This window comes from Amborella trichopoda, chromosome 4 (genome assembly GCF_054954075.1).
Source record: "Amborella trichopoda isolate Santa Cruz 75 chromosome 4, AtrichopodaSantaCruz75HAP2 v2.0, whole genome shotgun sequence".
Classification (NCBI taxonomy): Eukaryota; Viridiplantae; Streptophyta; class Magnoliopsida; order Amborellales; family Amborellaceae; genus Amborella; species Amborella trichopoda.
Window position 1 is genome coordinate 13,772,087 of NC_142339.1, and position 72,089 is coordinate 13,844,175.

At 35.8% G+C, this 72,089-nt stretch overlaps 2 protein-coding genes and 1 long non-coding RNA gene across 20 annotated transcripts; 2 read left to right on the forward strand and 1 right to left on the reverse strand.

The window, feature by feature from the left end:
* Positions 1 to 533: 533 nt before the first annotated feature.
* On the reverse strand, positions 534 to 8,797 carry LOC18423225 (bax inhibitor 1). Its single transcript, XM_006827827.4, has 6 exons — positions 8,501 to 8,797; positions 8,111 to 8,260; positions 7,655 to 7,746; positions 6,203 to 6,389; positions 963 to 1,118; positions 534 to 852 (listed from the first exon to the last, which is right to left on the reverse strand). Exons 1-6 carry the CDS (start codon positions 8,606 to 8,608, stop codon positions 799 to 801), a joined length of 747 nt encoding a protein of 248 aa, XP_006827890.1. The 5' UTR covers positions 8,609 to 8,797; the 3' UTR covers positions 534 to 798.
* A 13,504-nt stretch (positions 8,798 to 22,301) lies between these two features.
* Positions 22,302 to 58,946, forward strand: LOC18423226 (Acyl transferase/acyl hydrolase/lysophospholipase superfamily protein). Of its 18 annotated transcripts, none has more exons than XR_016054204.1 (9): positions 22,302 to 23,104; positions 24,515 to 24,658; positions 44,968 to 45,040; positions 56,471 to 56,576; positions 56,683 to 56,779; positions 56,958 to 57,053; positions 57,680 to 57,878; positions 58,195 to 58,262; positions 58,511 to 58,946. XR_016054204.1 is itself a non-coding variant. In XM_088864950.1 (8 exons), exons 1-7 carry the CDS (start codon positions 22,415 to 22,417, stop codon positions 57,830 to 57,832), a joined length of 1,359 nt encoding a protein of 452 aa, XP_088721076.1. In that variant the 5' UTR covers positions 22,302 to 22,414; the 3' UTR covers positions 57,833 to 57,878; positions 58,511 to 58,946. The 18 variants fall into 18 exon arrangements, 11 of the variants coding, with proteins under 11 accessions (XP_088721076.1, XP_088721075.1, XP_088721079.1 ...); XR_016054202.1 differs by having other exon boundaries at positions 58,523 to 58,946; XR_016054205.1 differs by having other exon boundaries at positions 58,199 to 58,262.
* On the forward strand, positions 35,389 to 38,779 carry LOC148782315 (uncharacterized). The gene is made up of 4 exons (XR_016054209.1): positions 35,389 to 37,436; positions 37,529 to 37,656; positions 37,743 to 37,818; positions 37,908 to 38,779. It is a non-coding gene; the product is annotated as an uncharacterized LOC148782315 (long non-coding RNA).
* Positions 58,947 to 72,089: the final 13,143 nt, after the last annotated feature.

Here is a 72,089-nt window from a genome sequence, read left to right on the forward strand (position 1 = left end):
AAAGTTGATAACTTATACAAAACTTTTTCCAAATAAGAAAGTAGTTCTTCTAAAGAAAAATTCTTGAGAACAGAAAACGCTCATTTGTCATATCGCCTCCAAAAAAAAAACCGTCATTTTTTAAAAAACCTTCAAAAAAGTCGGTTTTTAATGTATTCTACAAAATCAGATACTTCTTCCTAATGAGAGACTAACTACGATCATGACCTAGTTTCTAATGAGAGACTAACTACGATCATGCCACACAATTTGCTATGACCTAGTTTCTATGCAGCCAAGCCCACATTTCTACAAATGCAGACCTATCAATAATCTATTTTTAAGATGAATTTTAATACTTAAACTTTTAAAGACACGTAATCTCTAAAATGTAGATCATGAATATGAAAAAATAAATACATTTTAAAAACTAAAAACAATAATTCCAGTAAAAAAATATTTGGACAGTTAGTTTCCATTGTTTCTAGATGTACCACCTACGTATATTCATCTTTAAAATGGATGCTTTACACTTAAAATGCAGTCCAGCCCTCTTGAAACAATTTTCCATTTCCTAATTTATGATTTAGCACCAAGCCACCCGCCACTAGGCTGTTTCAATTCCCATTGTTAAACCCTTTACTCAAAAGGGACGTATTTACAAATTTCAAGCCAATAAAAACAGTAGAACACCGTCTTCTCAGTACTTTAATAAAACCAAGACTCGGATCAAAATAAAGTCATGCTAACCACAATCACAGGTTTAAAGAGTTCGACTGATGAGGACAGGCGATACTCTATAGCATCTCTTATCATTGCTTAGTTCCTCCTCTTTTTCTTCCTCTCCTCTGATTTCTCACCAGAATTCTTCACCTGCAAGCATATTGTGAATAAAGATTACAACAAATCCACGCCGTAATAACAATCAAAAGAAAGAACTTTCCCTTGATCATAATATTACACGCAAAGAATATATCACTCACCATAATGATCAACAGGCGCACAAAAACAGCAATGAAGTCAGCAAAGAGATCAAGAGCATGCTTGACATAATCATAATCCCCAATGTGAGCCTTCTCTATGATCAGCTGAGTATCGAAGACAATGTACCCAAGGAACACCAGAAGCCCGAAGTAAAGCTGTTGTAATCACAAAAAGAGAAAAATGACAACAATAGTCAGTAAAATGTACAAAACAATGTACCCAACGAACACCAGAAACCCGAAGTGAAGCTGTCGTAACCATGAAAAGAGAAAAACGATAACAATATCCAATGAAGGACACTGCACACTCGCGAAGGGGCTGAGGTCGTGGTGGCCACACCCTAGTCACCACGTTGTGGTTTCCATTCCCAACGCACTACACATGAAAATACGGGTAGAGCCTCTCTTCCCCACTGAATTACCCAAAAAAAAAAAAACAAAAGACACTACACATGAACTTGGAGCATCAAGCTAATGACAACAATCGATCTTTTTATACCCAAAAATCAACTATTGCTCTGAGCTATTCAATAACTTCTACTTTTGCTATTTCACCTTTCGTGGAAGTTGTTTGGCAGCATCTGTCCCATTAGATGATCAAACTTACCATCTCCACAACGACAAACCATAAGGACCCATTTGGATATCTAGAAATCACTATCTGGGAGACTCATTTTTATAGAGATCAGGTATTTCCCCAGTTTGGATGCCATTTGAAGAAGGAAGATTCATCTCCATGTGGATATTTATATACACTTTTTGAGGCTAAATTGTGAAGATGTGTACTCCACCAAAATAGGTGAAATACAAATTTCCCAGAAACAACTCTATACATGGAGCCTTCGGCAGACTTCAAATCCCCCAATAATAGTTTTATCAATATATTTATGCATATTGTTATACTATTATGATATTTAATATCAGTGTTAAAAAAATCGACTCGAGCAAGGTACTCTGGACCTAGCTGATGCGAGTTACTCGGATCGCCCAAGTCCATCTCATTTTTTTAAAAGAAAATGAAGAAGAATAATGGTTATATATAGTATAAGTGCGTCTTTTATCAACAAAGTAAGAAACGGGCGTGCTAATTAGTGCACCTTATATAAAAGAACCTCTTTATAAGAGGTTTTGAGCTCAACTACTGATTGAAAAAAGATATGGGGACTTAAAGCTTCACTGAGGGTATGGCCCTTAATAGAAGGGAATGACGGACAAGATTCATGTAGCCAATCCCAAATAGTTGAGAAAAATCTTTGACGATGATGATGATAAATCATGAAGGAAAAGAGGTAGGCTCAAAAAAACATAGTTGGAAGTAGAGATAAAAAATATGGGGACTTATAACTTCACTGAGATTGCCCCTTGATAGAGTAGAATATGAACCATGATTCATGTGGAAAAGATTGTGATGATGATCATCACATTTAGGATCAATTATTATTATTATTGGTAATTTAAACTTCAAACCTCTCAAAAATAGCCTTCCTTTTAAATAAAATTACTAAAATAATTACAATTAATATGTATAATATATAATAAATATTATTAGTATATTACTGCAGTAAATACTATTAGTATTTATAGTGAAATACAATTAGTGTGCCTCCACTAGGTAATAAGATGATAGAGCAAACTTAAGTCGGCTACCCATGTGCAACACAGACCTAGTATAGCACCTATTAGGAGGTGCAAGTTTGTACAAGTAGAAGGCTCAAAAAGGGCAAAGGGTAAACCCAAGAGGACATGGTTGAAAGTAGTGAGAAAAGATATAGAGACTTATAGCCTCACTATAGTCCTTAAATAGAACAGATTGGCAGACTAGGATTCGTATAGCCAACCCAAAATAGTTGGGAAAAGGCTCAAATGATGATTTATAGTATACAATAATATTAGTTCCTGCAGGTAAGTTATAATAATTAAATTCTTCCAAGTATTTGTATTCTCTAATCTCTGTGTTCAACTTTTCTAAGTCCCTATTCTCTTTTTGTTTTTAATCTAATTGTCTAGTTTCATGGTGGGTAAAATATGGTGGATCAACCCATGACCAACAACAAATGACTATTCGCATTCTTAATTTGACTTGTAGCTCATTTGGTTGCAAGCACAACTTCAGCACCTTCGAAACTGTAGATTATTACATACTATCTGTTGAGTATTCACCTTACTAAGAGTACACATTTCAAATTATTAAATATTTGATACAAGCATTACAAAGATCAAGAATAGGCTCAAACATAAAAGATGAATAACCATATGTATGTCCAATTCAACAAAAAGCTGAAGGAGAGTTACATGGAGAGAGCACATCCATGATACCAGTGACCACGTGGTAGACAATGATAATGATGATGATGAAGTCGTCTTGGCTTAAGGGGACTTAACCTAAGCCAAGTTCAAGAAGCTGCAAAGCACTTCACAAGCTACGAGATCACAATAACGAGGAAAAAGGTCCACGACAAAATTAGATGAGGAAGCAGCGAAATCTAAAGATACCATGGAAGATGAGCAATATTTGGAGGAAAGGGATGACTCTTAACGATGATGGCCTGACATCATCAGCTTCAAATGCATCTGGTGGTGGAAAGGGCCATGCTATTGCCAGCAATGATTGACGAAACTCAGTTTCATTTATGAATTATGAGCTCATCGTGCTTGTTTGAAAGTTGAAACATTGTATGCTTTTTATTCAGACTCGAAACTTCAATATTTTTATCATTTTTATGAAACATTGGGTTATTGGATGCGTGTTTAGTTATGTTTTATTCTTTTATAAGCGCATTATAAGTTTATAATATATCCACGGGGTTTTCGTATTTAACCAAACCGTAAAAAACAAAAATGGACATTTTAGCGCCTATGTCTCTTGGCGGCTAGGGGTGGCAATGGACCTGAGAACCCGACTTGAGACCCGACCCGTGACTGGGTATGGGTCAAAAAATTGGATTCAGCATGTCAGATCTAGGTCCAAATCTTGGACCCGGGTCTAGGTCCGGGTCCAGGTCCATGTAGGCCGAACCCAAATAGTGTTAATATAATAATATTTAATATAAAATGTTGAAATAGATATAACTATATATTTTTAGTTATAATATTTAAATAATACATGCATACATTTAACATAAAATTTAAATATATTTAAATATATAAATTTTTTATTTTTGGGTTGGGTCCAATCAGTTCCGGATCCAAAAACTTTGAGTTCAGGTCCAACCTATTGCCACCCCTAAAGGCAGCCCAGCCTCCTCAATGCCTAGGTGGTGCCTAGCAGCTTCTCCAACATTGATTTAATGTTATGCATATTATTACACTATTGTGATGATGTTTATTAATACATTTTGCTATTATTTTTATATTATTATCAATGCTTTGTTATTATTAATATTAATAATATTACTACAATACATTAACATCAACATTTATTATTCTTATACTAATGATATTCTTAATGTATGATTATATATCACATTAACAAACAGTGGACAAATTTTTGAGGTCTCCTCCTCTGGCATCTCCCTAAGACATGCATCACCAGGTATCCCAATAGGCCCTAAGGTCAAAAAGGCCACTGACAAGCACAAGAAACACTAATCAATCATGCAGTTCAAGTCAGATTTCTTTCTTTTATTTCTCAGAAGAGAGGTCTCAATCGAATAAAAAGGAGGATTGAAATGCTAACGAGGTGAGGACGGATGCTGATTAGGTCAATCCAGTCCACTTATACTACCAAAAATTAACCACTTCATGAGGCATCTCTTTCATGTATTGAGAGGTGTCTATAGAAGCATCTCTTTATTCAAGTAGTAGGAGGTATCGATACAAGCATCTCTCAGTATGATCGATTGTACCACCTCCATGTAAATATCTATCTTGGAATGAAAACTCTATGTTTGAGATACAATAGAAGATGTTGTCTTGCCCCTCACAAAAGAAGAATGGAATAAAGCCCAAAACTTAAAGCACAAGCCAAATATATGTCCGTTTCAATCCCATTTTATTCTATTGGTTTTTAAATAATCCCAATAGTCTTTTCTTCTTTTTTTTTCCCTTATTTTATCTGTATCTCTAATCATTCTCTCTCATTTGCACAAACTTCAACTCTAATACTCTCATTTATCTACTTGTCATACCTTGATTTTAATAAATTTTGCAATTCGTTCAGAGTTTGTTACAAAACAAATTACATCTACAGAGGTTTTGTGGACCTTATTCTGAGTTTGTCCCTTACTTTTGGAGCATGTGTCTTTTATAATTATTCGAAGACCAAAATTATGGCTTGGCCTGATATCAAGCGCTTGCAAATCCATGCATTCAACTATATTCCCTACAAATTAGTACAATATATACCCAATAACTAAAACCTCAAACTTATAAAACCCTGTATCTTTTTTTTAAAAAAAAAAACAAAATTTACAAACTCTAAAAAATAAAATATATAATTTCTAAACAGTGAAACATATATAAGTAGTCAAGGTCTTAAACTTGAGAAATTTAAAAATTACACACAAGGTCTGAATAGTAGAGTATATACAAGTTCTTTCGACTACTGAATGAATGGATAAAAGGGATACAGATAGAGAAGTGATAAATCACTTACAAATAAAAGAAAAATATGAGCTGTACATTTTTTCAAATTAGTATCCTTAAAATTTGAAAATACTTTGCCATTTCACCATCTTAAATTTTAAAAAAACTTCACCATTTCAGCATCTTAAAACTTTAAGAGATGCATTACCATTTCACTTTTTAAAATACAAACTAACAATATTCGTAAACTAACTAATTCAATGTTTTTGAACAATATTAACTCACACTGTTAAGTTATTATGCTTTAAGGCATGAAAACATGGTACAGTCCATACAAAATGTTCAACAGAACTTTTCAATACAAAATGTATTAGCATTTGAAGTGTTTCATTATAACAAAATAATTCTAGTATAGATAATTTGAGGTATAGTCATTCATAGAATATAAAAGGAAACTTTAAAACTGCCCAAGAAATTAAAAAAGGATTTTGCGTCCACCCACACACCTTCACCCAAAGGGGATGGAAAAAAAGAAAAAGAAAAAGAAATCAAACCCAACACCCTTGCAGTGTGGTAGCAGTCGGGAGGGGAGAGAGAGAGAGAAGGGGCTTTGATAGAAAAACTAAGAGCTAACAGAAGCTCGTTACCTCATAGCAACATGCAACACAGGGAAATGAAAGGAAATTTTTGTTCAAAAACCAGTACCAATATCTTACCTCAAACTTGAAGGTTGCAGCTGAGCCACCAAATAAACTGGAGGCGAACTGCACCCAAAAGAGGATGCTGATCCCAGCAGAGAGAAGTCCTCCAATGAAGAGGTATTCCCTGCGTCTGGCGAGGATTGCTGCTCCTGAGAAGCATGCAAAAGCTATGGCCGAGCCCATAAAAGCACTCACCAAAAGGCTAAAATAAACCAAACAAAAAGGTTCATGCATTAGTCTTGTGTCCTTGTAGAAACATATTTTTGCTAGTAACAACTTGAAAGTCAACAAGCCAGGGGTTTCATCTATAAATGATTTAGCCGTAATATTAAATTGTGGTTTGTTCTCATAGAGTAGAAGCAGAAAGGAAGGGGAGTGGAAAAAGCAAAGATGGAGATAAAACAATAGAAAATAATGGGGAAAACAAATGAAACAAGCTAAGACATCAAGCACCAAAACGTTTACATGTAAAGAATAAAATCTTTTACTGTTGGTAGGAGGAGGTCGCAATCATCCAAGCTTTCATATATGGAATTGAGTGGCCAAGTGTTCTTTATTTCTCAAAAAGATTTGCTCAAATTTCATATCCGCCTACTAAAGGAAATTGTAACCTTCTTGTACCAAAGATGATAAAAAATCATCTTGCATACGCTCCAAAAATTATATCCTTTGCAATTGAACTAAGTACACATCATACTTCCCTTGTTGAACATACTTTACAACGGATAGAGTTTAGGACAAATTTCCTAAAGAATATTGGAAACTAAAACTCTTGGAAGCGATTCCAAAGCAATTTTTTGGGCTGTGTATTCCAAAACTTTATTCTAAACCCCAGTTGTATTACAATTCAAATGTGTCACTGGACTTAATGCATAAAAACCTCACAAACCATGACACGGTGGCATAAAATTCATCATTAAGTAATGGCAATTACAATCATCTTGCATACACTCCAAAAATTATATCCTTTGCAATTGAACTAAGTACACATCATACTTCCCTTGTTGAACATACCTTACAGCAGATAGAGTTTAGGACAAATTTACTAACAAATATTGGAAACTAAAACTCTTGGAAGCAATTCCAAAGCAATTTTTTGAACTCATTTTTTCAAGTTTTTAGCAACATTTCTGTAACATATTGACCTAAATAACATTGGGTGAGGGAGAGATAGGTAAAACACCAGCGAACACATAAATACAGGCAAAAATATATTAGAAAGCTCAAATATGGGCCAGAATAACAATAAAAAGACAAATCGATAAATTTTAAATCCAGTTTATCCCATGACTTGTATGAGATTCCATAGATTCTTGAATCATTTACACCAATGATCCAAACAACATAACAAGTAATTAACCATAATTCAAGTAAAACCATCAATAGAAAACCAATTTGATGGACTGGTATGCTATGAATCCCAGAGGGATAGCAAGAGAAGAGAATTGGGTATGAGAAGAGGCTCACCTTGGATCCAGTTCAATCACCATCTGAATCAGAGGTCCCAAAGTTGCTCCTTGAAAGAAAGAAGATGCCAATAAAAGACCCAACCTCTTCTTCTGCAAAGAATGAAGTACAATAAAAAAAATCTGACAATTACTCTCCTTGTGCCCTCATTCTCCAAGAGAACGAAAAGAAATCCAGAAAAGCACAAACGAAAACCCCAATTCAACAAGAAACACAACAAAGAAACGCATTAACCAATTACAAACAATAAATAAATAATAAAGAATTGCAGGGAACATTAAATCAAGAAAGACAACACCATAAATAAAATTTAGAAGCGACAAAGATAAAGAATCAATGATTAAGCATAAATAGTAGGAAGGATTTAGGGATAAACCTATTCATGAGGATTTTGTTGGGACAAAGTCAGAGAATCAATAATTAAGTATAAATAGTAGCAAGGATTTAGGTACGAACCTCTTCACGAGGGTGAGAGGATGTAGACAGAAGCCATAGAATGGAAACAATCCCTCCAACGAAGGTCAGGAGCCCACCGATATTCCATAGAAGATGGAAGTAAGACCCCACCGCGCAAGCCGCAATACAGCAACATAGTGACAAATAAACCTGCATACAAACTCATTAATTGATAGAAACGATCAGATCTTGGAAACGATTCATGGCAAACCACAAGAGCAAGAGAGAAAATCAAGACACTCGAGGAATTCTGAAAGCTGAAGAGAGAGAATCCGAAAGGAATAATAGCATAGACAACAAACAAAAGAGAGAGAAAATCCAGAGAGATTAATAATACTTAATTTTCCGCCAGAAACTTAGCAAGAAAGAGAAGAATGCAGAGAGAAATACCCTCTTGAGATGGTCCTGAACACGAGGACTGATCTGGTGAAAATTCTTCAGGGTATCGTAGCTCCAAGCCGAAGGCCCTGACGCGAAGGAGCTGAACAAGTTCTCCATCTCTTTCACAACAAATAACGTAACCTTCTGTTCTTCGATTTGAAAAAATTGCAGAGATCCCTACCCTTTGATTGATTTCGTCACAAAATTGCAGTCTGCGGCGTTATCGAGAGAGACACAAGTTGAGCCCTAGAAACAATGGCCTTCTCCCTACTTCAATGTAAATTTGGCCTGAACACTACTTCAATGTAAATTGTAAATTATATAGAGTCCGATGAGAGAGAAAGAAAAGAAAGAGGGAAATTGCGAGGAAGGATCGTCTCTGGCGACTTCGATTTTGATATTAGCGGTCAAGATAAACGAGAAGCTTCTGGAGCGTTGGAGAAATTTTGATACGGATGGATGGGTGCTTGCTTGACAACGCATAGGCCGCGAATTTGCCGTTCGTTTTGAACATCAATGGTAGAGATGAAATATTCCTTTATTTTTATGGTTCTTTTCTCTTGTATCCGTGCTGTCTATCGTCGGATTGAACGATGGAATTCGGGATCGGCCACGTCATTGGCGTTGCGCATTTTCGATAAGAAAAAGTTTACGAGATTTTTTTTTTTTTTTTTTGTTTTTAACGCTAACATACGACTTGTTATTAATTCGTATATAAAATACAAGATGTTCAAACACTGACACAATATTATAGAAAAGAAGTCATCAACAGAAACACAATATTACAGAAAAGAAGTAACAAACAGATAGGGAATATGAACTCCTCATTTAGTAAAAACATCGACATCTTCATTCGCCTCTCTATAACAATGTTAGACAATTGTTGTAGAGGTTGATAAAATATCTCAAATTTGATGAAAAATAGTCTCTAATCTCCAAAAGATTTTGGCCTTTTTCTTACTCTAGGTAATGGCATTTGTCAAGTCTCCTTCGATAATCCTGCCCCTTTCCAAAGTTCATAACAATTTCAAACATTCTAATAAACATCCTGTTTCCACCTCATTTGTTGTTGTGATACCACAAGGATCAAATAAGAAAAAATAATTTGACCCAAATTATTTCTGATGAGTCCAACATAGCTGGCTGGTCCTGGATTGCCAAGTGAACTTTCATCAAAATTAAATTTGAAGGAATTCACTTGTAGTGGTATCCAAACAACCTCATTTTGAGTGTTGATGGTAACAACCAAAGTCGTCACTGCCGAAGGATTGCTAATGATAAGACTATTTGGAATAACGCCATTATCCTTATGTGCAAGGAACCAATCAGCTACAACTGCCAAAATATTCGATATTAATGTAGATAGATCTGCAATTATACTATCAAAGGCTTTTCTATTTCTTTCCTTCCATACATTCTAAAGAAGGTTAACCCAACTAGATCTCCAAACGATAGTTCCCATCTTTGAAATATCGGGTCTGATCCATTGGTCAAAAAAAACTCCGACATTTTAGAGCAAAGGTAATGATAGATTAAGACACTAGCGAGCATAATCCAATGATAAGTAACAAAAGGGCATGAGATGAAAAGATGCTACGAAGTTTCATCACTGGCTTTGCACATGATACATACATTGGTGATAATAAACCCCATCTTTCTCAAGTTGTCAACAATTGTTAATTTATCTTGACACATGATCTATAAGAATAACTGCACTTTAAGAGGCACATGCACTTTCTTAATTTCGAATAAACCAACATCTAATTCTCTCCAACGATCATATAGGCTAACTTAACCGAAAAGTCTCCCGAAGGGGTACGATCCCAAATAAAGATATCATCCATATTTGGAGTCAAATATGTGTCATTCAATAATTCCAACAATGTCTGATACTCCTCAATGAATTTGTCTGTACCTCCTCAATTTTTAATATTTTTAAGTGATCATAGATCTACTTCATCTACATTATTTTTTAGGCTTTGAATTTTATAATTAGATATGAAAATAAATTTTTAGCTCGTCATATGAATTTTTTTTTTTTGAAACGACATATATCGACACTATATTGCGTTACAGCTTTGGAGGGTTCACTTAACCAAGCCACTGCTTATGAGTCACCAGCTCATTCTTCAACAAGCAAGCAATCAGAGATCTAATCATCCTCCCACTACTTGGGAGCTCATGGTTTCATGTTCTTTTTCACTCCGCGATGGGGGTTCATTTGCCTTACTTTCATTGTTAAGGGCCTCAGCCTTATACAAACCACACCCTTTTCAATATCATGTAGGCTTAAAGCATTCACCAAATATCACGTGGGCTTAAAACATTCAACCAAAAAAAAAAAATGGACAGCATTAGAAATTAAAGGATGCGGCTTTTATAAGACCTAGGCTTTATGAAAACAAAGTAAAGCTTCACATTAAATCTTAATCCAGAAAGTATTTTCGTCATTAGAAATCTATGATGGCTCTAAAATCAATTTCCAACATTGACTATGAAATTTGACCCAAAGAATGGTATAGATCTATAAACCCTTATTTTTAGGGTGAAATGGATGGTCTAGATAATGTGTTACAATATTTTAAGGCTTGAAGTCTTATTTGTTTTTACTACAATAACATTCAAGGCCGAAATGATTGATTTGAAGGTTTTTTCGATGCGAAAACCATAATTTTCAATGATCTTTGAGGTGATGCTTTATTTATTTTTATAGGACTGCAGCCCTATCAAAATGTTTTTCAAAATAAAAATGTCATCTTTGCTATTGTTAAATTTTGAAAAAATATTGTTAAAAGGTATGAAATCCTTAAAAAATCATTAAAGGAGTCAAATTATCCTTTAATGATTTATTTAGGGATAAATTAGGTGAAGAAAGAAAATGGTAATATGAAGATGATCTCAATTGGAATGAGATGGCTGACTGTATCAAGAAAGTGGCAAAAAAAGTTATAGGAGAATCTAGAGGGAAAAAAAAATCTGATAAGGAAACTTGGTGGTGGAGTGATGAGGTTCAGAAGGGCATTAGCGATCATATTATGAAACTTGACAGTATAATAGAAACAATCAAAATTTAAAACAATATAAAAATGCTACGAAAAACAATAAACAAATAGTAAGTAAAGCTAAACTTAAGGCATATGATAATCCAGCGTTTAACAAATCGCCGAGTCGAACCGGACTCGCCCGGTTCGACTCGGAATTCATGAAAATGGACCGGATCGGTTTAAAAATCGAGAATCGTCGGGTTCTAGAGAGAACCGGACGATTCCGCACAGTGACTCGCCGATTCACTGTGCGGAATCGGCGAGTCCGTGAAGAACATCGGTTGCACAGTGTTCTTCACGGATTCTTTCAAATTTATCATTTTTTGATCATTTTTTTTGTTTTTTTTGGCATGTGATCTGATTTGCAGGCTGTAAACAGCTTTATTCAGCTTTTTCAAGAATTAAATGGTGGAAAAATTGGTTGTTTTTGGATCACGAAAAATTCGGGGTCTAGGGTTTCCGCCTTTTCTGAAATTTCATGCCAAATAGGGGATGAATCTTTCAAAATTTGTAAGCTTGTTTATCAGAAAAGCTGTGAATCAAAACCTTTTGTTACTAATTTGTGATAATCGTTGAGAAAAACAGAGTTTTTTGGAGATTGAAGGCTTCGGTTCACAAAAACAGGTAAGAACTTTGGGTTTTTTTTTTTTTCCGCCATTTGATTTATTTCACGGCATATTTTGAATAAAATGAGTTCAATAATTAGGGTTTTTAATCTTTATTGTGTCTAGTATGATTTAAAATTTTCAATTTTACGTAATCTGGTCAATTACAGCAAGAAATTTGATATGAACAGTGAGATGTCTGCGGAACCAAATTCCGCTGTTTTTTTTTTTTTTTTTCCGCCTTTTGATTTTGTTTTCATGATATATTAGAAATAATGTGTTAAAAATTTAGGTTTTTGATTCCTTATATTGTTGTTTATCAGAAAATATACTCAATTGGATGTAATTTATTCACTTAGAGGTGAATTTTTGAGTTAAAATCGCTTATGTAAAACGACTCTGTGAAGAACAATTTTTTTTTTTTTTTTTTTTTGTAGCCCATGATAGAATTTTTTGTAATCCATGATCGAATTTTTTGTAATCCATGATCGAAATGTTTGTTTTTTTTTCTTGTAATCCATGATCGAATTTTATTTTTTATTTTTTATTTTTGTAATCCATGATAGAATTTTTTGTAATCCATGATCGAATGTTTTGTAATCCATGATCGAAATGTTTGTCTTTTTTTGTAATCCATGATCGAATTTTTTGTTTTTTGTTTTTTATGTAACCCATGATAGAGTTTTTTGTAATCTATGATTGAATTTTTTGTTATCCATGATGTAAATGTTTTTTTCTTATTTTGTAATCCACGATCGAATTTTTTGTTTTTTTTTTGTTTTGGTAATCCATGGTCGAATTTTATGTAATCCATGATCGAATTTTTTGTAATCCATGATAGAATTTTCTGTAATCCATGATCGACTTTTTGTAATCCATGATCGAAATGTTTGTTTTTTTTACTTGTAATCCATGATCGAATTTTTTGTTTTTCTTTTTTTTTTGTAACCCATGATTGAATTTTTTGTAATCCATGATCGAATTGTTTTTTTCTGTTCTTGTAATCCACGATCGAATTTTTTATTTTTTTATGTTTTTTTTTTTTTTTTGTAATCCATGATCGAATTTTATGTAATCCATGATCGAATTTTTTGTAATCCATGATCGAATTTTTTGTAATCCATGATTGAATTTTTTGTAATCCATGATCGAATTTTTTGTAATCCATGATCGATTTTTTAGAAAAATTATGATTTTTTTTTTTTAATCCATGATCGAACTTTTTGAAAATTTGTTAATTTTTTTTTTAATCCATGATCGAATTTTTTGAAAATTTGCTGTACTTTTTTTGTTTTATTTCTTTTTATCCATGATTGAATTTTTTGAAAAATGATGATTTTTTGAAAAGATGTGAAAATCGTGATAAAGTTTTGATTATCATGATGTATTAAACATTTAAACCCAATTTTAAATTTTTATTGTTTGAGTTTGCTGTAAATTTTTTTTTTTTTTTTCCATAATCGAGTTTTTTGAAAAATGATGATTTTCCGAAAAGATGTGAAAATCGTGACGAGGTTTTAATTATCATGAGGTATTAAACCATATTTTAAATTTTTATTGTTAAAGTTTTTGTTGAAAAAATTGTATGTTGATGGATTATTTATGCAAAAAAATGCATGTTATTATATTTTCAATACAAAACTGTATTTTTTTTATCTGTTGTTCATGGATATTTTAGTTGGAATGACTGATGTTAGCCGGCTCTTTGAAGAATTGTTTTTATTATTAATTTTTTAATGCAAAAAATGTATGTTCTTGATAATTGAGTTGTAGCCATGTTTGGAGCTTGCATTTTGTATTATTCTAAATGTTTGTAATTGATATGTACGTAAATATTATTGTCAAAAAAGGTATTTTGCAATAACAAATAACAACGAATATGACTACATGAACTACCGCAACATATTATCACTACATATGGTGATTATTTTTCTTTTTGAACTGTCAGGTTAATTTAAACTTTTTACATCTTAAAACAGTTGAATCATGTCAAGATTTACAGAAGACCCTGCATGGCAACATGGGGTCAGACTTGATCCCAACAAGAAAGACAAAATTATTTGTAATTACTGTCAAAGAGTGATAAGTAGTGGGGTACATAGGTTCAAGCAACACTTGGCAGGGGTTAAGGGAGAAGTTTCTGCATGCACTAGTGTCCCTAGTAACGTAAAAAAACAGATGGTGGCAATTCTTAATGCTAGCAACGGTAAAAAAATTGCCAAACATAGGATGAATGAGGAGATAGCTAGTTTATATACACCATCAAGCAGGAATGATACAAAAGAGCAATATAATTATGACCTAGAAGAGCAATATAATAATGAGTTGGACATGGCCACACGATTGAGTTTACATGAACAATATCAAAGGGAATGTGGGTTTAGAATGCTTGGTGGGTCTAGCTCAGACATGCATGGTGGGCCTAGCTCCGATATGCATGGTGGGCCTAGTTCAGATATGTATGGCGGGTCCAGCTCGAGCATGTATGGCGGGCCCAGCTCAAATATGTATGAAGGGGTTGGTGGCAATATGTATCAAGGAGAATCAGTTGTTGAAGAAATTGTTTCTAAGTTACCTAGGAGTGCCAGTATTGCAGGTCATGGCCGTAAAGACCCATTTCTCTCAAAGCCTAAGTCACAACAGATGACCCTAAAATGCATGGTTAAAAGTACAAGAAACATGTTAGGGAGATATGTTGGTAAATGGTTCTACGATAAAGGGATTCCCTTTGATGCAGCCAATAGCCCATATTTTCCACCTATGGTTAGTGCAATCCAGAGAGCCGGGCCCGGGGTAAAACCCCCGACGGCATATGAGCTCAGTGGGCCAATATTAGATGAAGAGGTAGAGGAAGTTAAAAAGTGGATTGAAGAATATAAACAGAGTTGGCCAAGGACAGGAATTACTCTCATGAGTGATGGTTGGTTGAATAAAGTTAGCAAAAAGGAGTTTTTAAACTTCTTCGCCTATTCCCCAAAAGGTACAGCTTTTTTGTCTAGCAAAGACGTATCAGGGACGAAGAAGGATGCAAACTTCTACGTACGACTATATGATCAGATAGTGGAGGAGGTGGGAGATAAGCATGTAGTCCAGTTTATTACGGACAATGCGCGTGCATGTGTTTCTGCGGGCAGCAAGTTGATAGATAAGAGGAAGCATCTAGTATGGACCCCGTGTGCTGCACACAGCATCGATCTTATGTTAGAGGAAATCGGTGAGATCAAAATTGTGAAGGAGACTCTTGATGAAGCAAGGTTGGTGTCGAGATTTATATACAACCACTCTAAAATATTATTTCTGTTTAGAGAACACTCTAAGAAAAAAGAGATAATCAGGCCTGCCATAACCCGCTTTGCGTCCGATTACTTAGCTGTGGACTCCATTCGACAATCTGAAGGTGCATTAAAGAGATTGTTTACTTGTGAAGAGTGGTTAAATGACCGCCTCTCGAAGTCCAGTACCGGTATAAAAGTGGATAACATAATCTCAAATAGGTTGTTCTGGTCTCGATGTTCCAGTGTTGTAGAGGCCACTGCCCCTTTGGTCATGGTGTTAAGAATGGTGGATGCTGATAAGAAAGCTACCATGGGTATCCTTTATGAAGGTATTGAGAGGGCGAAATCAGCTATTGGGGAGAAGTGTAATTTTGCTAGCAAAGTGATCGAGATTATAGAAAAGAGGTGAAACACCAAATTCGGACGTCCAATTCATTATGCTGGTAAATATATATTTATATCATTACAATGTTTCAGTTTAAATCATTTTTTTATGAAATTGTAAATGACATTTTTCTACCTATATATTTTTTAGGTTATTACTTCAACCCAAAATTTTTCTATTTGACACCTGAACAACCCCACAAGATTATGGAAGGGGTCAGATACATTATTGCCAGGTTGGAGAGAAGCCATCGAAACCAAGTAGCAGCAATACATGAGGTATTATTTGATGTTTGGGTAAGAACTTCATTGAGTTGTTATATTTGTGAGGAATAATGCACTAAAACGTAATATATTTGTTTTAGCTTGCTATGTATAGGGATGCTATAGGATCCTTCGAAACTAGACTTGCCAGAAATTCTTGAACTATGATGGATCCAGGTTATCCCCTCGCTAATATTTTGTTTATTCATATATTTAATCTTATGAATTGTTCTTGCCCTTATAATGCTTTTTACATTTTAATCCAGCTGAATGGTGGGAGATATATGGTACTGATGCACCTCACCTAAAGAGGATAGCAATCAAGGTGCTCTCCCAAACATGTTCTGCTACTGGCTGTGAGCGCAACTGGAGTACGTTCCAATGGTTGCACACTACTAGGAGGAATCGACTCGCTTCTGAGAAGCTTCATAAACTAGTCTACGTTCATTATAATTTAAACCTTAGAGAGCGACAAATAAGAAGGAAGCTTGAAGACTATGGGCCGATAGACTTAGACACAATATTTGTCACAGACACAGTAGACCGATGGGTAGTAGAAGAGGAGGAGCCAGTGTTGCACAAGAGAGCGTCCCTTGAGGCTATCGGTGATGAAGATATTGAAGAAAGTGATGAGCGGCATGAAAGAGGAAGCAGCCAGCCAATGTATCCACAATATGTCGGTGATATTGCACCTAATGAGGGAGAGTGGGAAGGGGGTCTAAGAGAAAATGAGAGAGGTGATGATTCTGAGGCCACCCTATCCCAGCCATATTATTCACATATCGAGTCCCAATAGCAACAGTGTAGGGATGAGCACGACAGTGCAGGTGAGCATGAAGGATGGACAAGCTTCGGGGATTTTGGATTGGGAACACAACAAAACACTAACACTCAGGGATTTGGGAATAGTCAGACGCCTGCTAATATCGATGATTCGTTTTTAGATCGAATCAATGAATTGTCAAACGAATTTAATCAATGGCACCAGCGTGACCAAGAAGAACAACAACGTCGTCTATCATTTTATTTTTAGATCGTATGTTACTAATTTTATGCTTTATTGTAGTCCATGTATGTTGATATACTTATTCCATGATAATTCTATGTTTATCCTTTTGTGTGATGTAAATTAAATGTTGAATGGCGGTTCATGCAGGGGAAGAACATATCAATATTCGCATATTCATTCAAAAACATGAAAATTCTTAATGGAGTACCCTCATTTTTTATTGAATTCCTAAAAAACAATATTTATAATGAATTTTAATAATTTTTTCGAATTTTTTTGAAACTTTATTATGACCGATTCACTTGATTCCGATCCGGATCGCCAATTCGCCAATCCGGATCGCCGTTTCGTCGATCCGGATCGGTTTTTGGAAAGCCCGATCCGGGTCACCGATCTGGTTTTTAAACCATTGTGATAATCTATACAATAAACTGGGTACAAGAGAAGGTGAAAAAGATGTATTCAAATTAGCAAAAATAATAGAGAAAATTTGTAGGGATCTAAATTATATTAAATGCAGTAAGAGTGAGGATGAAAGGGTTTTGGTGAAGGATGATGAGGTCAACGAAAGGTAGAGAGTTTATTTTTCAAAAATTATTAAATGACGAACACAATGGGAATATAGTGGTAGAAGAAACTAGTGGTTTACATGAGGGCTGAGGTCATAAATACATTTGTAGGATTATGATGTCGGAAGTAAAAGAAGCTTTAAAAAGAATAAAGATTGGAAATGCTTTAGGATTAGATGGTATCCCTATAGAGGTTTGAGAATGCATGGAGAGATTTGCATTGACCGGCTAACGAAGCTCTTCAACAAGGTGTTGAGAACAAAAAAAATGAGAGACGAATGAAAGAAAAGAATTGTGGTACCTATTTACAAGGACAAAGGATATATACAAAATTATACGAACTATCGAGAGATCAAGCTTATGAGCCATATAATGAAGCTCTTAGAGAGAGTGATTGAGCAAAGACTAAGGCATGAAACTAGTGTATTTGAAAATCAATTTGGTTTTATGCCACGAAGGTCAACAAGAAGCTATTTTCCTACTTAAACAACTGATTGAGAAGTTGGACGAATGAAAAAGACCTCCATGTGGTATTTATCGATCTGGAGAAAGCTTATGACAAAGTACCCCGATATTTGATTTGGCGAGTGTTGGAAAAGAAAGGAGTTTCTATACATTACATCAACTTGGTGAGACACATGTACGATGGGGCGCTAACTAGTATACGAACAACTAGTGGAGAGACGAGTGAGTTTTTAGTGACAATAGGTTTACATCAAGGGCCAGCATTGAGTCTGTGCCTCTTTATCTTAGTTATGGATAACTTAAATAGGCACATACATGATGAGGTAATGTTGTTTGCAGATGACATAGTTTTGATCAATGAGACCCAAAATGATGTCAAATTAAAGTTAAAACTTTGGAGGGATGCTCTGGAATCCAAAGGCTTTAAAATTAGCCAGACTAGGACATAATATATGGATTGTAAGTTTAGTATTAATAGGAGTAAAAACAAGGAAGTAGTTAATATTGACGGCCAAGAAGTACAAAAAAGACCGCACTTTCGATATCTTGGATCAATAATTCAGAAAAATTTAGAGATTCAAGAAGATGTCCATACAGAATTAGAGCTGGGTGGACGAAGTGGAGATATACAACTGGAATTTTCTGTGATCGTCGCATACCAATGAAACTAAATGGCAAGTTCTATAAGACAGTTGTGAGACCATCTTTACTCTATGAGACTGAATGTTGAGCAGACAAAAAACAATATATCCATAAAATGAGTGTAGCAGAGATGAGAATGTTGACATGGATGAGTGATAAAGACAAAAAGGGATATAATTCGAAATGAATCAATCAGGAGAATTTAAGTGTGGCGTTGATAGATGATAAGATGAGAGATAATATACAGGTGGGCTAGACATGTGTGGTGTCATCCAAGTACAACACCAGTTAGGATGTGGTTGGAAGTAATTTGGAAAGATATGGAAACTTATGGCCTCATTGAGGGTACGACCTTTAATCTACTAGAATGACGGACCACAATTGATGTAGCCGACCCAAATTAATTGGAAAAAATATATGATGATGATAATGATTAAAGGAGTCAAATTATCCTTATTAATATTTGAAGGTATACATGTTTTTTTTTCATTTTACATAGACACCTCCTCTAAAATATTTTAAAAAATACCCAAATTGCCTTGGTCTATTAGTTGAAATGGGTAACAATGAAAGGCACTTCAATAATTTGACCCCAAAAAGCTCTCACCTAAATGATAAAAATGCCCCTAATTGTTCCGTAGTACAAATAAAGAACACACTGTTCAGTATTAATAATGTAGAACAACTAGGTGTAGTTTTGTAATTTGATACATGCAAGTATTTAAGTGTAAAATGATAAAATACGCCAAATTGTTCTACATTACTAATACTTAACAATGTGTTTTTTATTTGTAAAAATATATTAATCAAGACAAATAAAAAATATATAACATGTAAGGTCCATGGCCATGCACGCACCACCAGACATGGCCAAGTGAAATTGGCTTGACTATACAAAGTCCTAAGATCATTTTTGACGATTCCTTTCTAAAGCTGCTTGTCTCGGCCTTAAGGAATGAACAAAAAAGAAGAACAAGAACCACGTTTCTTGAAAAGATGTACAGGAAATCCCTTCCAAACAAATATTTAGGAAGTTTATTCTAAATTTCTATGACAAATTAGTTTTCCTTAGATTAGATCAACAAAAAATGATTAAAATATCTTATCATTTTGAAGGTCGTCTAAAATAATGTTTGTCATGTAGCATGAACTCCTGAATAATGTTTGTCTTGTAACATAAACTCCTAAGTTTCATTTGCAGCTCATTCATTGTCTTACCTCTCTCCTTGAACATGTCTTTCATTCAATTTGTCTTTTCCCCTTCCTCCAATGCAATGATATATTCCACACTCTTAAACCTCTATTTGCTTTTTCTTTTTAAATTATAAGTCCAATTGCTTTACTTTTTAGATTATACGCCAAAATTCTCCTGTTTTTTTTTAAGTAGAAAACTTGAAAGATTCCTTGCGGCAGTGATGCGTCTTGAATGTGTAAAGTCACCTACTTGTTGTTAAACGGGTGACAATTGTGACCTACTTTTTTAATTCTTTGCTTCCGGGTGGTTGCTTATCAACATCCCCCAATCGTGATCATGGAGGACAAGAGGGAGGAAGGCCTATGAGTGCTTTAGCTTTTTTTCTTTTTTATCTTACGCGAATTTCCCCGGTTTGGATCCAAAACTCGAACTTCGGACTCTTGTCCCAATTTGAGTATGAAATCAAGATTTGGATTTAGATCTAAACTTTGGATTTGAATAATAGTTTAGATCGGATCAAGGTATAGGTAGATTTGATCCGAATCTGACCCAATTATTATACATATATATCTCTTGTCCCAATTTGAGTATGAAATCAAGATTTGGATTTAGATCTAAACTTTGGATTTGAATAATAGTTTAGATCGGATCAAGGTATAGGTAGATTTGATCCGAATCTGACCCAATTATTATATATATATATATATATATATATATATATATATATATATATATGTTAGGACCCGGTTTCTATGTGGCCAAGGCCGCATATGTAGAAATGCGGTCCTCTTGATAAATCTATTTTTGAGATGGATTTTTTGACTAAATTTTTAAGGACATGTAATCTCTAACATGGAGATCATGAATATAAATAAATAAATAAATTTTAAAAACTAGAAATAATAATTTTAGGAAAAAAAATTTGGACCGTTAGTTTCTCTTGTTTTTAAATGGAACACCTATTTACATTTTTTGGAGTGCATATGTAGTCATGTAGTCCAACCCACATGAAATAATTTTCCTTTATGTTATACAATAATTTTTTTATATACTATTTTAAAAATATAAAATAATATATAAAATAATTTTTTAGATTCAATTGGATCTGCTCCAGATCCCATGTATAAGCTGGATCGAGATCCTAATATTCTGGATCCAAATTCGAATCCCATGCATATTTTCAGGATCCAAATTCAGATTTTGGTAGATCTAGATCTGATCCAACCCATTCTCACCCTAACATGATGTACTACTTTCTTAAAAAAAAAAGGCATTTAGAGACAACATTAATAGAAACATGCCACATGTAACATGGACATTCTTGCATAGTCTTTCAAGTCTTTTAACGGATACAATATTAGTGTCTAATACTCAAAAGACTTGGACACTTCATTTTCACAGCTTTTTTTGATTTTTTTTAATATAAAAAAAATACTTACTCACCTAAAATCTCATTTTTTTTTTCAATAATCAATGTGTCATATATGAAAAATCATTATTGACATTGTTGTGACACTTGTCAATGTTATTTGATGATACCTTTACCGTAATAAAGAGTCCGGCACAAGTATGCCTATATATGTGTATCCATGTAAGATATAGGAGGTGCAATAAAAAGAAATTACCAAGTATGGTGATGAAGGAACACCGGTTACTCTACAAAAAACGAGGCTAGGCTAGGAGTGGCAATGGCCTTGCCTGTGACTTGGGATTTGACGATAGGGCTCAATTTGATTCGGGTCTAGGTATGAGTCCAAAACTTAGACCCGATGGGTAAGGTCCAATCGGGTTTGGGTCCGATAAGACTTAGATCTGACCTAACCTGTTGCTACCCCTAGCTAGAGTTGTTAGACCGAAAATAAGTCATGTGCCTATGTCCCCAGGAAAACTACGGCCTCCCTACAAATTTGGACCAAAAGGTTGAGTTTTAAGATAGACCCTCGTTGTCCTAGCATGAGCAGCCATTTAAGAACTAGGGTAGGCTAAGGCTAGGGCTGGACCATAACTATTGTGAGCCGAAATTAGGTACAGGGATGGCAATGGGCTGAGCCTTAGCCAGGACATCTGTCCCTAGTCCGGCCTGGCCCAAAAAAGCCCTAGTTTTATTAGGGCCGGGCCGGGCAAAATAAAATGAAAAAAAGCCTAAAAAGAGATGCCCCGGCCGGGCCAAACCAGCCCTGCCTTGACCTATGCCTAGCCCGGCCCTATCTTCCCATGCCCAGGCCTCAGGTCCATTTTGCAGCTCAAGCCCTAGTTGTTTAGCGCTGGGCAAGGCCAGATGGCTGGGCTGAGCCACCCGGGCCATTGCAACCCATAATTAGGATTCCATATATCCTGTGATGTGAACGGGGAGACGCCACCTCATGTAATAGTAGAATAAGCACGTGTACAGAGAAGGAACGTTCATCCCAACAAACCCAACGGCGGTTAACGCCTTAACGGTCACTCTGTCTAAAAAATAAAAGAAACACATGAAAAATGAAAGATGGGCCCCTCCTCTTTCACTTTATACACTCCGGTCCTCGATGCAGAGGCGCATTCCTCTCAAATTCACCATTGGTCCCATGATCTCTCTGGCTCCTCTCTCCTCCCTCCCAGGAGGTTTGAGCCAGAGGACCCTCCCAGCTCTCCACCCCAATCAGAACCCTAGACTCTCTCTCTCTACATTTTCTCTCTCTAGAATTTTCTCCTCCAAAACCTTAAAAGTATCTGCAAAATCAAACCAGAGCACCAACAAAGATAACACCGCCATAGGAAAAGAAACTCTTCCTGATAAGAAATCCATAGAATTAGATGGAGCGCTCTCTTCTGGGAAGAAATCCTTTGCAGTAGCAACGGGAGAAATCTTTTTAGGGTTAGCTTCTGCTCTCCTCAAGACAAGAAGGGAAAGCCTAAAGGGCTCTGATTCAAAAACTGAGGTTTTTGTGGATTTTGATAAGATCGAGGAGAATGGGTTTTTGACGGATGGTAAAAATGGTGGTGTTTCTTCTTCAGTTTCAGAGGTTCCCTGTATAGTTTGGGAGCAGAGGGAAAAGGATATAGAGGCAGAGAGGACTCGACCTAAGGTCACTAGCCCAGGGTTTAGTTTCTCAGCTGCTGGTCTTCTGTTCCCTTATCATCTTGGTGTTGCTCAATTTCTTATTGAGAAGGGGTATATACTGGTAACGACTCCTGGCGAAGTGATAATGAGTATTTTTCCTATATTTTTGATAATTTTCTTTACTTTACGCGTTGTTTTCAAATTATCATATTTTTATTTGCTTTTTTCTTTTGTTTGAATGGATGGACTGCAAATGCATGAATATTTCCATATCTCTGGTGATTTTGCATTCTATTGCTGAAAGTTTATGAATTTGCCATCAATTTTTGAGAGATCCACCTGGGAACAAATGGTGGAATTTGGTTTAAAAGTTTGTAATAGATGGGTAATTATTTGGGAATTTTGAACTGTATTGGATATCGTTATTCTAATACTTTAATTTGGGTCCACTCTTTCCCATTCTGAAAATTCTGAGAACAAGGAGACTTAGTTCTTTTTGTAAATCCAAAATCAGTATTTTATGATTATTTCATAGAGGAAATTCTGCGCTGTAAATCCATGTCAGCTTTGTGCACCTTCACTTTCTTTCTAGGATAAGTCAATAAGTGTAATTCTGGTAGTTTTAGTTGTAAAACGTTTTGGTTACCCTTTGGATTGATTGATTTAGATTCATGAATTTTCAGTATTACAAGGGTAGATCAACCAATTTGGAGAGCCTTTAAAAACACCAAAATAATATCATGTATATAATATTTTCATGGATATTGCGCTAGGAATGATTTTCATCATTCTAGTTTAAAGTTCTTATTGGAAGCAAATACAATTTCTTTTCTGGCATGCTGCCATGAGAATATAAGTGTCATTGTTAATATGACAGATGATTTTGTTATTTATATTAAGAGTAAAAACATTAGTAGAACCCATTCCAGATTTAAAAAAATGGCCACATTGAAAGTTGTGATAATCAAAACTCTTCCCAATGAATATCATCACTAGAAGAAACCATCAAAGTTCTGGAATTTATCATGTTGAAGGACATCTGACTGAGGACTGCATGTTTATAGCTCATATATCATCGTCGAACATTCAGATGACTCTCTTTCAATTCTGATTTATAGTTTGTCAAATACATAAAAGAAATAAGTGTTCTTCTCTGACCATTGTTTAGCACTTGCATTCCTCATTAAGCTATGTTAAAGAACCTATATTCAGATAAAAATATCAATAGAAACCATTGCCATTTTAAATGAATGATATACACCGAAACTTGTGATTGCCAAAACTATTCCCAATTAATATTCCTTAAAACAAGAAACCAGCAAAATTGTAGAACTTCTTATGTTGAACAAGATCTGAATGAGGACTGCATGTATAAAGCTCATATATCATGATATGTTTTGATCACTCTCTTTTGATTCTGATTTATGACTTTTCAAATATAAGAAAGTAAGAACTGTCCTTGTTTGACCATTTGTTTAGTCCTTGTAATCCTTATTATCACGCTATATTAAACAATTGTTCAACGGTGCAGGAAACTACAGCATTGGCTGGTTCTTCTGCTGGTGCTATAGTTTGTGCTGTGATTGCTTCTGGAAGCTGTATGCAAGATGGTCTCAGAGCGACCAAACTACTGGCTGAAGATTGCCGTGCTAATGGCACTGCGTTTCGCTTAGGGGTACAAGTTTTCATTTTTCACATAATGAAAGTAAAAATTTCCTTTGTGCAGGTTGAATATTAGTTTGAACTCTACAAGATAAGGTACAGTGTCCAAAAACTATATGCGGGCGCCTAGTTTTCTATGCGACCCAAATAGAGAGGAGGGGAATTTGGGGCCTCAAGGATGTTGTTGGGGTTTTGGATTGAATAATGACCTGCCCCAACCCCAAAAAAAAGAAGGAAAATTTGAATTTATGTAACAAACTTTTAAAGAAGAACTATTTTTAGGGTCTTCTGTGTGTGTGTGTGTTATTCTGTTGCATTATTTCAAACTCATGCATGACTGAGTTTGAAACTTGAAATTGAATCACAAAAACTTTAGACGATTGAAACTTGCCTATAGTTCATGCAAAATTATGTAGATCACTAAATCGTTACATTAAAAATCTTTCATGACCTGCCAATATGCTATAATCAGTCCATACTCCACAATCCACATCAACTATGATATACTAGATCGGAAAGTCAGAAAAGTCAAAAACTCGAAAGACTTAAACCAACAAAACTCAAAATAAGAAAGCAAATCTCATTAAAGCAAATTTCAAATTGAGTTGCATCATCACCACCACCACTAGCAACAAAAACGCCACCATCTCGGTCTCCAAGACCAGCACCAACAGCATTTGAATCTGATGAAGATGCCTAGCCATTGTCATTAGAGTCATCCTCCTCATATTTCTCTTCCTCCATAGTCTGCTCCGAGTCAGCCACCTCCTCATCATCCACCTCCCTTATTATCCTTATGGATTTCCTTTTGTATTGAGATCAAGTGGCCGGGATAGGGCTCAATGTGGTTCCAGCCGCTTCGTAAACTTGGCTCCAGCTCAATGGGATTCCATCAACCTAACAAACAGCCTCAACAAACTTTAAACCAAAAATTGAAATACAACGCTCGGAGTCCTGATTAAAGTTGGCTTAAATATGTGCTGTAGTTTAAATAAGATGGTAAACATAAGATAAGACTAAGTAAATGGAAGGATGCATCATGAATTTTAGAATAAATGGATGTGCCTATAAATGAGCAATTACCAACCTAGTTGAATGGTTAGAACATTTCTTGGCAAATTCAGTTCTTGTGTGATGCAGGACAATTTTTTTTTATTGTTTTTATTTAATTCATAGGATGTATATTTTAATTTTTAATTATTTTAGGGTATTTAATTTTTTTTAGGAATTCTAGTTTTTTTTTCATATATATATATTTTTTATTTTTAGGAGTTTTTTAGAAAAATATTTGTGTTCATGGAATATTTTTTTTTATCAATGGTAAAATGTCACTACGAATTCTGTTTTAAGTTAGGACTATTAATCAATTTTATTTTTGGTTAGGGGCATTATTGTCTTTTGTACTTCAAGTAATGAATAAAAGATGTGCGTGGGGCCCTATGGGGAGATTCACATGATTTTTTTAGAGAAAGAGGAATAAGGAAAAGGAAGCTTTTGCTCCCTAGGGTTTGAGGAAGAAATCCTAGGTTTCTACTACTAGTTGTGTGTGTTTGGCCTGAATTATTGTTGGTTTTCGTTCATATTCAAAAAAAAAAAAATATTGTTGATTTTTGTTGTTCTATCAATTCTCCTACTTCAATTTGGTACCAGAGCTTAGTTTCTTCAACAACAAGGCCAGGAAACTACAACCACGTGTGCTGATTTTGGGCCAAATTTTGTCAAATTCAGCCTATATTTTGCTGATCTCAGCAATGTTTTGTTGATTTTCTGCATAGGGTTTGTGATTTCGGTGAGAGTGGTCGTGGAGTGGAGCTTTTCGTAGACCTATTTTGTGATCCTAGAGATAAAGTGATTAGGGATCTTGAAAGGCAAGTTCAACAACAAGCTACTAGTTTGTGAGTATCAATCATGGGCAAGCAGTGATCTTTCTTCCCAGGAAGCTTTCAAATTTAATCTTTTTCACCGTCGTAACCTGCATGAAGTCGAGTGAAGAGGAAAATGATGGAAGACCTAGATGTTGGGGAAATTACTCTATGGTTTTCAATTTAAAGGAGGACATGCTTGATTTTTGACACGGTAATTTTGACGGAGGTTGTATCAAAAAAATCAGGAGGTTGTAGATTGGGATTTGCCACCAATTTTCAATACATGCTCAGATGAACAATAAGATCTCTTAGGAGATTCGATTTATGATAAGGGTCAAGATGAAAATGAAGATGTTTTTCTTTTCTTTGACAAGGTTACATAGGAATGGAACTTGAGATGCAGTACTATGAAAACCCAGCTGCTATCATAAAAATGAAGATGTTCAAGAAGAGGATCTTGCTCATGACGAATATGGCTAGAAAGCAGCAGGAGGACTTATCAAAACGTGGACTTTCAAGATTTCAAGGATTTTAGAGAGGTGGGGCATTCATGAGGTTTAGGGCATTGGAATTAGAGTGGCATAGGGGAAGCATTGTGGACTGATAGAACACAATTTGTAGCGTTGGATTCTGAGTATAATGAAATGGATGTCGCAAAAACTCTAATGGCCCAAAAGTTGAGTTTGAAGGTTCTTACACAATTTTCAGTGCGAGTTTAGGAATTGTGAGACTTGATAAGTTTCTATCAATTCCTTACTATACATACCAGCAGCGTTTTAAAACTCGGATGAGGCAACCTGGACTCGACCGAGTAACTCGGCCTCGGCCCATGGGCGAGGCGAGTTTTAACCGAGTTAATTGTACACATTATTTTTAAACTTTAAGTATACTATTACTGCAAACTTATATCAGATATGTTGGAATGGTCTATTCGGTAGCGCTAACGAGCAATCTTCACCCCAATGAGTGTTTGAATCCCCTCTGTTCCATTCAATACAAAGTCACAGTTTTAAATCATATATCAATGTTGATTTTCGAGTATGGAATGCAGATATACTTTAGCATCAATATCCATTGGTGTAATGAAGCATTAGTGCTCAATAAATGAACTGCTTGGCTTCTATTTAGGGATTAGCGTATTGGACTTTGTGGTTCACATTATAGACAACACACTTTGTAGAACAATTGTTTCATGCGGGCTTGACCACATTTCTACAATATGCGGTTCAAAGGTATAAAGCATCCATCTTAAAGATGGATGCAAATAGGTGGTCCATCTAAAAACAATTGTAACGAACGGTCCAAATGCTTTCTTAATATAATTATTATTTCTAGTTTTCAATTATTTTTTTTTCATATTCATGATCTCCATGTTAAACATTATATATTCTCTAAAAATTAGGATCAAATTATATTTAAAATATATATTTATTGCCAACCCCCATTTTTACAATGTACGGGGCTGGCCGCATGCTAACTGCATTCTACTTTATATTTTGTATTTACTTAGTGAAGTCCCCTCTACGGTTCACTGTTGTTAATTTTCCCAACCTTATATTAACTTGACCGGTCCTTTTGATACCTGCCACCGTGCATTGAACACTTAGAATGCTTTTAACCTAAACATGCAATCTAATTTGATCTTGAGAATACTCTCTACGTTGTTCAAGTATTTATTTACCTTTCAATTTTGATTGGTTCAATGTGATGTGCTGTTCTCTTAACAATAATATTTACTGAATATGTATACTTTTATCTGAGTATGCATTCCTTATATAAGTTGCAAACGCCAATTGATTGATTTAAAGCTGTGTATGTTAAAAATTATTCTGGAGTGTGGGCAAATCAATATTTATATATATGCATGAGACAGAAGACAGAACCTCATAGGAGCAGACAGTCGTCCCATTTATTGCTGCTATCTCTGCACACTCTGGCAAGTAAAGTCGCCGCGTGAATTGCTCCATTCATGTATTCAAAATAGATGGCCCTCATATTGCTCATATCACTGATCCCCTTTACAACCCTCTATAGGTATGGGGAATCAAGGCTGGCCCTCCTAATAACCTTGAGTGAGTTGCCTTCCACCATGGAGGATCCTGAGAAGAACATTGAAAACATCATTGGACAATTCCATAATTCGACAAAAGGGAGTCTCGTTTCCCCTTTTTTTTTATCAAGAATACCTGTCACGCCCTAAGGGCCCTGGATTTTCAGTTGTAATAACCAATATTAAGTATCAGAATGCTCTCTACAGGGGACTTCCAACTACCATGAAAAATGTTCTAGGTGATAACCCGCAAGACGGAATATCTTGGTCTCGAACCAAATCTAATGCTTGCATCATTAGAACTTCTTTTTCTGTGAGGTTCACGAAAAATCCATATGAATATCGTGGATTCCTGGTTATAAATTGAGTTCAGACTTGATGAAAACCCCCAGAAATTTCAGTTGTTCTTCTCATTGCATTGTACTTTAAAATGCTGTTGCAGGACAATCTCCGTATTAAAAGACATATCTGATGAAAAGGGTCAAAACAACCATAAATTTTAAAATTGGGCAATAAGGCTAAGAGTAGCTAAGAAATAATAAAAGGATGAAACACCAAAAATGTCATGGAAAAAACCACAAATTTCATAGGTACTGGAAGAATGTCAGATGAAGGGGGTCTATAGAGTCCTCTACATCTCTACAGGGGGTCTATAGAGTCCTCTACATCTCTACACACATCTTTAGATTGGAAACTTCAGCCTAGGGATGAGAATTTAGCCAATCCGGATCCAAAACCCCAAATTTGAATCCTTTCCGAATCTGGGTATGGATCCAAGATTTAGATCCGAAATTCGGATCCGGGTATATGTGGATCCGATCCTGATCTGACCTGGTTTTTTAAAATAATATATATTATAATATATATATATATATACATATATGTTATAATTTATACATTTATTAATATATATATATATATAATTATATTTTAACTTTATAATACACAAAATTGGAGCTAATATGGATCCAAATCCTATATATAGTTTCGAATATGGGATCCCATCGTATCCGGATTTGGGTAGATCCAGACCTGATTCGAAAAATTCTCAACCCTACTTTGGCCACAGTCCTGGAGGTGATCCCCCGTAAGAGCCTCACTAAACATCACCATCCAATTATTCTAGCTGAATATTAGTTAAAAATATACATCAAGCAACAAATGGAAGAGAGGAGAGTGAGGGGAGAAGATCTAGAGAGAGAAATGAAGAGGTTTAGAAAGAGAGAGAGTCACGTTGAGAGAAGGCAGAGAGGTTGGGATCCTGACACCCATAAGCCCCTCTCTTCCACCATATATATTATTATGTTTCTATTATTATACTCTTAACATCTTTAAGTAAGGAAAAAGACAACTAGGTCTTTAGGGATTTAACTATAGTAGAATGAACCATAAACTCTAATATTTATAACACTCCGCCTCAAGCTGGTGTATAGATATCCTAGCAGCCTTGGTAAGAATGTCTACCAGCTGATCTTTTGTTTTCATATATCGATAGCAAATTTCTGTGCTAGCAACAATTTTTTGAATGAAATGTTGGTCTACCTCTTTGTGCTTATTTCAATACTCGTGGACTAAATCATACAGCTATACTAATGACTGCCTTGTTATGATAATACATGGATATTCACCCCTTCCTAGGGAAACCAAGCTCTCGTAATTGAATATTTATCTAAAGCAATTCATACACACCATGGGCCATGGATTAGTACTTTGCTTTTGTAATTGAACTAGCTACAACTGATTATTTTTAACTACTCCAGTAGTCCAGTCATAAGATTAACCACAACAGGAGTATAGTAGCCTGATGTAGATCTCAGGTCCATAATAGGACCAACCCAATCTGCATCTCTATAAGCCTCAACTTGCTGATATCAATAATTAGCAAACTGTGGTCCTTTACTTGGTGATAATTTTAAATATCTGAGAACTCTGTAAGTAGCTTCAAGGTGAGTAGTTCATGGAACATGGATGAACTATCTAGTCACACTCACAACCATAGTTAAGGGAACCTTGTGGGTAGGGTGACAATCCTGCTTTGGAACCTCGATCCCACGGTTCCTGCAAGGGATCTTGTAGGGACCCCAGTTTTTTGATTTTGAGATCTCATTCCCATAAAAAGGGGACCATGTTCCATCCATCAATGGAATCCCGTTTCATTTCGAAATAGATTCCCACTCCCAACCATGGTTCAGGTTTTGGTTCATTAAAATCTTGGGTTCTACGTTTGTGGGATCTACTTTCATTAAGGGATGATACCAGGTTAGAAACTGCCATTGTCCCAAGTTCCGATTATTTCGGAATCATAAGTTCCATGATGGTAAAATCTAATCCCTTTTTCGCATAGCATGAAATTCCATTATTTTAGATTCTTAATTTGAACTAGGCATAGTGATGGAGGGAAAAATTATACTTATTTTTAATATCTTCAATTTTAAAGAATGTATATTTTAATTTTAGTTTTATGGTTTAGTTCTAGGGTTTTTTTAGTTTCTAGGAATTCGAAAGACTTTTTAGATATTTTAATTAAAGTTAGGTAGTTTAGTTTTCAAGTTATATTTAAGTTAGGACTTTTTGGGCAAAAGTTAAAATTGTATGGACAAATATTATCCTAAGTGATAGAAGACCTAGATGTGGGGAGTCAAGTGATGAGGTTAGTGATAGAAGACCTAGATGTGGTGAACATCACTCTAGGGTTTTCGATTTGAAAGATGAGATTTTTTATTTTGACACAGATTGCATGGAAAGTCAGCAAATTATAGATTGGGATTCACCGTCACTCTTCGATATATACTCAGATGAACAAGAAGATTTCTTAGGAGATCCGATCTATGATAAGGATCAAGATGATAGTGAATATATTTTGGAAGAAGGTGGAGAATATGGAGAGAAGGCAACAGGAGGACTGATCCAAATCATGGCCTTTGAAGATGTCATTAATATTAAAGAGATAGAGCATTCAAGAAATTCGGGGTATTAGAATCAGAGTAGCACGGTGGAAGCATGGTCAATTCAGAAGCTGCAAATTATGGCTCTAACTCCTCAATATACATATCAGGATCCGTTTCTTGAGGAATTTTTTTACCAGGAATAATCTTTGAACCAACAAAGAAGAAGAAGGTGGTTTTGACGCTGAATTCATCTTAGAACACTTCAAAACTCTAGGACGAGTTTTCTCCAACAAAGAGAGAATAATGGAGGGAAAAATTATACTTATTTTTAATTTTTATTCAATTTTAAAGGATGTATATTTTGATTTTAGTTTTAAAGTTTAGTTGTAGGGTTTTTTTAGTTTCTAGGAATTCTAGGGACTTTTTAGATATTTCAATAAGAGTTAGGAGTTTAGTTTTCAAGTTATATTTAAGTTAGGATCTTTTGGTCAAAAGTTAAAATTGTATGGACAAATATTGTTCAAAATAATACTTTTTCAATATAAATAAGGGCATGGATGGGCTGGAGAGTCATTCATGTATTCATTTTTAAAAAAAGAAAGACTTTGTCTTGTAAAAGAAGCCTAAGGATTGAACCCTAGGTGGGAGTAAACCCTAGGGTTTCTCCAAAATTGTGTGCTTCTTGCTGATTTTTCTTGGTCGCTTCAAGTTCTTCTACATCACATAGTCTAGAGTGACCCATTGTTTTATTAAGTCCTATTGTGTAAGCCATCCCTCTTAGTTGTGAGAATATATATTTCATTTAAAATCTTATATTTATGATGTCCTATTGTTTTAGATTCTTAAATCACAATGATGGATCCTCTTAGTTGTGAGATGAGAATATATGCTTTAAAAAGCTCCTTTTACGTGTGTGCGTGAGAGAGAGAGAGAGAGAGAGAGAGAGAGAGAGGGAAAGTAGTTCATCTTGTCCTCTTGCTGCTTCGGAGAGCCAACCTTTGAGAAACAATGGAAGCAAAGGAGAATACATTCGAAGAAGATGACTCTTGAGTGGTAGGATTCTGGGTTGCTGGGGCCAACTAGTTGAGGACCGTGATTCCTATACTTTAAAAATCTGGATATTAAAACAAAAGGAATCCCGTTATATGACATACTTAAACCTCAATTCCTTAACCAAGGGAACTTGTAGTAGCTCTACTTGACAACCTTATTTTTATGTATAGTGGAGCTTAGATTCCTGCTAGTCAAGACATCAAACCCATTGACATGGATCTCGCTCCCATAAACCTAAGGATCTCGTTCCTTGTCTTGTTCATTGTACGGACACCGATCCTAACCCTAGAGAACTTCCACTATAGGGCGGTTTGGCGAATCCCGAACCGATCCCATTCCCGTCTCCAACAACTATACTCACAACCATAGTTGCTGGAACCTTGTAGGAAAGGTCAAGGACCCGCTCCGGAACCTCGATCCCGTGATTCCAGCTAGGGATCTTGGATGAAACGTCGATCTATATATTGTGATCCTTATTCCCAGCAGGTTTGCTCCGCGGTTCTCAAGTGTATGATGCGGTGCATATGGTGTTTTATATATTCGGCACTGATTCATATGCACTGATTCAAGTTTGTGCGCAATGGTACTATAAACCCATGCATCATTCTCAATCCCTAAAAACATATTATTACGATTCCTTCCTCATGGAATCGTGCTTCCACATGACAAGGATCGCGCTCCCTTGATATAGGATCATACGGACGACGATCCCAACCACAAGGAGCTTCCAATAATCCACGGTTCTGTGGACCCAAGCCAGCTCTTGCTCCCAGGAATGCACCCGCACCCGACAACTATGCTCACAACATATGCAATATCTCGAAAGATATATATATTCATTATCTTTGAAATATGGCCACATCTTTGAGAGCTTCAACCCGTTAGTCGTCAAGTTTGTGGTTTTGTTCTATAAGAGTATCAGTTTCGAAATTTGTCATTTTTTGATCATTTTTCTTATTTTTTTTGGCATGTGATCTAATTTGCAGGTTTTAAACAACTTTATTCAGCTTTTACACGGATTAAATGGTTGAGAAATTTGGTGTTTTTGGATCACGAAACTTGTATTTTTAGGGTTTCCGCCTTTCCTTGTGTTTCATGCCAAATAGGGCATGAATCTTTCAAAATTTGTAGGCATTTTGATCGTAAAGTTGTTCATCAAAACCTTTTGTTACTAATTTGTGATAATCGTTGAGAAAAATAGAGTTTTTTGGAGATTGAAGGCTCCGGTTCACAAAACCAAGTAAGAAGCTTGGGTTTTTTTTTTTTTCCGCCATATGATTAATTTCACTGCATATTTTGAAGATAATGAGTTCAATTTGTAGGGTTTTTAATCTTTATTGTCTATTATGATTTAACATATTCAATTTTATGTAATTTGGTCAATTAAAATATGAAATTTGAGATGAACACAGAGATGTCTGCGGAACCAAAATTTCGCTGTTTTTTTTTTTTTTTTACCGCCTTTTGATTTTTTTTTCATGATATATTAGAAATAATGTGTTCAAAATTTAGGGTTTTGATTCCTTATATTGTTGTTTATCAGAAAATGTACTCAATTGGATGTAATTTATTCACTTAGAGGTCGATTTTTGAGTAAAAATGGCTTAAGTAAAATGGCTCTGTGAAGGACAGAACTTTTTTTTTTTTTTTTTGTAATCCATGATCGAATTTTTTGTAATACTTGATCAATTTTTTTGTAATCCATGATCGAATTGTTTTTTTTTTTTTTTGTAATCCATGATCGAATTTTTTGTTTTTTTTTTCTTTTTGTAACCCATGATAGAATTTTTTGTAATCCATGATCGAAATGTTTTTTTTTTTTTTTTGTAATCCATGATCGAATTTTTTGTTTTTTGTTTTTTTTGTAACCCATGATAGAGTTTTTTGTAATCCATGATTGAATTTTTTGTAATCCATAATCGAATTTTTTTTTCTTTTTTTGTAATCCACGATCGAATTTTTTGTTTTTTTTTGTTTTTTTGTTTTTTGTAATCCATGATCGAATGTTATGTAATCCATGATCGAATTTTTTGTAATCCATGATAGAATTTTTTGTAATCCATGATCGAATTTTTTGTAATCCATGATCGAAATGTTAGTTTTTTTTTCTTGTAATCCATGGTCGAATTTTTTTTTTTTTTTGTAACCCATGATAGAATTTTTTGTAATCCATGATTGAATTTTTTGTAATCCATGATTGAATTGTTTTTTTCTTTTTTTGCAATCCACGATCGAATTTTTTGTTTTTTTATGGTTTTTTTTTTTTTGTAATCCATGATTGCATTTTTTGAAAATTTGTGATTTTTTTTTTTTAATCCATGATCGAATTTTTTTTTGTAATTCATGATCGAATTTTTTGAAAATTTTGTGATTTTTTTTTTAAATCTATGATCGAATTTTTTGAAAATTTGTTATTTTTTTTTTTTAATCCATGATCGAATTTTTTTTTGTAATCCATGATCGAATTTTTTGAAAATTTGCTGTACTTTTTTTTTTTTATTTCTTTTTATCCATGATCGAATTTTTTGAAAAATGATGATTTTCCGAAAAGATGTGAAAATCGTGATAAGGTTTTGATTATCATGATGTATTAAACCCAATTTTTAATTTTTATTGTTTGAGTTTCTGTACTTTTTTTTTTTCCAGGATCAAATTTTTTGAAAAATGATGATTTTCCTAAAAGATGTGAAAATCGTGACAAGGTTTTAATTATCATGAGGTATTAAACCATATTTTAGATTTTTATTGTTAAAGTTTTTGTTGAAAAAATTATATGTTGATAGATTATTTATGAAAAAAAATTCATGTTATTATATTTTTAATGCAAAACTGTATTTTTTTTATCTGTTGTTCATGGATTTTTCAGTTGGAATGACTGATGTTAGCTGGCTCTGTGAAGAATTTTTTTTATTATTAATTTTTTAATGCAAAAAATGTATGTTCTTGATAATTGAGTTGTAGCCATGTTTGGAGCTTTCATTTTGTATTATATTATCCTGAATGTTTGTAATTGATATGTACGAAAATATTATTGTCAATAGAGGTATTTTGCAATAACAAATAACAACAAATATGACTACATGAACTACCACAACATATTATCACTACACATGGTGATTAATTTTCTTTTTGAACTGTCAGGTTAATTTTATACTTTTTACATCTTAAAATAGTTGAATCATGTCAAGATCTGCAGAAGACCCTGCATGGCAACATGGGGTCAGATTTGATCCCAACAAAAAAGACAAAATTATTTGTAATTACTGTCAAAGAGTGATAAGTAGTGGGGTACATAGGTTCAAGCATCACTTGGCAGGGGTTAAGGGAGAAGTTTCTGCATGCACTAGTGTCCCTAGTAATGTAAAAAAACAGATGGCGACAATTCTTAATGCTAACAAAGGTAAAAAAATTGCCAAACGTAGGATGAATGAGGAGATAGCTAGTTTATATATGCCATCAAGCATGAATGATACAGAAGAGCAATATAATAATGACCTAGAAGAGCAATATAATAATGAGCTGGACATGGCCACAAGATTGAGTTTACATGAACAATATCAGAGGGAACGTGGGTTTAGAATGCCCGATGGGTCTAGCTCAGACATGCATGGTGGGCCTAGCTCAGATATGCATGGTGGGCCTAGCTCAGATATGCATGGCGGGCCCAGCTCGAGCATGTATGGCGGGCCCAGCTCGAGCATGTATGGCGGGCCCAGCTCAAATATGTATGGAGGGGTTGGTGGCAATATGTATCAAGGAGAATCAGATGTTGAAGAAATTGTTTCTAGGTTACCTACGAGTGCCAGTATTGCAGGTCATGGTCGTAAAGACCCATTTCTTTCAAAGCCTAAGTCACAACAGATGACTCTAAAAGGCATGGTTAAAGCTACAAGAAACATGTTGGGGAGATATGTTGGTAAATGGTTCTATGATAAAGGGATTCCCTTTGATGCAGCCAATAGCACATATTTTCCACCTATGGTCAGTGCAATCCAGAGAGTCAGGCTTGGGGTAAAACCCCCGAAGGCATATGAGCTCAGTGGGCCAATATTAGATGACGAGGTGGAAGAAGTTAAAAAATGGATTGAAGAATATAAACAGAGTTGGCCAAGGATAGGCATTACTCTCATGAGTGATGGTTGGTTGAATGAAGTTAGCAAAAGGAGTTTTTAAACTTCTTGGCCTATTCCCTAAAAGGTACAGTTTTTTTGTCTAGCAAAGACGTATCAGGGACGAAGAAGGATGCAAACTTCTACGTACGACTATATGATTAGATAGTGGAGGAGGTGGGAGATAAGTATGTAGTCCAGTTTATTACGGACAATGCGCGTGCATGTGTTTCTGTGGAGAGCAAGTTGATGGATAAGAGGAAGCATCTAGTATGGACCCCGTGTGCTGCACACAGCATCGATCTTATGTTAGAGGAGATCGGTGAAATCAAAATTGTGAAGGAGACTCTAGAGGAAGCAAGGTTGGTGTCGAGATTTATATACAACTACTCTAAAATTTTATTTTTGTTTAGAGAACACTCTAAGAAAAACGAGATAATCAGGCCTGCCATAATCCGCTTTGCGACCGATTACTTAGCTGTGGACTCCATTCGAGAATCTGAAGGTGCATTAAAGAGATTGTTTACCTGTGAAGAGTGGTTAAATGACCGCCTCTCGAAGTCCAGTATCGGTATAAAAGTGAACAACATAGTCTCAAATAGGCGGTTCTGGTCTCGATGTTCAAGTGTTGTAGAGGCCACTACCCCTTTGGTCACGGTGTTAAGAATGGTGGATGCTGACAAGAAAGCTACCATGGGTATCCTTTATGAAGGTATTGAGAGGGCGAAATCAGCTATTAAGGAGAAGTGTAATTTTGCTAGCAAAGTGATCGAGATTATAGAAAGGAGGTGGAACACCAAATTTGGACGTCCAATTCATTATGCTGGTAAATATATAATTATATCATTACAATGTTTCACTTTAAATCATTTTTTTATGAAATTGTAAATGACATTTTTCTACCTATATATTTTGTAGGTTACTACTTCAACCCAAAATTTTTCTATTTGACACCTGAACAACCCCACAAGATTATGGAAGGGGTTAGATACATTATTGCAAGGTTGGAGAGAAGCCATCGAAACTAAGTAGCAGCAATACAAGAGGTATTATTTAATGTTTGGGTAAGAACTTCATTGAGTTGTTATATTTGTGAGGAATAATGCACTAAAACGTAATATATTTGTTTTAGCTTGCTATGTATAGGGATGCTATAGGATCCTTCGGAACTAGACTTACCAGGAATTCTCGAACTATGATGGATCCAGGTTATCCCCTCGCTAATATTTTGTTCATTCATATATTTAATCTTATGAATTGTTCTTGCCCTTACAATGCTTTTTGCATTTTAATCCAGCTTAATGGTGGGAGATATATGGTACTGATGCACCTCACCTAAAGAGAATAGCAATCAAGGTGCTCTTCCAGACATGTTCTGTTACTGGTTGTGAGCGCAACTGGAGTACGTTCCAATGGTTGCACACTACTAGGAGGAATCGACTCGCTTCTAAGAAGCTTCATAAACTAGTCTACGTTCATTATAATTTAAACCTCCGAGAGCAACAAATAAGAAGGAAGCTTGAAGACTATGGACCGATAGACTTAGACACAATATTTGTCACTGACACAGCAGACCAATGGGTAGTAGAAGAGGAAGAGCCAATGTTGCACAAGAGAGCGTTGCTTGAGGCTATTGGTGATGAAGATCTTGAAGAAAGTGATGCGCAGCATGATAGAGGAAGCAGCTAGCTAACGTATCCACAATTCGTCGGAGATGTCGGTGATATTGCACCTAATGAGGGAGAGTGGGAAGGGGGTCTAAGAGAAAATGAGAGAGATGATGATTCTGAGGCCACCCTATCCCAGCCATATTATTCACATATCGAGTCCCAACAGCAACAGTGTAGGGATGAGCACGACAGTGCAGGTGAGCATGAAGGATGGACAAGCTTCGGGGATTTTGGATTGGGAACACAACAAAACACTAACACTCAGGGCTTTGGGAATAGTCAGACGCCTGTTAATATCGATGATTCGTTTTTAGATCGAATCAATGAATTGTCAAACGAATTCAATCAATGGCACTAGCGTGACCAAAAAGAACAACAACGTCGTCTATCATTTTATTTTTAGATTGTATGTTACTAATTTTATGTTTTACTGTAGTCCATGTATGTTGATATACTTATTCCATGATAATTCTATGTTTATCTTTTTGTGTGATGTAAATTAAATGCTGAATGGCGGTTCATGCAGGGAAAGAACATATCAATATTCGCATATTCATTCAAAAACATGAAAATTCTTAATGGAGTACCCTCATTTCTTATTGAATTCCTAAAAAACAATATTTATAATGAATTTTAATAATTTTTTCGGATTTTTTTGAAGCTTTATTCTGACCGATTCACCCGATTCCGGATCCGGATTGCCGATTCGCCGATCCGGATCGGTTTTTTGGGTGCCCGATCCTGGTCACCGATCAGTTTTTTAAACCATTGGTTACAGTAATATCCTCCACATATACAATCAGGGTAGTGGTATTGACCTTGATGTGTTTGACAAATAAGTTATGGTCTGCATGACTACATGCATACCTTATTCTTTGTTTAACACCACTAAAGCTCCTAGACCAAGCTTGGGGAGACTGTTTTAGCCCATAGATGACCTTTCTCAATCATCAAATTTTCCCTCAAATCTAGAATCCCTAAATCCAGGCAGTCTTACTATGTACACTTCTTCCTGTAGTGTCTATGAAGGAATCCATTCTTGACATCCAGTTGGTGTAATGACTACTCCAAGTTATTTGTTAGAGACAAAATCGAATGTAGTTCATCTTAGCTATAGGAGCAAATTTCTCCTTAAGTCTGAGTCAAGCCGTTGGCAACTATTCGTGCCTTGTATCTGTCAACTGTACCATCAATCTTGTGATTTACAGTGCAATCCCATTGGTAACTAACATACTTCCTCTTAGGGGGAGTCTACCAGTTCGCAAGTTAAAAATGCCCTCATCTCGTTGCACATAGCCTCTTTCCACTTGGGATGAGCTCAAGCTTTTGTAACATTGGAAGGAATAGACTGAAGACAAAGAAGACCTGCAAGCATGATAGGAAGGAGTTAGGGACTCAAGAAACAAACTTAATATTTGTACAGTGCAACTTCGTCTAGGTCAAAATCATCATACCAGGATTTGGTGGGATTAATTGGATCAAGTATACAATTGGTTTGGAGGTCTGTAAGCTGTGGTGGTCTCCACTTATTTCTGTTTCTGCCAAGTATAGACTTTAAATATTTCTCTTTACTGACATGACATTGCCTGACACTATCCCCATGAGCTCCAGCATCAAGGAAAATAGGATAGGAAGAGGTACTGTACATCTCTCTTCCAAACTATGCTCCCTCTGAAGAGAGGTGAGAAGAAGAGGAGTGTACTCAGACAAGGTTACACCCATAGAAACAAATTTCTTTCATTTGAAACAAATTTCTTTTATTGACACTACATAATAACATTTGTAACCCTTTTTAGAAGACGAATAACCAACAAATATACATTTTACAAATTTGGGATCCAACTTTGTATGGTACGGGACCAAGAACACGAGTAAAGCAAACACAACCAAAGACATTAGGGGGAACACTTAATACTAGATGATGTAAGAGTAGTTTATAAGGAGATTTGTACTCTTTTGAATACAAGATGGCATCCTATTGATAAGATAAGATGCAATGCGCACAACTCCAGACTAGAATTTCTTGGGTATGTTCATGCTCAAGGGAAGGGTACGACCAACCTCTATTAGGTGTCTCTTCTTTCTTTCAGCCTTACCATGTGGTTGTGGTGTATGAGCAAGAATTGTGATGTTCAAACTCTCCTTTGCAGTATTCCCCACCTTGATTAGATCTAACTACCTTAATTTTAGTGTCAAATTAAGCATGGATCATCTTATGAAAGACCTTGTAGAAAGGAGCTTCATCTTTAGTCTCCATAAGTTAAATCCTGGTATATATCGAGAGTAGTTGTCTACAAAAGTTAACAAATAAAGATAGCAAAAAATAGATTTAACACAAGAGGGATCCCAAACATTAGAATGAATAATTGAAAAAGTAGAAGTGTTATTATTATTATTGCGGAGAAAAGAGTTTCTACAATATTTTGACAATTCACAAACCTTAAATTGAACTTCTGACACACTGGTTGAAATAAACAACTTAGGAAACAAAGCTTCCAATGATTGAAAAGATAAATGACCAAGTCAAACATGCCACTACCGAATCCAATATTATCAGCACTAGTGCTAGACTGAAGGGCTTGAGGTTGTTGCCTAGTCTAGAATGTGGAGACCACCAGCTCATGACCACTGCCAATTGTCTTCCTCATATCCGAGTCCTGAAAAACTTACTGGGAAGGATAGAAGATTATACTGCAATTTAGACTCGTGGTAATGCTACCGCCAAACTTTAAGTTTGCGGAGAACTATGAAGAATTGATGACAATGACATTTGAGGAGAAATATTTATACTTCCATTGACATTTGAGGAGAAATATTTATACTTCCTTTTCCAGCAATAGATGAAAAAGATCCATATGCAATCCTAACTTTATCTTTACCAAAACAAAGGATATGAGAAGAACTAAAGAAAACGTACCAGTCATGTCACTTGAGGCTCTTGATTCAATAATTTAGGATTGTTTAGATTGAGTAAGAGAGACATGACGAGGAGAAGTATGAATAACTGAGTGTCCAAATGATGAAGTAGAAGGGGTGGAAGTGTCATCTAATTGAGCAAAGAACCAGTGAATCTTTCGATCTTCTATTTAGGAACTGATATCATCTCCTTTAGAGCAGAAATTATAGATTGGATTGTATTGCATAACGGTTGCTCAGTACTACAGCTAAACCCTGAGTGATTGAAGCATTATGAACATTAAACTAACATAGATGTTTGAATTTATCTAGCTAGCCAATTAGATTCTAGCAAGTTTCTTTAAAATACGACGATTCTCCCACAATGATCACGTGTCAACTATTCTCTAAAAAAAAAAAAAACGATCATGTGTCAACTAGCTTTATCTCCTAGATTGAGACCTCCTTTTCTAAATTTTCAAGGTCCACCTCCCTTATTGTTCTTAGGGGGTAATCAGGTTGAGGCAAGAGCAGAATGAGTAGGCAACATTGACATTTTTTCCTCACTTTGGACAAAGGAGTACATCTGGTTGAGGGATGGAAGTTCATCCATATTAAGTATTTGAATTCTAGCCAACTCAAACTCAGGGTTCAATCCAACTAAGAACTCAAAAAGTACGATTTTGTTTCATAATTTGCTTATATTTCTCCCCATATTCCATACAAGCTAGATTAAACAACTGTTAGTGTTCAACTCCTCCCACATGCTATGGAATAAGGAGAAATATGCTGCAAGAGACCTCTTCTCCTTTCGAAGATGAGAAATTTCTTGTTTCGATACACTCAAGCCATGTTTGCTTTTAGAGTAAGTTTGGTATACAGAGTCCCAAATCTCTATCGTAATCTGAAGGAGCAAGAAGCCCTCACTAACTGATGGTTGGTTGGATTTTTAGTATCCTAATTCTCATTTGAGATATCTATTTCATCAGGTTCAATGATCTTGCCTTTGTTGACCACTTTAAACAATTGTCCAATGAATTTGATGGTTGTAACCTAAAGTCCATGGCTACTCCATGGATACCTGTATGGGAGATTACACCTAGAGTACTAGAGATAGTAGGAGTGGTCTGAATCATGAATACCAGATATCTTGACCATCATATTGGTCGTACATACCAAGAAAACACACTTATCAACACTATCAGCAACTCAAAAGTCACTTCCCACATGGGCTGGAGACCATCCGTGCAAGAGATCTTGGTAATAAATGAGTCCCACAACACAAAGACAAGGGTGTGACATATTTAAGGGGTCCAACAACATCTTTTAACATTACCGGATCATCCAGATCTAGGGTTTTTAATTCAACATCAAGATCTTGAAGAAGGGTAAAAAGCAACTATGAACTCAAGGTTTTACATTCCATACCTGTTTGTCAAATTTGGGGTTTCTGACTATATGGCCGATGGACACGCTCTCACAACCAGATCACATTGTTAGCGTTTCAAGAAACATTGCCAAGTCTCCTGCTCTATCCCAAGTTAAGATATGCAACATGTAACAAAGGAAAAATAGAAGAGAATGAGAGAGAAGAAGATCTAGAGAGAGGAAGGAAGAGGTTTAGAGAGACAAGGAGAGCCACATTGAGAGAAGGAAGGGAGTGAGGCAGTCACCTTTGGTTACTCACAGCCACATACTCCCACTTCTATTGTATATATGATTATATTTGTACTATTGTACAATCACCCTTAAGTAAGGAAAAAGATAATAAAGTCCTTGGGGACTTCCATCATTAAAAAGAAGCATATGCATATTCAGTACAATATATTGCACCTGTTGAGCACCCTATTGCTGTACAGAGAATCTTGACAAATAGGGTACTAATGTTATTCCCCACTTCATATTAGATGCCCTCGGAAGAAGTAAGAAATATGGCTTCTAAGGTACTCAGCTGGAAGAACAAGTCCTTTGCCTTCCCATCCATGAGTTTCTTCTTGAATAAGGCAACCAAAAAATGTAGTTTCCTTGTCCCTCAGAGGCAGTACATTGTTGGGTCCCTTTGTTATGTACTAGATGTATGAGTTATGGGAATCAAGCATCACACTAAGTATAGATCTAGAAACACAGCCTACTATCCTTACGCATCCTAAAACTAGCTGCTTGTCCTAATCTACCTCAGTTTATGCATCTATTGATATCTGGGGTCAATGTTTAGAAACCAGAACCAGACATACTATAGGTTCCCTGTTATTCTATTGGGAACCTCCTCTCACCATCTACAAACGAAGGCTCTCCTTGTCTTCCAAAACCAAAAAAATCACAGGCTTTCCTCTCCAGGTATCCACCTTGCATTATTATTCTACCTTGTTCTTCCCTGAAGGATTGCAGTACAAGCTATTTGTAGGATCCACCATTGACCACTGTAACTATGCCACACATCATGTCGGTAAGATTCAACTGGTTCATCAATAATTCCATGCACAAAAAAGAGCCATGGGAATATTTTCACGAACAAACCATTGATGATCAATGATGATCCTCCTAGTTTGAATATCCGAAAGGAACCTTGTGTAGTTGGAAAAAGAGAAAGAAAGAAGGAGAGAAAAAAAAGACAATAAATGCCACCAGGCTAAACACCGAAAAAGACCCCAGGGCGTAAAAAAAAGAAAAAGAAAAAGAAAAGAAGAAAATAATGAAAAGTTATATCTCTACTTCTCTCTCAACTTCTTTGCTCTTTTCTCTCTCCGTCTCTAAGGCGTCTAGAAATTTTCTCTCTCCCTCATATCTCCAAAATGGTCTGGTATTCAAGCAATCAAGGGGTACTTGCCCAACACATCATGGAAAGGTCATTCCAAGTAAACGCAAGGGATAATGATCATGGTTGATCATTATCCCAAAAGAATTTATCATTCCACTGAACTTTTTTTTTCAGTTTGCTTGCCTTCTTTTCTACCCTAGCTGCTTGTTCAGCACTTTCTAGTAGCCCCTTAACCACCATGACACGAGGTCCTCATAGCTAGAAAAAATGCCGAGAATGTATAGTTTTAATTGGAATTGCTAAAATTAGGTTTTAGAACTGGTCTGTGTATATGTGCGCTTGCGTTGGTGTATCTACACATGCACATACACAAAAGCATGATACATGTGTGCAACATATATACATATACATGCATGCAAATGCATACATACATATACAGAAATATAAAAATTTATTGACACAAATGAAAATTCAATTTGTATGTCTGGGCAACCTTGTTTGCAGTTGTGTATTAATTGCATGTTGTATATCGTGTGGTCATTCCCTTGATATTTCAAACCCCAAAATTCCTTTCTCTACTGCCATTCGTGTCGAACCTGTGAGAGAAAGAGTAGCTATACATGTTGAACAAACATATTCAAAATATTGCAGAAATTATAGTTATGTACTTAAATTACAATTAATGATGGCTTGTCCCATATTAAACAATGATTAACATTTGCGTAAATTGGAGAATTATTGGTATTCGTATCTTACTTTTATTATGTGATGTTATAGTGTGTCTCCTCCCTATGTGAGGAAAAAAAAATGATATTGTACCTTTTAGATGCAGTATAGTTCATGTTATTTTGAATGCTCGGATGCAATATCCATGTCATGCTACATTATTTGTTATTGAGTTGAATAGTTAATATTGATATTTGTTAACATCACAAAAAGTCACCCTTTCCCCCCCCACCAACCCACCAACAAAAAGAATAAAAAATATATATCTAGAAGTCACATACCAATTGTCCTATTTTCTTGATATGCAGGCCGTTCTAAGATCTATGCTGTATGATTTTCTCCCAAATGATGTCCATATTCGGTCGAATGGAAGGATTAGAGGTGAGCATTTTATTATGTCCTTACTTCTGAATTTTTGTCCATGTGATGTTCATTACACGATAATGCATAACTTATCTAAGGAGTTTGAATCATATCTTTCTTTTAATAAGATAATATTCCATAACATAAGGATCACATTAGATCTATGAGAAATTCAGAATCAAACATGTTATCAAGATAAGTTAATCACTACCTCCAATTTTTAAGATGCCAATGAAGCTCTGAGTACATGCACAATGAAATTTTTGAGCACATGCACTTGTTTTAATGACATCCTATATTTATGATGAAACCTCTTGGAAGCTTAATGATGTGATGCTTTTTTTTTTTTTTTTGGTGTTATATTTTTTTAGATAGTAGAATTAGGTTTGGGTTATTTGGTTATTTGGTTTTCCTATATGTATGTGTCTTATTTTATTTTCTTATAGTAGAGAATTGCGGGGTATAGTTGGGAGTTAAATGTTAAATAGATGAAGAGCTAGGATTTATTGTGATTAGGATTTCTTAAGGAGCAAGTTAGGTTTTTTTTTTTTTCTCCTTCTGTAATTATGTAAGTGCTAGACCCAAAAAATAAAAAAAGAAAAAAAAAAGAAAAAGAAGAAGAAGAGAATAATTTATTTTGGGTCTTGTGAAAGGTAAAAGTATCAATTTTGGGGTGGACTCCCTTGTAGACCTTGAAATGGGGTATATCTTCTCTACCTTGTTTTTTATCTTTTATTTTTCTTATATATTTATTTATTTATTTTATTTCCTCCCTGCCCTACACCAATTGGTATCAGTGCTTGAAAGATTCATCCGTCACAATGGCAGCAAAATTCACTCCTATAATCGAGGATATATTGAATTATGGAGTGTGTGAAGCAACAGATTAAAGAGAGTAAGAATAAAGCTATGGAAGATATCCACAAACTTCAACGAGAGATTGGTTAAATTAATCAGCAAATTTAGCGATTAGAAAATATCAATTACCAAGAAGATTGTGCTTGCAATCCCATAGATCAAGCACCAATCTCACCTTAGGGATGAATCAAGGTTCTCGATCAACTTCAGAAGCCGATCCTCTATGTAATGATCAAATTTTGTGGCTAGATCCATCCGCTGAGGAACGTCCGCATGATCTCAATATCTAGTTCGATCTTCTAGAGTTTCACAATGAGCTCGAAAGATAAATCAAAATTATGATTGACATCTCAAAGTTGCACATAAAGTGTTCCATTAATTGGTTCATTGACGAAGACAAAGTGCCCAAGCAAATGGTGGGACTTTATCACCAACTATTCAAGGGCCTTTGGAGGATGTAATGAAGACAACAAACTTGAGGTCTAGCTTCTCCCAACCCTGGAGAATGATGTAATGAGATTTTAAGCCTTTTTATTGTATTATTATTTTTAGATAGTGAAATTAGGGTTTGGGGTTATTTGAGTTTCTAGTTTTCTTTTATGATGTGTATTTTTTTTATTTTGTAGAATTGAGGTCATAATTAAAAGTTAAATGTTGAATGGATGAAGGCCTAGGATTTATTGCGATTGGGATTTCTTCAGGAGCAAGTTCGGTTTTTGGGTTTTTTTCTTCTTCTATAAATATTTAAGTGTTGGAGGGAAAAAAAGAAAAGAAAAGAGGCTATATTCTATCAACTTTTATTCTTATCTTTTATTTTTATATTTTATTTTCTGTCGTCCCTACATAACTTAATTCCTTGTTTGGATTAATATCTTAGTTGGTTTATAAGCCTCATGGAAGTGACATTGACTTCATTGGTCATAGTTATCTCAGCTGAAGGAAATGGCTATCCAGGGATGAGATGTATCTTGAATCACCATTGAGATTCTATCACACTAGTCAGGAAGTGAAATTTGTATGCCCACTATGTATACTTTCTGGTAGGGGTATTTTCCATCATTTTCCGAGGAAGGATTGAAAGAGGAAAACCTCACATGGATGACATGCTATGAAGTATGGGATTTGTTTATGACAGAACTATCTCAGCCTCACCTCGATTCTCAGAAATAATATGTGATCATTTCATCATTCACCTAGTAAATAACAAATGCCCATACCACCTCTAGTTTATTTGATTCGCCCCATTAATTTACTGATGTCCTCATCAATTTTTTTTCCTTTTTATTTTCCCAACATCCAGAAGCATCTGACTATCATGTTTTGTTTGGGATGTCTTGTCATGGTCCTCGATTAGTAGATTTGGTATCATATTGAGATACATATAGAATCATTGTGTAGACTGTATTTTAAAAATTCAGTACTCTTTATCTTGTGCACATGATCCACTAAGGCTCACTCTGGGATTTATGGACGATCCCTACTGTGCATGGGCCTATGTGTGCATGTTTGACAGTTCACAAATTTAAAATTAATAAAGGCGTTGATATCATGAAGTCTAGGATGATAAATTTGTCCTAAGGTAAGGATTTGACCTCTTAAATTGGATATTGAAGTTGTTGAGGATTTGTTGAGAATGACCATAGGGACACACGCATGTGATTGAATTTAAGCAATGCAAATGTTTGTGTGATTGAGTTCATGGGAGTATAAGATAAGGTTTGAATGATTGAGTTCATGGGAGTATAACATAGGGTTAGCTCAGTGAGAATCAGATTATGACACACAACAATCTTTGGGGCTACAATTCTACAATTTTGTGTGGCATTGAAGGAGTTGCCTCTAGTTACAGACGGGAGGTAAGGCACTACTGATGTCTGATGAGATTGGAGCCGCCAGGCAGTGGAGACTTAATGTCAGTGAATACTAGCTGGGTGATTACATGTATTTTGGCAGAGAAGAGAGCATGAATGGCTGCCATGTTCTCCTCAATGGATGTCAATCTATGCAGGAGAAATTTATTTTGCATAATGATTTTGGAGTGGGGAAACTTAAGGTTGGAATGCAAATGGTTCACAAGGGGAACAAGCAAGTTCGTATATACTTGATTGGTAGTGTATATGAATCAAGGTCATTTCCTCCTTTCATTCTCATAAACCATGCATCATAAAGTCACTGCCTGTTGAAGTTTCCAACAACAAGAATTGACATAGTATGTATATGCGTGGGAGGAGACATGCTTAGTTTTTCATTAATGTATATGATTCTTTACTTATTCATTTCATTTATGCATCTTGATTTGCATGTATATTCATGATTTACAATATCTCAAGGCAAAGTGATTCCATGATTAGCTATGCATTTTTTTGTTCAGTTGTATATATTTGTTAGGTAATCCCAACAGAATAAATATGGACAAAAGAGTTGCCACCTAGAATGGTTTTGTTCTTCTTAATCTCATTCAAAGATGAGATCCTTACAGTTGGCATCAAGGACTGATGTGTGCTATGCAGGGACATCTTTCGTTTTGGGAGGAAGCAATAAAAAAGAAGAAGAAGAAGGGGGGTTTGGTGGGTTGGTGTGGGATTGGGGGAGGGGACCATAGATCCTTTGCGACTTCATAGTTATACTTGAGAAGTATCTAATGCCTTTTTTAGATGAATTTTATTCCTTTTGATTCTCCATGCTTTGGTGTAGGAATGGTTTTATATGGAATGAACCAAGGGTCATAAACTCAGCTCTAGCTCCGGCTCAGGCCCATAAGACGGTTAAACATCCAAAAAAATTCAGAACATTTGTTAAAAATAAAGGAAAAAGGTATGAATGACATTAAAAACCAAAAAAAATGGAAAAACAATATATAAAAGATGGAATTCGGAAAATAATTGATTTATAGCTGGAAACAATTCCAAAGAATCTAAAAAAAGGGGAAAATAGAAAAATCTAGCAAATGATTAAAAGGTGTAGTGGCTATGTAGAAATTATAAAAGTATAAATTCAAAACAATATCTCTTTTCTTTATTAATAATTAGAATTTCTACTTACAATTGCCATAATACAATGCAAAAATAGAAAATAAACTGACTACAATCTAGGATCTTTAATTCTTATGAATGTTTTGCCTGCGGTTACCCTCTTAGGTCGTAACACATCTCATGCTCTATGCCAAAAAAAGCAAAACATTTGTTAGAAATAAAGGAAAGAGGTATGAACGACATTAAAAACCAAAAAAAATGGAAAAACAATATACAAAAGATGGAATTTGGAAAAATATGATTTATAGCTGGAACAATTCCAAAGAATCTATAAAAAGGGGAAAATAGAAAAATCTAGCAAATGATTAAAAGGTGTAGTTATGTGGAATTGTAAAAGTATAAATTCAAATTTTTTTTTTTCTTTTCTTTATCAACAACTGGAATTTCTACTTACAATTGCCATAATACAATGCAGAAATAGAAAATAGACCGACTACATTCTAGGATCTTTAATTCTTATGAATGTTTTGCTAAGGTTAACCTCTTAGGACATAACACATCTCATGCTCTATACCAAACTGATGGCGCTTGATCCTTGGGCTTTGTTGAAACCACTGAATTAGGAAGCTCATCTGAAATGCTCTCTAGCTATGGGGCTGAGAGCATGGGCTAGGAGATTAGGATTTCACTGATCCTTTAAACTTTCGGGGCATTTCACCCTATTGACTTAGGTGGGGCATGCCACCCTAGGTTCCTATGGGTGGTGTGTGCCACCCTAGAGAGAGAGAAGAGAGAGAGAGAGAGAGAGAGAGAGAGAGAGAGGATGGCATGGAAGAGAGAGAGAGAGAGGGGATGGCATGGAAGAGAGAGAGAGAGAGAGAGGGGATGGCATGGAAGAGAGAGAGAGAGAGAGAGAGAAAGAAGGAGAGAGGGAGGTCTGAAGCATGTGCTGGGAATGAGGGCGGATCCTCTTTTATATAGTCCTCAAGGCCCTCGGGTATTCCAACTTGAATTAAGATTCAATTCGACTTTAGAAGTCCCATGTAATTTGTGAGGTGAGAGGTAAACAAATCAGAGCCATCTATCTCTGAAATCAGTCACTATGATTAGGGAGGAATCTAGGAACCTTATCCCATGAATCTTTGACCCATGCTCACTTTTAGTTGGACTAGTACACCGATAGTCTTATAAATTTTTGGACTATTACTTACATAGAAATAACTTCTAATATCTTTAGAAAATCCAAGTCAAAATAAGATCCAATTCAAAGTCATGAGGAAGATCTTTTCAAACCGATTTTAAAAATTGAGATATTTTCCATATCTTACTGAATTCCCTAGCAGATCTCTTAACTTAATGGGAGATATATGGGGCGTCCCACTGTGGAGCGCGAGGTCTTCTGGGCCTTGAGTTCCCCACACCCGTGTGGGTCCCTCATGAGTTAGGGCTGTGCCCTTGCGCCCCCCCCCCCCCCTTTAAAAAACAGAAGTAACAAACAAACGTGGTTTCCACTAAAACAAAAAAGCCCCTAGAAAATGAAGAAATACGCGAAACACCCGTTTAGGAGTTTTTTTTCATAAAATTAATTTATAAAAAATATGAAAAGTATTAAAAAATAATTGAAGCGTAAATTAAACAATAATATTTTTGAAGTTCTTAAAAAATTCTAGAACACTCGGAAATACCTCTAAAATTGGATTGTACCAATGGGTAAAGAAAAAGTAAATGTTAGGGCACTCCACCTATGTTAGAAACTATGATCCTCGACACTCTTCTCAAACCAACCCAATGGGACCCCCTACCCACAGTCAAACATCGTGGTTCATGATTGGCCTGTCAAAACTGGCCAATAAATAGTGAAACCATAGTGCTAGTATGTGGATTACAGGTTCCCTCCCTCGAGAGCTTGTCAGATGCACGTATGAAGATAGTGCAAGGTAAACTCTCTCTATACACGTGCACATTTCCCTTTATAGGTTTGCTTCCCATAATGCAGTTGTTATACGTACATGCCATGAGGAAGCTTTGTTGATTATTTGGCCCTTACTCTCATTAGCCTACAACCACACGCAGGAGTCCATGAAGCTTTCCTGACCTACACACATCATTTTTGGCCATCTCTTCGACCTCAACAAGGATGACTCTCTACCCTCAAGGGTAGTGCCTATACCCAGGGAAAAGGGTTTTGGACAATGACCAAGCCTATAGACCACCTAACCATAGTTTAGTCAACTAATATACTCTCCTACTGAAGTGCACAATTTACTATATTTATTATTTTTACATGCTTTCACGAGCTTTAAAGGCCACAAACCCCAACTATGATAAGAAAAACACATTTTCATCAAAAACATCAAAATTATATATAACATATTTATACATTGATTTTGTAAAAACAATGCATTTTATATGAATCTTTTATGATTTTTTATTAACCTGAATTTGTACCTTGGTACTCGGCTCTGCAAGGTGACAAATCTAAGTAACTCGGCTGAGTAGGAGTCGACTTGGCCAAGGTTTTGAATGCTGGAATGAACCAAAAGGGTTCATCATTTTGATGGTTGTATGAGCTGGGTGTCACTTGGCACATTTGTAGCATCTACATCTCTTGTCAGAATTCCTTTTACTTAGTTAATTTATTGGTGATGGAAAAGCAAATGAATGAGCGTTTGGTTCAGCGAATTGATGCTAGTTAACCAAAACCGTAGAAGGCAGTTTGGGGAAAAGACTAGCTATCCTTATATATATTTGGTTGATAAGAATTTAAAGGAATTTTTTAAGAATTATGTTTTTAAATGGGTTTTTGGGGATAACTATATTTGTTTATTTGGGATATCTATATGTGGTTAATATGCATTTCAAAGACGTTTTTTTTAAGACAAGGTTGAAAGATATTTGGGATAGGTTTGCACCTTGAGGTTACGAGCTAGAATTTGAGAAATCAAAGTATATCAAGTCAAGAGACCTTGTAATTTAAATTCTAAAATGTATTTGAATATTGCCTTTGGTACTTATCTCAGAATTATCTTTCTCATTCATTATGTTATGGATTTGAATCCAGTTGTGTTCCAAGGAAAGAGTGTCATGGGAATATTTATTCATAAAGGTATCTCAAGTGCTTGGATATGGATTTGTTGAAGTTTGCTCATATGCAATTGGAAGTCTTTGTCATACTCTCTATTAAGCGCTTGTACAAACAAAGAAACATTTTTCTTTAAATGGTAAAGCATTTATTGGTAATTTTTGTTTTATTTTGGAAAAACTTGAATGCTTGATTATGGAAATTCGATAGTTAGTCTTGCTTCTTAACCAAGTATGGTAATGAGTTATTCTTTGTACTGAAAATCAATCTCCAATTTCTTGAAAATTTAGACAATTTTGTTGTACACAATTTACTTTGTCTTCCTTATAAACGTGTGATGTAGGAAAATAGAGAAAAAAAGGCAAAAAAAGTCCAATAAACCATCAAAATAGGCCAGATTTGAATGGATCTGGCTTTCCTTGCACAAACAAGAGACCTCAAAACCCTAGATAGGACTTACTTGTGCAGTTTTAAGGGGGCCTAAGCGATGCGCCCAGGCCTAGGCAGCCCTTCTAGGCGCTGGGTGCCCGCCTAGGTATTGTGCCTGCCCATGGGCGAATATGCCTCTTGTAGTGGGGCATTTTAGTTCTTCTCACCCTAAGTTTGGGGGGGGAACACTTTAGGTTCTATTGTGACCTAAACCGCCCTTTTTTAACCTTTTTTTAACCTTTTTTTAACCTTTTTGAGTCTTCAAGTCTATATTTCTTTCCTTATTTTTCCCCTCTTCTTATGTCTATGGAGTATGGAGTGTATAGACTATGGATTGTGTGTTCTGTTTAGTACTGAATTTGAATGTTGGATTATATTTTCCTATTTTTCTTAATGTGTTGTTAACTAATTGTCCAAATCTCAAATACTTTGGACCTCAATATACATTTTTTACTGTGTATGGAATATGGACTAATGGTATTGTATATGGATTATGGATATGCTGTGTAATGCATTCTTAATGTATTATGCTTCAATATGCATTTTTTATACAGAATTTGGACCTAAAACAATTGGATCACACACATCCTACCCCTATTCTTTCACCTTGGCTGCCCGGAAATCTGGGTGGCCAGGACCCCCCTAGCTGCCTAGGCACTGCCCAGCATTTTTTGGAACATTTGTTGGTACTCTTTACACTTTTTTACTATTCAAGCCCCAAAAATTGTTAGAAACCCTAACATCTCAGGCCCTTTTATGATATTATAATAAAAACTAAAAAGATCAAAACTATCTCCACTTAAGTTAAAAACATTATAAAAATACCCCATACGTGCCTTCACTTAAAAAAAAATCGCAATGAGACTTTACCCTTCTAAAATAAAAAATTTCGTTAAGTGTTCTAATCGCTTTTTTAAATATCTCCTAAACTTCCTAAAAAATATGTAAGAAGTCCTATAATCCCTAAGAAAATTTAAAAAATCTTAAAAAAAAAAAATATTTTCAAATACACATCCTTAAAATTCAATAAGAAAAATTAAAAAATAAGAGGCATCTTGTCTTGCATCATTCTCCCCTAGTTGGAGAAAACTTGTCCTCAAGTTTTGAAATAAGCTAATTTAGATCTTATGTTAGTTCTACAACCTTCTTCAACCGGAATACTGAAAATATGATCTTGGGACTTGTGAGTTATTGAACTAATCAAAACGCAACGGTTGTGCACTGAAATTGACTCTTTGCAATCACTTGATATGTCCAAAACCACTTTTAAGAACCTCTCAAGGAAAGGGTCATTACATGTCGATAGAATGACTATGATATGTACGCTCGGTTCAGTCACATAAACTAGCTGAAGTTACCTCAACACAGCCATCATACCCTACTGAAATTGCCTTGGTTCCGCCCTAGAACAGACCATGGGAGCATCTTCAAGATGATCATCTCCAACCCCTAGTTCACTAAACAAATTAGCAGTTTCCTCCTCCAAAACTCCATTCTTTGTCTTGACCATTGTCATCTTCCCACCCCGTTCTTGATAAAAAATTAGATCACTACCTTCATCTAAACACTCATCAAAGGCCGGTGGAGAGTTCAATCAATGACCTATTGATTTTGGAAGCACATTGATGAGAAATTTTTCGAGTTTAACCAATCTGCCTTGTTTACTACTCGGGGTGTAATCATGCTACGCCGGATTACCAAAGCCTTGCCATGGTCACTAAGGTAACTTCTGGCCCTGCCACCTCAGGTTCCTCATCATAAACAGGGTGTCCATCATAAGATAGCTTGCTGTCCTCTTCAAGGAACTCCTCTGCAAGGTTCACAAATTTTCTATTCAGGCATAGAGAGGAGACATGTCCGACTCCCGAACGCATAAAGAAGTTAATAACTCTACTGTTTGGGCAGGGCGACTTGAACTGGCCCCAACACCTACTGTATCCTGCTTTTGGACGGGCCAGTTGATCGTGAGGACTATCCAGCCATCAAATTGCTCCTTTCCCCCTAAATTCGCTCCCATGGCCACTTGTATTACCCTGGGCTGACTCCTTTTCCCCTAGATTCGCTCCCATGGCCACTTGTATTACCCTGGGCTGAGTCCCCACCTTGATGATGGACACCTCTGCTGAGCTTCAACCTTCACTGCTAGGGTGTTAGCCTTATCGAATGTCTAGTAACGCTGCAAAACCATCAAATCTTTTATAGATGTTCTCTAACCTACCAACATAGTGAGCTAAGGACTGTTCCTTTGTTTCAACCGCATCACTACAAGCCATTAACTCAAAATTTATTTGGCATGCTCTCTACACTCTTTTTTCCTTGACGAAGATTACTCATCTTTTGATAAGGGAATGGAAAATAATTTTCAGTTAGGTACTTTTCTTTTTATTTCTTTTTCATTGAATGCCAAGTATGAACTTTGGGCATTCGCAGTCTCTCCTGCTGTGAGCTAATGTTCCCACCATATCGAAGCACTTTCTTCAGCTCAATGGCAATAATTTTAATCTTTTTGTTCTTTGGCACATCCTTGTAATAAAAGAGCCTCTCTACTGTGTTTACCAATCTACAAAATGATCGAGACTTTCATTCAAAATCATGAATGCTAATTTTAGATGTATGGATTTGAGTGCCGTCTATACTTCCAATCATAATCCTCTTCACTCGATTCATCCCCCAGAGCATGAGAGTGAAAAGGGTTGTACTCAATATCATCTTGGATGGACCAAACTTCATCTCACCCATGATCAATGCCTGCAAGATGCCTAAGTTCTTGAACTTGTCGCCTTTGATCCTCTATCTCCTGTTCCCTCTCATCACAAGGTGGATCCACATGAATAACCCTGCCTCGACCTATTCTTGCTGCCATAGGTTCACCGAAATTACAAACCCTGGGCAGAGAACCAATAAAACCTAGTTCAAACTAGCAAGTTGTAGGCTGATTGACAAACAACTCAGTCTAAATATAACAAACCTAAGACTTGGTTGTAATTCCCAGCTTTGTTGTTGAAGAAAACCTAGCTCTGATACCAATTGATGTGGGAAAATAGAGACAAAGACAAATAGTTCAATAAACCATCAAAACAGGTCAGATTTGAGTGGATCTAGCTTTCCATGGACAAAAAAGAGACCCCAAAACCCTAGATAGGGTTTGCTGGTACCGTTCGCACCTTGTTTTTACTGTTCATGCCCCAAAACTTATTATAATAACAAAAGATCAAAACTACATCCACATGAGTTAAAACATTATAAAAATACCCAATAAGTCCTTTCACTTAAAAGAAAATTCGTCATGACATTTTTACCACTAATAAAACAAGTACTTCCATAATTCTAACCACTTTTCTAAACATCTCCTAAAAACCTATAATATAAAACTCTTAGAATCCCTAAAAATAACTTAAAAACCCTAAAATAATTCCAAAAATACATTATTAAAATTCAATAAGAAAAATTAAAAAATAGGAGGCATCTTGTCATGCATCAATGTGTGAGGTTGGAACTGAGGGAAGGAAGGAAAACCTAGATTTAGCTCTCTCCAGGTACAATTATTATTGATGACGAATTTTCTATGCTTTATGTGTAGGGTATTTGGCTACTTTCTTAGTATGGGCTTGTTTCTTCTATTGTCCTTTACACCACACCTAGGCAATAAAAATATCACAAAAACTAGGTATTTGGTCCTGCATAAAACAATAATGGTATGTAGACATTATCCAACTTAGATTCTTCACTTATCCTTAAAATATGTACCTTCAACCCATTTCCAGAGCACAAAAGTTCAACATCTACATGCAATTTTATCGATGTTCTTTGTTTAACACATTGATTTTCCACCTTTATAATCTCATTATCTTCCAATATCGAACATTTAATCTGTAAGGCTCAACGAATTGGTTGTCTAGAGACTCAAGACACGTCCTTGGCCTTGCAGATGAATTTTCATTATAAAGTTTTAGAGAAAATTTTCACTATAAATTTCATTATGAATTTTCATTATAAATTTCTGGAGGCTCAATGATCTATCCATAGAGAATTTTACTTAAAGATACCACAATGTTGTCTGTATGACTTATGACCTATAATTAACATCCTCATCTCTTTTTGCTACAGTTGCTGTTACACAAATATTTCAGAAGCCAAGGGGTTTACTTGTGGATCAGTTTGACTCAAAGGAAGACCTTATCAATGCAGTCATTACCTCTTCCTTCATCCCAGGGTATATATGGGCCTATTTGTTGGCCCCATCCAGTCCCTTCTGTTATTTGATTATTGCAAGCTCTCTCTCTCTCTCCCCTCTATAATTTAAGTTTGATACCATTCAGGTACCTAGCGCCAAGGCCTGTGACACTCTTCCGAAACCGACTCTGCATAGATGGCGGTTTGACATTGTTCATGCCTCCAACTGCTGCTGCTAAAACGGTGATTTTAGTTTATTTTATTCTATTTTAGATAATGACTTTCAGCTTATTCATTAAATTGATAAGAAAATTATTTACTTAAGACTTTATTTATGAGTCCCCATAATAGCCATCCTTCAAAAAAGTGATAACTATTGAATCAACATTTCTCCTGACTCTAGATAGATTTTGCACTGCAGGTACGTGTTTGTGCATTTCCCGCCACCCGACTAGGATTGACTGGGATTGGAATAAGTCCGGATTGCAATCCTGTGGATAGAGGAACCCCTCGTCAGGTATTGTTCATCATAGTTAAAAATAGCCCTCTTTAAAACTAATCTCTCTTAAAAAATATTAAGCTTGTTTTGAAAATGGATACTTTCCTCATTTCACAATATTGTTTTCCTATGTCTTTTTGAAATTATGAAAGAGAGCCAGAATAAGATGCATTGGTAGATGTGGTCACTTAATGAGTCTGTGCATCAAATCGCTAAAATAGCCCCCTTAAATTTTTTTTGTTAAACATATTTCCTTTCTCCAGTAGTGAGAAAAGAAAATATATGGGAACTTATAGTCTTTCTGAGGGTGTGGCCCTTGATAGAGTAGAATAACGGAACTTTGTGTAGCCGACCCCAAATAGTTGGCATAAGGTCTGATGATGTTGATGATGATGATGATTATATATTTTTTTCCATTTTTCCCCCTTGCCCTTTCTTGTGAGAATTTTCCTAATCACAATTCTGGATGTCTCCATGGGAAAAAAATCACACAATTGAATTTGGAGTGTGAATTATGAAATACCTGCATCTGTTTCAAAAGAAATTGTGAATTACCAGTTATGATTGAATTGTTGAATAGACTGTCGTCATTCTATATTTGAATACAAATTTCTGATTGGTTTCAAGATTATTATAATGAGCAGCTTTTTCAATGGGCACTCGAGCCAGCAGAAGACTATGTCCTCGACAAACTTTATGAGCTTGGATATCAAGATGCAGCTGTCTGGGCTGAGCAGAACCCCGTTGAGTTAATTGTGAGAGATGACAACACTTCTCCTGAGACCCCTCCAAATTGATGATTCTTAAGCAAACTAATGATACTGATGTGACATAGCATTGAAGGTGGGTATGGAATGGGATATGGATGACATGGGTGAGATATAGTTAGACGGACATACATAATGCATCATGGGCCTCAACTGTAGATACAGCACTGATTAATGGCACATAAACCATGTATTTAGTCATCAACGCATAAAAACACTGCTTCTTTGTGAAGGGTATATATATATATATATATATATATATATATATATATATATATATATATATATATATATATTCCTTTTTAAGAGAGAACATCTTAGCAAACTATCTAGCTCCTTTCTTAAAACATCAACTTTTATTTTGTTATTTGATAAGTTCTTTTTCGTACCAGACAGATGGACCCCTACCAAACCTTCATATTTGTCAAGTGTCATGGAACAGCAACACACAAACAGACGGGTAGTCATGTCTGTTACATACATACATACTTTTATACAGATGCAAACATATCATATACATCTTGTTTATGGTTTATGCTACACAAGTGCATGCATATGTGTGTACAAACCGACAGAGCTTATTGATATGAAATTAGTTCTTGTATTTTGGTACTCCTTTGGTACTTAGGTACAGCCATGTCATCCTATTCTACTGCACCCGTTCTTCTGTGCACCTTCAAGCAGCATTTTGTGCTTATGTTGAAATAGGTGTTGACATAGGTTCTTCTATTTCGTATGCTGATGGGATAAGTGCTAGCAAGGTACACCTGCATCAAACTATAACAGAAAGTGGCAGAATTTGAGAGCGTCACAGTTTTGAATTACAGATACTGGAAGAAATTTTTTTCCGATTAGGTTTTGCGTTGGATTCATGTGGTTTTGCCATAATTGTATGGCAGCAAATTGCAGCATTTCAAACAGACAATGAGGTGGGTAAGTTATCTTCTATGGTGTACTCAGGCTTACAATTCTTAATGTCAATAGAAAATTGTGATGTTCATAAAAAATGTAATCTCTCTCTCTCTCTCTCTCTCTCTCTCTCTCTCTCTCTCTCTCTCTCTCTCTCTCTCTCTCTCTCTCTCTTTAGTGGACAAGTCTTCATTTGCCTTGGATAATGATGCAATAAAAGGGAATTACATGTCAACTTCTTGATCCTATTAGTAGAGGTGAAGGGGTGTTATATGTCTGAAATGGTGCAAAATCAGCTTATGCTGACTTCAGGCATGCATGGTAGAATGGTGAATCGTTCTTTCTTCTTTTTTGAGTTCCGTTCTAATTCTCATAGAATAAACACTCCAAGGGTGGACAACAGAAAACCAAGTAGAAAGAGACTTGAATGCCCAAAGTCTGTCCAACGTTTGAGAAGTTCTGAGTATGGTTCTTGGTTGTATTTTAATTTGAAAAAAATGTTTGTGTTATTTCAAAATAATATGCCTTTTCAATCATGTTACTTGTAGGTGTATTTTATCATACTTGTAGACAAATAAGTATATTCTATCCTATTTGTAGACAAATAAGTTGAGTTTTTTTGTTGTGAAGGGTTTATTTACCAAAGAGCATGTATACTATGCTCCTTCGGGAGCATAGTTTGCTTCTACTCCCTTCATCAGATAATCTACTAGAGAGGATTTTTTTCAATCTGAAATGTGGGCAACTACCTAAAGACTAGATGATTATTTTAAAAAAAGAAAAATGTGAGTAGAGATTACTCTAAAAATTGGATGGTTTTATTCAATGAGATATTAATTTTTCTAGTTCTCTAAGGGTGCAATTAGGATTTTTATTTATTTATTGACCACAGTTTACATCCCTAAATTTGGGGTTTAAAAATTAACCTTAGGTGGGATTCTATGCAAGGGAGTAGATGGTTAGTTAGGAAGTAAATTATCTTTTGGTTTTACCTAAAAATCATTGCCTTTTGGTAAAGAAAGTTAATCTTACATGTGGCTCCATCAGGTTCCAGGCCACTTTAAAAGTATCATGAAATTTTTTGGTAAAGAAAGTTAATCTTACATGTGGCTCCATCAGGTTCCAGGCCACTTTAAAAGTATCAAGAAATTTTATTAGTACAAATGCCTATGCCTTTTAGTGAAAATTTCAATCATGTCTTTATAAATTTGACAAAAGTATTCATTTTTTTAGAGATAATTATTGTTATATCTTAATGATCAAGTTGTCAATAAAAAAAAAAATAAAAAAAAATAAAACAAGCTTCAACTTCTCTTGTCCTACAATTTAAAAAGGGAATAGCCTATTCCTCCATATCTCATATGGGTTCTACAATTGTAGGAATTGGTTCCATGATGGATACGGCATCCAATGGAGCCGTTTTACAAATAATTTCTCATGGAATTATTGGTGCTCCTTTTTTTTTTCTTGACAGTAACAAGTTACAATAGAATACGTTTCCTTTATCTCGAGGAAATGGGAGGAATAGCTGTACCAATATAAAACATATTTACTATGTTCAATGTTATATTTAGTGAAGTCCTTTTGTAACCTAGTCAAATTTTAACCTTTGTATTTTGATAGATTGTTAACTCTCTCTCTCTCTCTCTATATATATATATATATATATATATATATATATATATATATATATATATATATATATATATATATATATATATAAAAGATATTTATGATCTAAGCTGTGATTCTTGAGTATGAAAAGAAAAACTAAAAATATAAATTTAGAAAGCATTTTTTTTTAAAAAAGTTATTTACGTGTTTGGGTTTCCTCCTATTTCAACATCCATCTTAGGATAGACGTTGGAACGTTGGATGGGTCAGGGGATACATGCACCCCAAGAATCACAAACAACTTTTTCATATTTATATTTGGTCCAAAGAGGTTATAATCATCTATAGTTATCAGATGATTATGTTGGATGGTTCAGGGGATACATGTGCCCCTAGAATCAGGAACAACTTTTTCATACTTATATTTGGTACAAAGATGTCATAATCATTATTAGATATGAAATATGATAGCTTAGTTGTGGCATAAAATTTAAAAAGTTTCTTTTGGACCTTTAGCCTCATTAATAGAATAAAAGTAGCCAATCAAATTCACTTTCAACAATCAAGATTAACTATGACCTTCCTTCAGTATTGATATTTTCCATACTAATGGATATGTTTCTTTTTAGATTTATGTAATAATAAGCTGAATCAAAGGTCTTCAACCCCGTAGAGAGGGTTGATGTAAACTGTAATGGGAATTGGAAATTCTTAGAACTCCTGAGACCCTAGTATATAAGTAAGAAACCCTTTCATTTTCATGATACGAAATTTAAGGGCAAATTTGGCCCTAGTTGTGTTAGTTATTTGGTTCATTTCTCTGCATATGGATATGGAGTCATAATATTATAAATATATGTCTTAACACATTTCTTGGTAGCCAAATCTCCAGTATACTCCAATAAGGAGGAAGGAGTTCACCATTCATCTTGGATAGGGCAAAAGAATGGGCTTCATGAACGTAACTCTCTCGATCTCTCTCTTTCTACGTTGGTGATCAATCCCCTGTGTTCTTTACACAGGTCGTCAAAAGGGTTCCTACATAGTTGTCTTCACATCATCTTTCGTAGTAAGTACCATACTGGTGTCGTGCACTCTACTAGTGGTAGCAATTATGAGTGTTGTTAGCAAAGGGCCTTTTGATTTGAGTGCCTCATTGGAAAGGGAAACTGGGCAAATGCATCAAGCAATAGAACATGGGGGTAATCATAGGTAGAGGTCAAAATTTCAGTAACCAGCAGCCCCCTTTGCATCACCCTAACCTACCATGAGAAGCGGGGACGGATCATGGGTTGTAGTTGTCAGTCGAAAAGTCAGTGGAGGACCACCATCCAGTGTGTTGTTGGGGACATTCCTGTGAAGGGTAGGCTCTCATGTGCTTGTGAATCTCAGGGCACACCAGTGGAAGTTGGAGAAGTAGGTATAAGCACGTCGAATAATGGCAATGAGGTATGAGCGAGGATAACTCGCGTATCAAAGGTGTCTCGTTAGAATAGATGTACCATATCCATCAATCCTAAGATTGCATCGGGCATCGCACATGAAGCAGCGGCTTCCTTGATAATAGCCCCATTGTTCAGGTGCAATGAGCAACTGCAAGTTAACCACACGGGGAACCCACAGCTTTGCACACGAGGAAACCACTAAGCCGTGTTGCATAATTCTGATCATCAAGGCGCAGCAGCCTAGGGTTACTCAAGCACCTCGTTTTTCAAAGGGAATCCCTAGGCCAGGGGTCAGGTCTCCTCTTGAGCCTAACATACCTAAACCTACATCCCATAGTCAAAGGTCAGCGGTCGGATCTCCTCTTGAACTTAACTTGCTTGGACCTACCTCCCATATGCAAAGGCCAGTGATAACGTCTCCTCTTGAGCCAAACCTGTTTGGACTTACATCCTATATTCAAAGACCGACAATCAGGTCTCCTTTTGACTCTAACCTACCTGGACCTACATCCATATTTAAAGGGTGGTAGTCAGTTCTCCTCTTGAACCTTACATGCCTAGACTTACATCTCATATTTAAAGGCCGGACAATCGGGTCTCCTCTTGAGCCTAACCTGCCACACCTAAATTTTTTCGAATATATTCATTTCAAATTCTATCTCTTCATATCTTCTCACTCATCCATCTCAACATCTTCATGTTCCCAATACTCGTTTGGTGGATATATTGGTTTTTAACCTATCTAGCAACGTTGGTCTCACATCTATCCTATAGAACTTTATCTTCAGCTTCATTAGTATGCGGGGATTAATTAAAATTCTAGTTGTACATCTCCACTTTATCCACCCAACTCTAATTCCATATACGACATCTTCCTCAATCTCTCCATTGTTTTGAATTATCAACTCAAGGTATCGAAAGTGTGATCTTTTTTGTATTTCTTGGCTGTCAATCTTAACTACTTCCTCGTCCCTACTCCAATTATTACTAAAGTTGTATTTCATATACTCTGTCTTAGTCTAGTTAATTTTAAAACCTTTGGATTTTAGAGTATCTCTCCGAAGTTCTATGTTGACACTGTTTCGAGTTTCATCAATCAAAGCTATGTCATTTGTGAACATGTATTATGGTATCTCATCTTGTAGGTGCCTATGAGCTCATTGTTGACCCTTGATGTAGACCTATGGTCATTGACAACTTACTCGTTTCTCTACTAGTTGTGCATACACTAGTTAACGTTCAATCGTACATATCTCTCACCAAGTCGATGTAGCGTTTGGAGACTTATTTTTTTTCTAATACCCGTCGAATTAAATCTCTAAGTACTTTGCCATAAGCTTTCTCTTGATCAGTAAAGATCATGTGGAGGCCTTTTCCCTTCGCCTCAAATTTCTCAATCAGTTTCCTAAGTAGGAAAATAGCATAGGTTATTGACCTCCTTGGTATAAAACCGAATTGATATTCTGATGTTTTATTTCGTGCCTTAGCCATTACTCAATCACTCTCTCCCATAGTTAGCAAGTTGAAGACTATCAATAAATCGTCTTACCATAAAATCGAGAAAAATCGTTTTTATTTTAAAAAGTTGGATGAAAAAATTGGATAAAAAATACGGATCGACAAAAATACTTCATGCAAAGATATCGCCAATATATCAGACCAGGCTAAAAAAATCGGATCAGTTAAAACGTTTGAAATTTTAAAAAATAAAAATTACGTCAAAGCCATTAATAACTAATCCATCCATAAAAACTTTAGCAAATATCAAACCTGTAGAGATAGTTGAGGACAATTTTTTCTTTTTAATTTAATTTATCTTGTATATGAGGTAGATATCTCTCTTGATAACACTAGATTAGTTACTCATTATCAATAACTGATTAGCCATATATTTATATGGGACTTTGTATATTCTTGATCAATTAATCCATATACAGAGATTTCTCTAGAGGATTCAGAATTTTAACATAGTATCAGAGCTTGGTCTTCCTCTTAGCTTAATCCCTAAATCTGCAGCGTTCTCTTTAGCAGCTGTAGCTCTTGTGCGAATGTAACAAGGGTTTCTTGGGGGTTGCACAAGCTTCTTTTTGTAAGTGAAGGGCATTGTATTACATCATATCTTTCTTGAAATAAAACCTAAACCCCCACACCATATGTTCCCCTCAGATTAAACTCAGTTTTCTTGAGATTCATGGTGAGATAATAGAGACTTGATATTCAACGATAAGCTTTTGGCCAAGGAGATGCACAATCATGGTGTCGAATGAAGAGGGCCTTTTGCGCCTCTCTCTCTCTCTCTCTGGACCAACAACGCTTGATTTTTGCCAGAAAATAGTTGAGGATCCCAAACCACACTGTCGAAAAACTTCGTTTGTCCGTCGGAAAACTTCGTTCTGAAGCCCTAATTTCCTTTCTTTCTGGATTCTACTGGCACGAGGGTTTCACATGAAGCTTTAATTTCTTATTTTCATGCGGTTAGATGATTGAATCTTGGATGCAGCGTTTGGTTGAAACCTGTGCGAGCGAAAAAGGTTTAGAGAGAGAAACAGAGAGAAGAGGAGGATGGGTTCGTTGGTTGAAGATAGAAAAAGTTACGAGAGAGAAACAAAGAAGAGGAGGTGATTTCTTTTATCTTAGACGCTGCTTTTTGGAAAAAAAAAAGGCCGGGGGGAGGGGGCGGGGAGCGAAGAGGTGGTCCACAGGGACCGTATTACCTCAAAACTCTTGAGGACCATATTATATTAAACCTCTTGATTACGTCTGTGAGTTCTAATAGTTCTAATTCAATTTGCACATGGTTTTTGAAAAAAGATATGTATTGGTTATAAAACTTGATGGAAAAAACTATCCTTAACTATCCTCAACTTGTGGGTTATTGTCCTGACCAAAAGGGGTTTCTATGCTATGATCCAACAGCTTGTCGTATATGTATCTCTAACAATGTCGTTTTTTTGGAAAATATTTTTTATTACTCTTCAATGGCAAAATCATCAGGGTCTTCTGCTTCTTTCTTTCTAGATTTCTTCACTGATAAACCATCACACATTTTAGCTCCTCAATAGCAAGGCCAATAAAACCAATTCATGCCTACTCCATCTCACCAACTAGAGCAAGGTCAAACCTCCACCCTAGCTGTAAGTGATTCTTTTCCTAATTCTATTGATAGCTCTAGCCAGTTATGATGTTCTTCATGTGTACCTCACCCACCTGATCGATATGACATCTTCCTTGATGATTTTGATTTTTCACTACAGCTTAGAGCTTTGTTTCATTTTCTTGATACTATTGAGGTTCCTTTTAAAAATCTAGATCTCTTTTTACTCCCTAGATAATTATTTACTCATTTAGATTCAGAGGCTATTCTTTCATCCTACCAGCAAGCCTTGACTACACCATATTAGAAAGAGGCAATAGATGTAAAAATCAGTGCCTTGTTGGAAATGACACTTGTGATCTTGTACTGTATCCTCCTCATACATCTATTATTGGAAGTAGATGGGTATTTTATGTGAAGCTTAAATCTGATGGAAGGATCGAGAGATATAAAGCACGATTAGTTGCTCAAGGTTACAAACAGGAGTATGACATAAACTATGATGAAACATTTGCTCATATTGCTAAAATGACTACTATATAAACTGTAATTGCCCTCTCAGCTATTCATTAGTGGACTATATCTCAGATGGATGTAAAAAATGTATTTTTCCATGGACATTTGAAAGAGACAGTATATATACGACCTCCTCCTGGTTATTGCAATGATAAATTTATGGTATGTCATTTGAAAAATCTTAGTATGGTTTAAAACAAGCTCCAAGGGCTCCGTTTGAACGATTTCGATAGGTCATTCTAAATGATAGGTTGAAACAAAGTGCTCATGACGATTCACTCTTTACTTATAATTGTTATTCAGGAATATCAATTCTTCTCCTATATGTTGATGATATTCTCATCACTGGAGATAACATTAATAATATCAGACACTTGAAAGAGCTTCTCAGTCGCTCATTCAAAATGATAGATTTGGATCCATTGACTTATTTTCTTGGGCTGGAGATTCATTATTCCCTTAATGGATATATAGTTAACTAGAAATAGTATACCAAAGACTTGATCAAACTGGCCAACTTATTTGATGATAAATGAGTGGATACACAAATGGAGGTGAATGTAAAATATAGAAAAGATAATGGAGACAAACTTCCGGTTCCCACTCTTTATCTCATAATTGTTCGTCCAGATATATCTCATGCAGTACAGGTTGTTAGCCAATTTGTTGTTGATCCTCGTCGCATCCACCTCTCGGCTGTCCATCGTATCATTTGTTATCTATGAGGTACATACCATAGAGGTCTAGTATTCTCTTATAACTCTTCTCTTTAGTTACAAGCCTATGCTGATGCGAATTGGGTAGAATGCCCCGATACTAGATGCTCAACCATTGGGTGATATATTTTTCTTAGAGATTTTCTCATATCATGGAAATGTAAGGAAAAATATACTGTGTTTAAATCTCCTGCAGAAGCCGAATACCAAGCAATGTCTTTAGCTTGTAGTGAAATTACTTGATTGAGGGGTCTTTTACATGACCTCAATATTCTTCATCGAACTCCTACACTATTGTATGTTGATAATATGAGCGCCATACGTATTGCGTCAAATTCAGTATTTCATGACCGCATAAAGCATATAGAAGTTGATTGTCATTTCATCATAAAGCATATAGAACTTGATTGTCATTTCATTCATGAAAAATTTTTGGCTAGAGAAGTTACACTTCCACTTATTACCTCCCAACAACAACTTGCAGATATCTTTACCAAGGCAATGACGAGTACTCGTCATGACTATCTTGTTGACAAACCGATGATGTTCACCCAACCTTAGTTTGAAGGGGAGTGTAGAGATAGTTGAGGATATTTAAGGATAATTTTTTATTTTAATTTTAATTTATCTTGTATTTGAGGTAGATATCTTTCTTGATAAATCTAGATTAGTTAGTCATTGTCAATAACTAAGTAGCCGTATATTTATACGGGACTTTATATATTCTTGATCAATTAATCCATGTATAGAGATTTCTTTAGAAGATTCATAATTTTAACAAAACCTACTTAAACACATATAAAAAAAAATATACCATATAAAATTTCTCATTAAATACTTTAACAAATATCACTCCTACTTAAGTATATACCAAAAAAAAAAGACATGATTCTTTTATTGTTAAATGCTTTAACTATAGTACAACTACTTTAGAACTATGGTTAATGATTAGGGTTAACTTTATATACGTGCTTGCATTTGGTTCTTCTGTTTCTACACTCTAGAGAGAGAAGGGCTTGTTAATAGGGAATCGTAGCATTTGGCAAAGCTGTGCTTGGTGACAAGGAGAAATGGGAGCTGACGTGAACTATACAACTCATGTGGCGTAGGATAATGATAAGAAGGATGAAACAAGTCTGGAGAGAGAAATAGGGCTCGTTTCATTTTATTGGGTTTTTCTCTGTAAAATCAGCAAGAATCTGTGGTTCAATGGGGTTTTTCTGTGTAATTTGCAGGTTTCAAAGCTTGTGGTTCTAGAGAGAAAGATGACTCTTTTCATTTTTTTGAGTCTTTCTCTGTAAAATGAGCAAAAAGACTGTGGTGTAATGGGGTTTTTCTCTGTAATTTGCAAGTTTTAAAGCTTGTGGTTCTAGAGAGAAACATGGCTCTTTTCATTTTCTTGGGTTTTTCTTTGTAAAATCAACAAGAAGACTACGATTCAATGGGGTTTTTCTCTGCAATTTGCAGGTTTCAAAGCTTCTAGTTTTAACGAGAGAAACATGGCTCTTTTCAGTTTTTTTGGGGTTTTCTATGTAAAATCAGCAAGAAGACTGGGGTTCAATGGGTTTTTCTCTGTAATTATGGGATAAAAATTTCTATTTTAGGATTTTTTTTGTGGAAATAGTATGTTTTTTAGAAAATCTACATATCAGGAAAAAAAAAGTTGTTTCTCTTTCTAAAAAAAGAAACGTTTTTTTTGTCCCGTTTGATTCGTTCTTCATAAACATGCGGTTTTAAAGGTATTATGAAAAAAACGCGTTTTTTGACGAACTTTTAAAAAAAGCATCATTATAAATGTTTTTAAAAAAAGCTCCCTTTTTTTTTAAAATTGGCGATTAATTGTCGATTTGCTGACTATGGTCTCTCCTAGAGCTTTATAATGTGGCTGATAAGTTTGATCCTCCAATAGTTCGTACATTTCTGTATGTCTCATTTGTTCTTGTAAATAGATACCGCAATACTTTTCCTCCATGCGTTTGACATTTTCTTTGTTCACAATGATTTGTTAAATAGTTTGGTCAGCCAGTCAATGCCAATCTTCCCCATGTACTTGCAAATCTCTATCGGGATAGATCTTAAAATCTCTCATGTCTTCATCATTTTCAAAGCCTCTTTAACTTCTGATATCCTAATCGAATGTATGTATCTATGACCTTAGCCCTCATTTATGCCATTGATTCCTTTGATGGCTATGCTCCCATTATATTCGTCATTTAATAATTTTTTAAAATAAACTTTTTACTTTTCATTGACCTTATCATCTTTCACCAAGATCCTTTAATCCTCATTTTTATTACATTTAATGTAGTTTAGATCCCTATACTTTTTTTCTTTTTATCATTTTTGCTAATTGGAAGATATCTTTTTGACCTTTTCTTATTCCCAATTTACTGTATAAATCATCATATACCTTAAGTTTAACCTTACTATTTGTTTAGCGTTTTTTCTATCATTTTAATATTCTTTTAAATTTTGATCATTTCTATTATGCTACCAAATTTTATAACATGATTGTTTTTCACTAATAGCAATTTTAACCTCATCCCTCCAATATCAAGTTCTTTATCAGAATTACTTCTCTTTAGATTCTCCTAAAATCTCTTTCACCACTTTTTTAATACAGTCCGTCATTTCATTCCACATAACATGGACCTACATACCATATTCAAAGATTACGGTCTGGTCTTTGCTTGAGTTTAACCATATTCAGGTCTTCTCTTGTGTCCAACTTGCCTTGACCTGCAAACCACATTTTAAGGCCGACAAACAAACACTTAGTTGCGGCCGACTCGTCCAATCTGATATCTCGTGAACATTGCTTCACATCAAGCTCTATTAAACGTTCACAAAAGGACCAAGCACCTTACATGTTCACAAAAGTCCGTATGGCCCTCAACAACCTTCCCGCCTCTAAAGCAGGACGAGACATTGAATTGAACAGAGTCTCATGGAAGACATATGGGCAAGACTAGTTGAAGTGGACTTTAGAGATATCTCTGAACAAATTAAGCGCCATCTTTTATATCAGCAATCACTTCTTGAAGCCCAACGAAGGATAAAAGAGACTCAAACCCACTCAAAGCAAAATGGAAAGTTCACATATTTCCCACCTCCTATGGTGCTAAGGATAAGATGGAAGACGATCGTTTCGCGGTATTCTCATGTAATGTGATGGGCATTACTAAAAAGACGCCAAGAAGCCCCAAGAGGCCAAATTTGCCTTAAATTTTGAGGATATTTCGTCCCTCTCATCTTCCAAATAACATCTACCTGCTAAGCCTTCAAGAAAGAAAGGAGGTAACAAGCAATGCCAAGTTCAAACCGATCCTAAGTACATCACCAAAATGTGACCAAAGCTCAGAAAACCTGGTTAGCACCTGTGGACGCCCAGATGGTATCATTTGAATAATTACAGATGAGACCACAAACGTTGAAAAATAAATAAATTAGATGCCCATTTGTAGGACACATTGCAAACGCAATGGTGGCCGATGAAGCACACAAACCACAGTCGAAACCACAAGGTATTATATGTTTGAGAGCCATGCTGGCTCAAAAAGAAGCAGAGCTCCGAGCACGAAATGCTGAACTTGAAGCCTTGAGAATAGTTCGAGCTTCAACCACATCAATGAACGTTTCACGACAACAATGCTCAAACCAAAGTACAGGGAATCACCTGGCTAACAACTCAGTAATGCGTCAGGTCGTGACATAGACTCCACATCCGGTGGGCACAATCATGACAACTAAAACGGTTCATGATCTAGTACTGTAGAGTTTATGTTCTGTGCACCTTCGAAGTATAACACCTATCAAAAACCATACCCAACCTTATATTGATGAGGTAGCCTTCCCAATCGGATATCAAAGCCCAAAGCAACCTAAATTTGATGGGCACGAGTCATCCCACTAGCATCTTGCACATTTTATATCAGTTTGTGCGGATATTGCCAATAATGAATATTTGACTAATGCAGCAGTCAGTCCAATCATTGACAGGACCCGCATTTACTTGGTCAATCCTTACCTGGAGATAGATGCATGAGGCGTTCTTGACACGTTTCCATAGTACGAAAAGAGATGCTTACATGCATGAGCTCCTCAATATGAAGCAAAAGGAGCGTAAACCCATGTAACAATACATTGTTCGTTGGCGGAACCTCGGTTGGGTCAAGCTACTCCGTTGCCTAAATAGTAAGAGGTACAAATGTGCATAAAACACATGAGACCAAATATTGCATTGCATCTGCAGGCATCTAACCCACTAACCTTCAGCGACCTAGTCTCCAATGCAGTGAATCTTGAGGGCAGCATGGAGGGGTTTGTTCTCAGTCCTAAGCCGGTAACCATGAAAAGGGAGGTGGATAAGTCGAAGTTCAAAGGCTATCAGTCAAAGACCGTCATAGCTACTACGATAGTCTCTCAGAATAGTAGAGGATGGAATTAACCTATGGCAGTCCATAGGCCTCAAGTTGAGAGCAAGGAATACAGGAAATAGGTGGATCCAGGGGAAAGCGATGCACATTTCAAGGGCACCTCGAAACGAAATATTCCTTTTATAACATCCTTGAGATATTAAAAAACTTAATGGCATCCAAGTATAATCAAACCGCCCCTACTAAGGTACCCAAATCAAGTGGGACAATCAGACCAGCCCAATTATTATTTCTAACATCAAATGGTGGGGCATGTGGTTAAGGATTGTTTTCCCCTCAAAGATACGAAGGAAAACTCAAGAACAATGAGCAATGAACTTCCACATGAGGGACGACGACAACCAACTTTGTACTTGGCGTTCGATAAATACAAGTTCCCCATTGCAATAAGGACTTCCTCTTACCGAGAAAGTTATGCCTTCAGCTATAAGGACTATATATGAGCAAGTTGTCATTTGTTGGGTTGATCTTACCTCTGAAATCGAAAAGAATCCCAAGGAGAAATGACAACTGCCAGGGTGAAACGCATTACCCTTAACATAACTCTGGGACTTACGACCCAACATATTTCTGGTTGGTGAGAGATATGATCCAATATCTCATTGATCAAGGAAAATTTATTTTTTATTATTCGTCCCCACTTTATGATACCTTGAGTATTCCTTCTGAAGGGGAACCAGAGGAACCCTTGTCCCTGATACAACAGACCACCTCTGAAGTCCCCATATAGCAGAAGGTTGAGAGATGCCCTCACCCTGAGATATTTGAATTAACTCCTCTGCAACCACCAATGATATATGCGAGGATGTTGGACTACTTATATAAGCAAGAAGTAAATGAAACATATGCAATCAGTAGGAAAGGAAAGACACAATATGTACAACTCTTGATGGCCTATGACTATCTTAAGTTCAGAAGAGGAAAGCCCCATCTTCACCAAATGTTAATACATGACATTGGAGTAAGAAACATGCCAAGAACCCTGAGAAAGAGGACTCACTGCCAACTCTACCTGCAAGGTAACTCTGAAGGATTTTGTATCCGAGTTTCTTGTGGCCAAAGAATTCCATGAAGGGGAGACATCAGATGTAACCCTGATAGTCGCCACATGCCATATGGTATGGACAATAGAAGTCGACCCTGAGCCTCAAGCTATGGCAATAGAATTAAGTTTAGGGAGGAAGACCGCTAAGATTAAACCACCAAAAGATATAGGTCCATCTAAGACGAATACACGACAACAATCCACGACTACTAACTCCGACAAATACTACGTGGCTTCCCATCTGTGAAAGATGTCGACTGCTCTCAACATCTATAACGCTTTCATGCTGTTCAAGCAATTAAGGATAGCATTAATACAAGCCTTACTATCTCCCGAGGATTTTCAAGCTGAAGTCGATTGGGTTGAGATAAATTCATACATTCTGGATGATGCCATGCCTGTCACCTTCTCTGATGACCTATAACTCGGGATTAGGTCGCATAACCTTCTGCTTATGGTAGCCAGAACCCTTCATGGTACCCATATTAACATGATATTGATAGACGGAGGAT

Coding starts and splice junctions, on each gene's coding strand:
- LOC18423225 (XM_006827827.4), bottom strand. CDS start 8,608: ATGGAGAACTTGTTCAGCTCCTTCGCGTCAGGGCCTTCGGCTTGGAGC. Junction 8,261..8,500: donor TTCAGGACCATCTCAAGAGG/GTATTTCTCTCT, acceptor GTTTGTATGCAG/GTTTATTTGTCACTATGTTG. Junction 7,747..8,110: donor CCTCTCACCCTCGTGAAGAG/GTTCGTACCTAA, acceptor CATTCTTTGCAG/AAGAAGAGGTTGGGTCTTTT.
- LOC18423226 (XM_088864950.1), top strand. CDS start 22,415: ATGAAAAATGAAAGATGGGCCCCTCCTCTTTCACTTTATACACTCCGG. Junction 23,105..24,514: donor TTGAGAAGGGGTATATACTG/GTAACGACTCCT, acceptor TCAACGGTGCAG/GAAACTACAGCATTGGCTGG. Junction 56,577..56,682: donor ACCTCTTCCTTCATCCCAGG/GTATATATGGGC, acceptor GATACCATTCAG/GTACCTAGCGCCAAGGCCTG.